This window comes from Pseudophryne corroboree, chromosome 7 (assembly GCF_028390025.1).
Source record: "Pseudophryne corroboree isolate aPseCor3 chromosome 7, aPseCor3.hap2, whole genome shotgun sequence".
NCBI lineage: Eukaryota > Metazoa > Chordata > Amphibia > Anura > Myobatrachidae > Pseudophryne > Pseudophryne corroboree.
In genome coordinates, this window is record NC_086450.1 from 144,725,597 (window position 1) to 144,797,685 (window position 72,089).

Sequence of the window (72,089 nt, forward strand, 5' to 3'; positions counted from 1 at the left end):
TTTTTGAATAGTGCCATCTTGTCTGCAACTTCAGTGCCACTCCTAGATGGGCCAGGTGTTTGTGCCGGACACTTGTGTCGCTTAGCTTAGTCAAACAGCCACCTCAGTGCAACTTTTAGGCCTAAAAACAATATTGTGAGGTAGAGAAAAAGAATGTAACTCGGCGCTCAGTCCTGTTCCAACAAATGTCCAAAGTGAGGAAATATCTTCTACTTGTGACAAGACCACTGATGGATGGTGTGTCAATGTTCAGTCATCAGTCCGTATTATTCTCCGTGATGATAAACCTCAGGAAAAACCAAATTGAAACAACAATGTGTAGTATGTCCACATAAGTTGGATAACACCCGTGTGGAAGTGTGAATGAGATAGGAGGGTTTGCGTACCAAAACTTACACTCGCTAAAAGTGAATGACTCCCATAAAGGTATCTTTAACCACCAGTGATGAGGGCGTGAAAGTAAGACGTACCACACTCACATGACACACAGATGATGTACTCTCATAAAGGTATCTTTTATCCACCAATACTCAAAACGTGTAGAAGAAGCCAACCGAACCACACCTTTAGATGTTGTTCCCTACAAGCGGGACGTACCGTACTCACATAGCACAGAATAATAGTCCTCATATAACTGTTTCTTTATCCGTGTCCTCCAAATTTCTAATAGGGACAGTGTTGGATAAACTGAATCCCTCAATAGGCATATGGTGACCCTTGCTCGGCGCTATCCATGGTCTCTGCTAATGTCATGGGCAGCGGCGCACACTGCACTCAGCCCTGTGAGGTGTTCAGAATAAAATTACCCCCAAATTCTGTGATTTTAGCTGTTTTTATGTTTTTTACAAAAATTATCCAGATCCAAAACCAAAACCAAAACACGAAAGGGTGGTTTTGGCAAAACCAAGCCAAAACCAAAACACGAAAGTGAAATTAGAACCAAAACCAAAACACAAAACACGAAAAAGTGCCCGCTGCACATCTCTAGTGAGGATGGCATATACCTAATATCATTGGGTGTCACAGATTGTAACGCTGTAGTAAGTTTACTAGATAGTTTATCTAGGAAATCATTGGTCACATGATGGTGATATTATTTTTGTACAATTATTTTCTTGTTTAGATTTGGATTTGTTTCAATTTTTCTTTGCATAAGATGTACATTTCCATTTTGTATACAATCTGAAATTGTGTATGTACATGTTGTGTGTACATTTTTGCATATAGCTGAATTGCTTTTGCTTACACGTGTAGAGGCAGAATGGGTTAGATAAGCGCAAGCCAAGTATACAGTGAGGGCCTGCTCATCACTGCCACACAATCAGACGTGGACGCTTCCACATATCTGTTGTGGGGGTACTGGACTGTTGGGGCAACGATTTTCAATTGCAAAAATATGAAATGCCAGTTTAAGCCTTCCCCTTGTGCACTACCATGTGACGAACTGGGCAAACCCTGCAAAGCAGATGCCTACTTTCCATATCTGAGCACTGCTCAATTGTGATAGTGGATCTGATCATTCCACCAACCAGAGTCGGACTGGCCCACAGGGGTACAGGGGACCCCCCCCCCCCTCGCTGTGCCCCACTGTTGATGGTCCACCCCCTCTTCTAAGAATCCGGCTCCAGGCTCTGTATTTGAATTATAGACTCATACATATGTTACCTTATACTGCACAGGACTATGGTGTATTTTCTACAGTGCATTGCAGTTATTAATCTGGTACATTATCATACATGCACTAGCAGTATTTACTATATACAGGGCCGCATTAAAGGAGGGGCAACAGGGGCGGTCATCCCAGGCCCCCCACAAATTAGGGACCCCCACACACAGGTGTTCATACTTTACCACAGTGGCCTGCACGGAGGAGAACTTTCTTCGGCGTTGGGCACAAGAGGCGGCAGGCATTACTGTTGCAGCAGCTACCCTCCAGCCGTCCACGTATCCAGTGAGCCACATCCTTGCACTGCGGCGCTGCTCCATCTCTCCTCTTTCATCATCTCCCCTTCGGCCCGACCCCCTCCCGGGTGGTAGTCATGTGACCGCCGGTCGGCTGACCGACAGTCACATGACCTCCTCCGTGAGCCCGACGGCTCACTATCCTGATGGTCGGCATGCCGACCAACAGGGACTATTTCCACTCGTGGGTGTCCACGACACCCATAGAGTGGGAATAGAACCCGTGGTGACCGCAGGTCGCCACCGAGCCCGCAGCGTGGCGAGCGCAGCGAGCCCGCAAGGGGCTTGCTGCACTCGCCCTTCCCCGTCGGTAAGGTGACCCGTACTACACCCCCCCCTCCCGGCTCTCACTGTAATTGCTGGGATAGACGTGAGGTGAGACAGCTCAGCCTCACCTCTCTAGTTAGACACTGCCTGAGTGTAGACCAGGGCGGTGCTACACAGTGGGCAATAATACAGTACGAAAGGGAGGCATGCCTCAAAGTGGGGGGCGTGCCTTAAGGTATGATTCCCAATCCTGGAATTCCAAGAAGAGGCCGGATTCTGGAGCTCATCAGCGCTGCGGGCATTGGCAGGGGAGTGCAGAGTTGGGGACCCAAAGTATAGGAAGAGGAACAAGTTTCACAGACAGAGGAGAGTGAGAGTATTGATAATGTGAGTAGCTGTCTCCGGCTGGGTTCCCAGTGATAGTGTCAACAGCACCCCACCTCTAGTAGCAGCAGCAGCCGCCTAGGGGGCTCAAACTGTCTGACTCTGCACCCACTGCAAGGGTCTGCCTACTGGGACTGGCACAGGGAGAGTGGGGAGGAGGGTGCGTACTCTGTCTATAACCATTTATCTGCTCATGAAGCAGTTCCTGGACAGCCTACTGGTATACTGGGTGAGTGTCCTGCATGTATCAGGGAGTGTTTGGGGTAATGTATCTGTGGGGTTCTCTAAGCATTTTTCTATTGTGGCTAATCATCTGTGTCTGCATGGGTGTAGTGCAGGGATGTACGGGTTGAGACAGGCTCCCAGCGCTCAAACTCACCCCCCAGGTGTGCCTCCCCAGCCACTAACCTCACCGCACTTCACTACTCTAATCCTCTTCCCCTTCTGCCACTGCCTGCCCCACTGCTATTGCAGCTCCGGTCTCTGTCCCTCCTAACAGCTGCTCCCTCTCTCTCCCTGCATTCTTCCCATACTCTCTCCATGCCAGGCATCCCACTTTCCTGTCCTTAATGCTACACCTACTTCCACCACTGCCCCTGTAGTGCCACCTTTCCTCAACTATCTTTTTCCTTTCTGTCTGCAGGTCTATCCCTTCTTTCTCATTCCCTTATCTACCTAATCTAGAAACCTCCTTCTTTCTCTCCAAGCAATTTTAACTACTGATCTCATCTTTATCCGTGCATTTTTTGGGGTGATGATGTGCGGCATACTGAATATAAGGCACTACTAATGTGTAGCATAATGTGTAAGGGCAATCACTGTAGCATAATTTGTATAAGGGCAATAATAATGTGTGGCATATTGTGTAAAAGGCATTACTGTGTGCGCTATATATATATATATATATATATATATATAAAGGACACTACTGCTGTGTGGCATTATGTGTATAAGGAGCACTACTATGTGACATAACGTGTATAAGGGGAACTACTGTGTGACGTAACATGTATAATGGGTACTACTATGCAGTGTACTACGGTCACTACTGTGTGGCATAATTTGAATTGGGGATGCTATTGTGTGTCTACACCTCTTCCCCACAACACTCCCTTTTTCCAGCGCACGGCCTCCCTACTTAAAATGGGGTGTACCAATGCTCTATCTGGCACAGGGCACCAAAATCCCTAGTTACAGCACTGTGTGTGTGTTACGAGGGGAGGTGGGTTATGAGCAATGCTACTACTGGGGGCCCCCACAAATTTGTTGCCCCTGGGCCACCACCAGCCTTAATCGGGCCCTGACTATATATATTTATCAAGGGGCCCAGACCATGCACTCTCTCATTGTCAGCCAAGTTGGCCACATCCCTAAGGCCACACCCCTAAGCATGGACCCCTACCACTGTGTTCCCCCGGTGGACCCTTCACGCCCCAGTTCGACACTGGCATCATCAACATACCATCAGTCACAACATGAATTCCTTCAACAGCTCGGCTGGCCTATACTCTCAACTGTAAAGGGGCCTACACATGGTGCGATGTTAACTACTGATATGGACTATGCTGATATGGACCACGGGATCGGCATTGCAAGGAAAAAATAGGATTTTGATACCTACCGGTAAATCCTTTTCTCTTAGTCCGTAGAGGATGCTGGGGACGCTTCAAGAACCATGGGTACAGACGGGATCTGCAGGAGACATGGGCACTTTAAGACTTTGAAAGTGGTGTGAACTGGCTCCTCCCTCTATGCCCCTCCTCCAGACTCCAGTTATAGGAACTGTGCCCAGGGAGATGGACATTTCGACGAAAGGATTTATTGTTAACTAAGGTGGGACATATACCAGCTCACACCTCAAACATGCCGTACAACATGGCATTTAACAGAAAACCAGTTAACGGCATGAACAACGTCAGCAACAGGCTGACCAATAACGTAACACCACCCGTGTATAAACATAACCAATAACTAATAACTGCAGATAGAGTCCGCACTGGGACGGGCGCCCAGCAACCTCTACGGACTAAGAGAAAAGGATTTACCGGTAGGTATCAAAATCCTATTTTCTCATACGTCCTAGAGGATGCTGGGGATGCTTCAAGAACCATGGGGTTTATACCAAAGCTCTACAACGGGCGGGAGAGTGCGGATGACTCTGCAGCACCGATTGACCATACATGATGTCCTCATCAGCCAAGGTATCAAACTTGTAAAATTTCGCAAAAGTGTTTGAACCAGACCAAGTAGCTGCTCGGCAGAGTTGTAATGCCGAGACCCCGCGGACTGCCGCCCAGGATGAGCCCACTTTCCTGGTAGAGTGGGCCTTCACTGATTTCGGTAACGGCAATCCAGCCGTAGAATGAGCATGCTGAATCGTATTGCAGATCCAGCACGCAATAGTCTGCTTTGCAGCAGGAGTTCCAATCTTGTTGGCAGCATACGGGATAAACAGAGCTTCCGTTTTCCTAAGTGGAGCCGTTCTGGCGACATAAATCTTCAAGGCCCTGACAACATTGAGAGATTTTGACTCCTTGAAGGCGTCAGTAGCCACTGGTACCACAATAGGCTGGTTCATGTGGAACGATGAAACCACCCTCGGCAGAAATTGTTGACGAGTCCTCAACTCCGCTCTATCCTCATGGAAGATTAAATAAGGACTCTTGTGAGACAAAGCCGCTAACTCACTTTCCAAGTGAGAAATTTCAACTCAACCTTCTGTAAAGGTTCAAACCAATATGATTGAAGAAAATGCAACACCACGTTAAGATCCCATGGTGCCACTAGGGGCACAAATGGAGGTTGGATGTGCAAAACTCCTTTCACGAAAGTCTAAACTTCTGGAAAGGAGGCCAATTGTTTCTGAAAGAAAACCGATAAGGCCGAAATTTGTACTTTAATCGAGCCTAACTTTAGACCCGCATCCACACCTGCTTGCAGGAAATGGAGAAAACGCCCTAGCTGAAATTCTTCCGTAGGAGCCTTCTTGGATTCACACCAAGACACATATTTTCTCCAAATATGATGATAATGTTTAGACGTTACTCCTTTTCTAGCCTGAAGAAGTGTGGGAATAACTTCACTGGGAATACCCTTTCGGGCTAGGATCCAGCGTTCAACCGCCAAGCCGTCAAACGTAGCCGCGGTAAGTCGTGGTACACGCACGGCCCCTGCTGTAACAGATCCTCTTTTAGAGGAAGAGGCCAGGGATCTCTTATGAGTAATTCCTGAAGATCTGGATACCAAGCCCTCCTTGGCCAGTCCGGAGCAATGAGGATCACCTGAACCTTTGTTCTTATGATCTTTAGCACCTTTGGATAGCGCTTGTATGTCTTTCCGCCCAGCGGAGAACTTTTGTGGCCTCTGCCATTGCCGCCCTGCTCTTTGTTCCGCCCTGGCGGTTTATGTGCACTACTGCTGTTATATATATTGTCCGATTGTATTAGGACGGGCCGGTTGCGAAGAAGATGTTCCGCTTGAAGAAGGCCGTTGTAAATGGCCCTTAACTCCAGAACGTTTATGTGTAGACAAACTTCCTGGCTTGACCATTTTCCCTGGAAGGTTTCTCCCTGTGTGACTGCTCCCCAGCCACGGAGACTCGCATCTGTGGTTACTAGGATCCAGTCCTGGATCGCGAACCTGCGTCTCTCTAGAAGGTGAGAGCTGTGCAGCCACCACAGGAGTGAGATTCTGGTCTTGGAGGATAGGATTATTTTCCGATGTATGTGTAGATGGGATCCGGACCACTTGTCCAACAGGTCCCACTGAAACACCCTGGCATGGAATCTGCCAAACTGAATGGCCTCGTAGGCCGCCACCATCTTCCCCAGCAGCCGAGTGCATTGATGAATTGATACTCTCGCTGGTTTCAGAATTTGACCAAACTCTAAATTTCCAGAGCCTTCTCTTCTGGAAGAAAAACTCTCTGTAATTCCGTGTCTAGAATCATTCCCAAAAACAACAGCCGCTTCGTCGGATTCAACTGTGACTTCGGCAGGTTTAGGAGCCAACCATGTTGTTGCAGAACTGTCAGGGAGAGCGCAATGTCCTGCTCCAGCTTGTCTGGATCTCGCCTTTATCAGGAGATCGTCCAGGTAAGGGATAATTGTGACTCCTTGCCTGCGAAGGAGAACCATCATTTCTGCCATTACCTTGGTGAAAATCCTCGGAGCCGTGGATAGACCAAACGGCAGCATCTCAAATTGGTAATGACAATCCTGAGTAGCAAACCGCAGGTAAGCCTGATGCAGAGGATATATGGGGATGTGTAAGTAGGCATCCTTTATGTCGACCGACACCATGAAATCCCCTTCCTCGAGACTGGAGATCACTGCTCGGAGAGATTCCATCTTGAATTTGAATTTTCTTAAGTAAAGATTGAGGGATTTTAGGTTCAGAATTGGTCTGTCCGAGCCGTCCGGCTTCGGGACCACAAACAGGCTTGAATAAAAGCCTTCTCCCTGTTGTGCCGGGGGAACCCTGACAATGACTTGATTCCGACACAACTTTTGTATTGCATCGCATACTACCTCCCTGCTCGGCAGAGAAGCTGGTAAGGCTGATTTGAAAAAACGTCGAGGGGGTACGTCTTGAAACTCCAGTTTGTACCCCTGAGACACTATTTTTAGAATCCACGGGTCTAGGGCCGAACAAGCCCAGAAATTACTGAAAAGCTTGAGACGTGCCCCCACAGAGGAGCCCCAGTGTCATGCGGTGGACTTGGCAGAAGCCGGGGAGTACTTCTGCTCCTGAGAACCTGCCACGCCCGGAGATCTTTTACCTTTTCCTCTTCCTCTATTAGCAAGGAAGGAATAACCTCTTTTTTGTATTTATTTGGCCGAAAGGACTGCATCTGCAAGTGGTGAGCTTTCTTTTGTTGTGGAGGAACATAAGGCAAAAATGACGACTTACCCGCGGTAGACTGATTAACTTCCTTGATATAACAGTTTACATAGATGATGGAAGGATCAATACCAAGACGTACTCGAAACCCACAGATTCGGGCAGCTATATTCCAACTGATAGCTGTCACCATCAGAGTTGGCTCAAATCTATACCTGTGGGCCAACTAAAAAGGCTAAAGAGGAATTGCAGCGATAATGCCACCTTTAAAGAACAAGCCAGTGTCTTATCCCAAAAATTTGAAATCTGTGGTTATAAAAGTGCAAAATTAGCTAAGGTCATGGAAGATATTAGCTTAGTGGAATGTCAGGATCTCCTAAAGGTTAATAATATGGAAAGGGAGAAGGAAAAGAAATATGAATGGGCGTTCATAACAGAGCACACCACACAACATAAATCTATAGAAAAAATCCTTAACAGACATTGGAACCTTGTGAGAAATGACCCTGTCATTGGTCCACTTGTTCCCACTAAACCTGTGCACATATATCGCAAGGCTCCAAATTTGAGATCCAAGTTAGTTTCAAGTGCCCATCACACTAAAGCCTCTGCGCCTGGAATAGTCTCAAAAGGTTTCTTCAGGTGTGGGAGTTGCATGGGCTGCAGAAATATAAAAAACGGGGGCAGTAGTAAAATTTAAAAAATCCTCATCAATGGGAAAACTGTAGAAATAAAGGATTTTATTACCTGCGAGATGAAAAACATAGGCCCTCATTCCGAGTTGTTCGCTCGGTATTTTTCATCGCATCGCAGTGAAAATCCGCTTAGTACGCATGCGCAATGTTCGCACTGCGACTGCGCCAAGTAACTTTACTATGAAGAAAGTATTTTTACTCACGGCTTTTTCTTCGCTCCGGCGATCGTAATGTGATTGACAGGAAATGGGTGTTACTGGGCGGATACACGGCGTTTCAGGGGCGTGTGGCTGAAAACGCTACCGTTTCCGGAAAAAACGCAGGAGTGGCCGGGGAAACGGTGGGAGTGCCTGGGCGAACGCTGGGTGTGTTTGTGACGACAACCAGGAACGACAAGCACTGAAATGATCGCACAGGCAGAGTAAGTCTGGAGCTACTCTGAAACTGCTAACTCGTTTGTAATCGCAATATTGCGCGTACGTCGGTCGCAATTTTAAGAAGCTAAGATTCACTCCCAGTAGGCGGCGGCTTAGCGTGTGTAACTCTGCTACATTCGCCTTGCGAGCGAACAACTCGGAATGAGGGCCATAGTGTATGCCATTACGTGTAAATGTAATTTAACATATATCGGACGCACATCAAGACCTTTTAAAACGCGGCTAGGTGAGCATATTAGAAATATCAAAAATGGGTTGGAGACCCACTCCCTTTCTGCTCGTTTCAAATCAGAACATGGGTGCCGTACTTCAGATATCAGTAGTTTCTGTGGACTGAGACACATCAGAGGTACGCAGCGTAATAACAATACGGCTGTCTGTCTGGCAAAAACGGAGATGAGCTGTATTTTTAACTATAATACTCTGCATCCTGCAGGCTTGAATAATGATTTCGAGCTAAAATGGTTTATGTAAATGTACAATGATGTGTGCGATGGATATTAATACATCATTGTGAATTTGGATTATGAATTTGAGATGTTTTTAAGCTCTAGTTTTTGATGATTTTAGGGCATGTCAAGTAATATGATTTCTATATTATATGCCATCCTTTCCCCGCTGGGGAGTCTACTAGTGCACTTTATATTCATCTTTGAGCCTTGTTTATGTTTATTTTTAGTGCATGCGAATCAATATGGTTTTTAAGTCATATGTAATCTCTATTCATTTGGGAGCTCACTAGTGCACTTTATATTTATTTTGTAGGCACACTATGTATCTTTATTTATTAATTCCGGGACTCTTTACATCATAGTATGCTGCCTCTATTGGAAAACTACACATCCCATGGATCCTTTCACCAGGATTACATCACTTCCGGGTTTGACACTTTCCTGCCTGAATAAAGGCAATCGGACTCCAGTGGACTACATTTCCCACATGCCCCGGGACAGGGTGTTGCATCGAGGATGTCTGTCCATTTTATAGTACACAGAAACTCCAATTCCCAGAATGCCCGGGACCCATAATTTCTGTCCGACGTGAATGTTTTTATTATAGTTTTGCCTATTCAGTGTCTCCACAGGATTGTAATAGATGTTTATAAGAATGTGTGAATGAGTAACACTGTGATCTATTTGCTGTGAAAATGGCAAAGAGGATAAATACCACATAATAATAACCAATTCTAACTAACTAAATTATGACGTCACTTCCTGTTGAATTTCTATTGGGCACATGCCCTTTAAATATCAAGCAACTGCCACACTCCATTATGTTTTGATAAAGGCCCAGGCCAGGGCTGAAACATGTTGACAACAGGAGTGTGAGTAGTTATTTACCTATTGGATATTTCAAACAAAAACTTTTCTGCTGCTTTGGAACTTTTAACCCCTTTGCCGATTTTTGCTGATATTTTTCTATTTGTTTATTTTATGGATGGACTCCATTTTAAGTGTTCATGTTTGTGATTTTTATTAAATTTGTGTACCCTCCTGCTTCCACTTGAGGAGAGTGAGTTTCTTTGGGGAGCCAACATTACCACTTTATGAACACAGTCCGGGAAACAGAACTGAAAGATACCTTTATGGGAGTATCATCACACCGAGCACTGTGAGTTGGGGTACGCTTGAGTGGACCCATATTTCACTCCTTTGCATACTAAAGATACCTTGATGTGTTTAACACCCACCTTGCGAGTGTGAGTTCTTGGGTACGCTTCATTTATATATATTTCCATCCTAAAACATCACGCCGGGCGTAGTTCAAGTGGGCGAGGCCACGGCATTGGGCAAAGAAACCTTGATGGGCTTATAGCTTCTTAATCAAAGTGTGAGTGGGGTACGCTCCTAAGCCACCTCTTTATCATATAAAAAATACACCAAGAACTGTGGATACATAAAAGGAATCTACTACACATTGGTCTTTATTTTTATTCCCTTACATGTTACTATACTCTGGAGAAATTCCATCAGAACATTCGCTTTGAGGACTCCATCACAGGAACCTTCATTAAGGGACGTTATGGTGATTTTTATTTGTCTATAATTTTATGTTAAAGCGCTGTGGTTATAAACACAGATCTCTGATTTTGTGGTAGTTTTTGTAGGTTTGGAGATGTGGTGACATCTCATGAGGTCTGCTATACCATAGCTGCTGAGCGCCTGTTCTGGAACACACCCTAACCGTACCGTTTTGATATATATATATATATATATATATATATATATATATATATATATATATATATATATAGTTACCTAACAGATTATAATAACAGGAATATGTATGTGTATGTGTGTGTATGTATATGTATATATATATATATATATATATATATATATATATATATATTAGTATTATTACATTTTATTTATAAGGCGCCACATGTGTTTCGCAGCGCCGTACAAAGGACAGTACAGGGAGACAAGACATAGCATTACAGTAAATAAATAACAGAAATAGAGTACAGGTAACAGAGCACCACACGTTCTCAAGACATAATACAGCTAAGATGTAAGTATTGATGGAGTGATCATAGTACTACTAGAGGCTGGTGGCCATAGATGGAGATGAGCCTTTACTAGCAGAATAAAGATGGTCGTTGAGTAGGGGAGAGCTGTGAGTGAAATGTGTCGAGACGAGGGCTTAGATAACAAGAGGAAAGAGGGCCCTGCTCTGAAGAGCTAACAATCTAGTGGGGAGGGGAGACAGACAGATGACAAGAGGTGCAGGCAAGTGGGAGGTAGCCTGATGGCAGTATGCAAGCAAAGCTGAGATGTTCACGGCATGGGGGTGGAGGCGCGGCTTCAGCATTGGGTTATGCATCGGGAGGGTATGCTTTGATGAATAGGTGGGTTTTTAGTGCCCGTTTGAAGCTTTGCAAGGTCGGGGAGAGTCTAATGGAGCGGGGGAGTGTGTTCCACTGAAGGGGTGCAGCACGGGCAAAATCCTGAACTCGTGCATGGGAAGCAGTGACCAGGGCGGTGGAGAGGCGACGGTCATTAGTCGACCGTAGGAGGCGGGAGGGAGTATGAAGGGAAAGGAGGTTGGAGATGTAGGGAGCAGTGGAATTAGAGATGGCCTTGTATGTGAGGGTGAGGAGTTTGAAGAGGATTCTGTAGGGGAATGGGAGCCAGTGTAGATTTTGTCAAAGGGGAGTGGCAGATGTGGTGCGGCGGGAGAGGAAGATAAGCCTAGCTGCGGAGTTCAGGACAAATTGGAGGGGAGCAAGATGGGAGCAAGCGAGGCCAGTGAGGAGGACATTGCAGTAGTCAAGTCGTGAGATGACCAGTGAGTGGATGATGAGTTTAGTTGCACTCTGGGAGAGATATGGCCTGATACGAGCACTGTTGCGTAGCTGGAAACGACAGGATTGTGCCAGAGCTTGGATGTGGGGTGCAAAGGAGAGGGAGGAGTCAAGAGTGACGCCCAAGCAGCGGAGTTGGGGAATGGGGGAGATGGTGGTGTTGTCAACAATGATGGAGATATTGGTCGGGGTGTTGCTCTGGATGGGGGGAAGATGATGAGTTCAGTTTTGTCCATGTTGAGCTTTAGAGAGTTCAGACATCCAGGAGGAGATTGCGGAGAGGCAGCTGGAAACCTGAGAGAGGACATAGGGGGACAGATCAGGAGATGAGAGGTAGAGTTGTGTGTCATCAGCATAGAGGTGATATTGAAGGCCAAATGAGTTAATGAGCGCACCCAGGGAAGAGGTATACAGGGAGAACAGAAAGGGTCCAAGGACAGAACCCTGAGGGACACCAACAAGAAGGATAGAAGGGTGTGAGGTGGTGCTGGAGGCAGACACAGAGAAGGAGCGGTTAGTGAGGTTAGAAGAAAACCAGTCAAGGACAGTGCTAGAGAGGCCAGCGTTTTGGAGTGTGCGGAGGATGATCTACGGTGTCAAAGGCAGCAGAGAGGTCCAGAAGGATGAGCAGAGAGAAGTGGCCCTTGGATTTGGCCGAAAGCAGGTCATTGGTGACTTTCACCAGGGCAGTCTCAGTTGAGTGGAGTGGGCGAAAGCCAGATTGTAGTGGATCGAGGATGGAGTTGTCAGAGAGGTAACTTGTGAGACGGCTGTAGACTAGTCGTTCAAGTAATTTGGAGGCGAAAGGGAGAAGAGAGATGGGGCGGTAGTTAGTGGGTGATGAGGGGTCGAGGTTGGGTTTTTTGAGAATAGGAGAGACCAGAGCATGTTTGAATGGTGAGGGGAAGATGCCGGTGGAGAGGGACAGGTTAAAGAGGTGAGCAAAGTGGGAGCAGGCAGTGGGGGAGAGGGAGCGGAGAAGACAGGAGGGAAGGGGGTCCAGGGGGCAGGTGGAGGGGGGGGGGAGTATAAGATGAGGGAGTGGACTTCCTTTTCTGAAGTGGGACAGAAGGAGGACAGGGTGGGATAGATGGAGGGGAGGGATAAAGGGGGCAGGGGGGTAGCGGAGGGGTGACGGCAGGAGATGTCATGTTGGATGTCCTCAATTTTGGAGATGAAGAAGGAGGCAAAGTCAGTGGCAGTGAGGGAGGATGGGAGGGGAGGAGGAGGAGGGGGGCGAAGGAGAGTGTTGAACGTTTCAATGAGATGGCGTGGACAGGAGGACTGAGAAGAGATGAGTGCTTGGAAAAAGGATTGCTTGGCGAGGGAAAGAGCAGAGCTGTAGGAGGAGAGAATAAACTTGAAATGGAGGAAGTCCGGCAGAGAGTGTGATTTCCTCCAGGAGCGTTCAGCGGAGCGTTCAGCGGAGCGTGAGCATTTTTGTAAGAAACGTGTTAGTTTGGTGTGCCAGGGTTGGGGTTGGAGCGGCGGAGGGGGACAGAGGAGAGGGGGGCCACAGAGTCGAGAGCAGCGGTTAGGGAAGAGTTATAGAAGGAGGCTGCCTGGTTGGGACAAGTTATAGTGGAAAGAGGAGATAGGAAAGTTTCGAGGGAGGACATGAAAGTGGGGTTGAGAGACCCGAGATTGCGTCTGGTGGTGGTGGGTCTGGGCGTGGAGAGGAGGAAGGAGGATGAGAGGGTGAAAGAAAGCAGATGGTGGTCAGAGAGAGGGAAGGAAGAGTTTGAAAAATCCGAGAGATCACATCGGTGGGTGAAGACAAGGTCGAGGGAGTGGCCGAGATTGTGAGTAGGGGTGGAGGTCCATTGAGAAAGTCCAAAGGAGGTGGAAAGGACGAGAAGATTAGTGGAAGCGGCATTAGTGATGTCAATAGGGATGTTAAAGTCACCGAGGATGACAGAGGGGAGGTCGGAGGAGAGAAAGTGGGGAAGCCAGGCAGCAAAGTTGTCAAGGAAAGGTGAACAGTGGCCAGGGGGGCAGTAGATCACTGCCACAAGGAGGTGAATGGGGTAGAAGAGGCGGATAGTGTGGGCCTCGAAGGTGGAGAAGGTGAGGGAGGGCTCAGGTGGGATGACACGAAAGGTGCAGTTAGGGGAGAGAAGGATGCCCACACCTCCACCCTGGCGACCATCAGGTCTGACCGTGTGGGTGAAGGAGAGGCCTCCGTAGGAGAGGGCAGCAGGGGAGGTGGTGTCAGAGGAGGAGAGCCAGGTTTCAGTGATGGCGAGAAGGTGAAAAGAGTGGGAGATGAAGAGGTCGTGGATAGTTGGCAGCTTGTTGCAGATTGATCTAGCATTCCAGAGTGCACAGGAGAAAGGAAGGGAGGGGACAGGGGAGATAGGGATAAGGTTGGCTGGGTTCTGAGTGTTTGTGGGTGGTTTTGAATTCGGGGGGTGAGACCTGGCAGTGTGGATTGGTATGTGGCATGATCGAGGAGCCATAATTTGGTACAGTAGTGTTCAGAGGAATAGAATGGTGTGGGTGTAATATAGAATGAACAAGGAGAATGTGGGGTGTAATGTAAGCAAAAGACAGTGCAAACAGAATTTTAAGAAATAATGTTAGGAGCGGAAAGGCTGAGATGGATACACAGTGGTTGTAGATTGTGTAAATGAGAGTGTGAGCAATGAGTGAAAGAAGTAGGGCTGCTACTTAATCAGACAGGTAGTTCATGTCCATGCTGTGCAGGCTGCAGTCGTTGCTGGTAGTGGTATAGGTAACTCACTGTAGTCTGTTGTTTGTAGTTCTTTTGTGGAGGTGGGGGAGATAGTCTGCTGTCCTTCTGTTTCTCTCCTGTTTATCTCCGTATATCTCCAAAGATTATATCATACTTTGACTAACATACTTCGCAACTAAGATGCTTGCAGCCTTGATCTATACTAGTTAAATAACCATGCAGACATGGATATAGGGTTAATTGATAGCAACACCCACCCTCTGAAAACTCCACCCACAACAAAAGGTGGCCTCAAGGTGTGAACAAACCACTATACCCCCACTAATACACAGTGAGAACAGACTATAGTCTGGCCTAGAAATCACTAATTAAAGATACAATTGTCAATACCTAGCATGGGCCCTCATTCCGAGTTGTTCGCTCGTTCTTTTTCATCGCATCGCAGTGAAAATCCGCTTAGTACGCATGCGCAAAGTTCGCACTGCGACTGCGCCAAGTAACTTTACTATGAAGAAAGTATTTTTACTCACGGCTTTTTCTTCGCTCCGGCGATCGTAATGTGATTGACAGGAAATGGGTGTTACTGGGCGGAAACACGGCGTTTCAGGGGCGTGTGGCTGAAAACGCTACCGTTTCCGGAAAAAACGCAGGAGTGGCCGGGGAAACGGTGGGAGTGCCTGGGCGAACGCTGGGTGTGTTTGTGACGTCAACCAGGAACGACAAGCACTGAAATGATCGCACAGGCAGAGTAAGTCTGGAGCTACTCAGAAACTGCTAAGTAGTTAGTAATCGCAATATTGCGAATACATCGGTCGCAATTTTAAGAAGCTAAGATTCACTCCCAGTAGGCGGCGGCTTAGCGTGTGTAACTCTGCTAAATTCGCCTTGCGACCGATCAACTCGGAATGAGGGCCATAGTTCAAAAAGCATGTAATGGATGGATGTAAAAGTTGCAGCAGTGAGAGATTGTCAATACCTAGCATAGTTCAAAAAGCATGTAATGGATGGATGTAAAAGTTGCAGCAGTGAGAGATTGTCAATACCTATATATATATATATATATATATATATATATATAATATTGTCACATATTGCAACAATAAGTTAATAATACCAGATTTATGTATGATTAATGTGAGGGGTTTAACTGGTCATGGGGCGGGAACTCAGATGCAAACAACAGAAATCACATCTCAAGTCTTAGCCATCGCCCACCGCTTGAGCTGACCAATGATCCCTGGTGCACAGGATATGTCCCACCCCCGAACCAATGGAAGAAGAGCATACAGTGTCTATTGTATTGTGTTTTGACCAAATGTATAAAAAGCCAGTTGCAGGCCCGGTCACACACAATCTCTGAAGATCATCTACCTTGATGATTGAGGACCGGACCGGGAAGCACAGGTGAACAAACGTATGTACCATTGACTGTAGACTTTATCTTTTATTCTATTGTGTTATTATTGTAACCCCCTGCTAAGTAAAATAACCGTTGGTGGGATGGACCCCAACATAGTTTTCAAATACAATTGGTGTCGTGTCTCTTTCCCTGCTAGATTTGTAAGTGTATTTCAGACACACGTGAAGCTGCATAGTGCTCCCGGCGTGTCTTTGTTAGTGTATGCACTGCATGTACTTTGTTCGTCCGTCGCGGCATTTGTACACAAAGGGGGTAATTCTGAGTTGATCGCAGCAGCAAGTTTATTAGCAGTTGGGCAAAACCATGTGCACTGCAGGGGGGACAGATATAAAATTTGCAGAGAGAGTTAGATTTGGGTGGGGTGTGTTCAAACTGAAATCTAAATTGCAGTGTAAAAATAAAGCAGCCAGTATTTACCCTGCACAGAAAAAAATTACCCACCCAAATCTAACTCTCTCTGCACATGTTATATCTGCCCCTCCCTGCAGTGCACATGGGCCCTCATTCCGAGTTGATCGGTCGCAAGGCGAATTTAGCAGAGTTACACACGCTAAGCCGCCGCCTACTGGGAGTGAATCTTAGCTTCTTAAAATTGCGACCGATGTATTCGCAATATTGCGATTACTAACTACTTAGCAGTTTCAGAGTAGCTCCAGACTTACTCTGCCTGTGCGATCATTTCAGTGCTTGTCGTTCCTGGTTGACGTCACAAACACACCCAGCGTTCGCCCAGGCACTCCCACCGTTTCTCCGGCCACTCCTGCGTTTTTTCCGGAAACGGTAGCGTTTTCAGCCACACGCCCCTGAAACGCCGTGTTTCCGCCCAGTAACACCCATTTCCTGTCAATCACATTACGATCGCCGGAGCGAAGAAAAAGCCGTGAGTAAAAATACTTTCTTCATAGTAAAGTTACTTGGCGCAGTCGCAGTGCGAACTTTGCGCATGCGTACTAAGCGGATTTTCACTGCGATGCGATGAAAAAGAACGAGCGAACAACTCGGAATGAGGGCCATGGTTTTGCCCAATTGCTAACAAACTTGCTGCTGCGATCAACTCTGAATTACCCCCAAAGTGTGTACACAGTACGGGACTTTGTACGCTAACTGAGTAATAAGTACGTAGGTTAAGGATTGCATACAGCGGCAGCAGTGGCTTGAATTTAAGTGTATTGAATGTATTTAAAGTATTGCTTTTAGTCCTGCAAGTAAATCAGCATTTACATAACACACCCATGACACTCCCATAACACACCCATGACACACCTATAACACACCCATTACACTACCATCAGAAATGATGGGGCCCGGGACTGACAAATTTGGCAGCTCCTCCCCCCCCTCCCCATCCTATAGCCCCCCAAAATCTTACCAATTTGAGGGGTTTCTGTTGGCAGCAGTGATGATCGCTGGGACAGGTCAGCTGCCTGCGCACCGGCAGGGCAGGCAGCCACGGAGGCACAGCGCCCACAGAGCTGCAGTTGTAATGATTGGCTGCCGGTCCGTGAGCTCTGATTGGCTCACGGCCGGCTTAATAGAAAGAATACAGCTGAAAGAATACCTCTTCGTCAAGGCCCAGGACTGGAGTCTCCACCGTCCCCCCTTTATGGCGGGCCTGCCTAGAGTTTTTGCGCAAACTGTACAAACATCAGCACTACATCCACCTCTGCATCAGGCCTGTTGACTGCCATCTAATTTACATTACTATGGGTCTAATTCATGTTTGTACACAAATGCAATTGCAATGTTCTAGACAGATACATGCCTGAAAACAGTCATGACACACCTGTTTTTCCACTAACCCCCCCCCCCCCCCCCTTTCTTCACAGGTAATTTCAGTCCTCCCTGAGCTTACCTTTGGACGCCTGTGTTACTGTCTGACAGGGGTACCGCCCCAGTCAAACTCCACACCTGCCACTTCTTGTCAATCACTTTCCCATTAAATGCTCATTGTGAGCAGGATCTCAACAGCACATTGACGCATCTACATTGTGATCGCAACACATGCGCTGTCTGACTATTATCGCTCACTGGGGCTAATTCAGACCTGATCGCTGCTGTGTGTTTTTGCACAGCAGCAATCAGGTCTGAACTGCGCATGCGCCGGCGCCGCAGACAGCTGTCTTAGCCCTGCAATCGCCTATGCCTTATTGACAGGCAGAGGCATTCGCTGGGCGGGAGGGAGTGGGCTGGTGGTGTTTGGCCGCCGTTTAGGGGGCGCAGTCGGGGCAACACAGGCGTGCCCGGACCATTGAGGGGCGGGCCGCGGCTGCTGCAACCTGGGCAGCGACGAGTAGCTCCCTACTCTTTAAGTACAAAAGCATTGCCGCTGTGCGATGCTTTTGTACTTGTGTGGGGGAGGGTCGGGCCTGACATGTGAGACGGACTAGACCTGTGCATGTCTGAAGACTGATCGTAGATATGCTAAATTTAGCACATCTACGATCAGGTCTGAATTAGGTCCACTGTGCACAAGCATGAATTAAGCCCAATATCCTTTTGTTTTCAGCCTATTTGTAAGAAGAGACAAGCCATTAGGGCTAAGGGAGGAGATCTACAATGATAGTAGATACAAACATAGTATACAACATTTTATATACACAGAAACTGCATAAAGTCACTAACATATACGAAATCCTTATGCACAACCTACACAGTTTAGATCAAAGGAAGACAGCATGTAGGTTTTGAGCTGTGGTAGGACAACAAGTTGCAGCATGCACAGCTGCCATGAACTGGAGAGGCTACTGAGAGTGTCCGCTCTGGGAAGCCTGTGTGTGATTTCTCTGCTGGGGTGTGGGAGCTTTGTATACAAGCAGCTAAATATAGAAACATTGTCAGTGACTATTGCTGCCAACATACGTGACATTAATCTCCAGAGACCCTTCATCTGCTGTTTTCAGGATATACAGTGACGTAGCAAGATGTGCCAAGCCATCAGCTAACTCATGGGTTTATTATTAGTATGGGACAGAGATAAGATGTATGGTTCTTGCTTTACACAATGTATTCATCTATGAAAATCCACAAATACATTTACATTGTAAGGTCTGTGTAAATGAGTTTAAGCATTTATTATTCATTATTTATATAACTTACAACATATTACTCAATGCAAACGCATAGCTCCCAACGTTGGGAGATGGTAAGTGTGAAGAGGATGTCATGTTATTGCTTTAGAATGCTTAATGTTTGTAGACACTTACTTACACTACACATGTAAGTCTGACTCTTCAGTGACGGTCCCTAGGACCATGGAGAATGCTGGGAAGTGTGTGTAGTCCAGTGTTCAGTGTGTCTAGAGTTTGCAAATTGAATAAAAGAGCACAGCAGTGAACTCGCATGCCTTTGTGTCCTAATGATTGGAATTACAGTACAAGCATATGAACAAAACAGTAATGAAGGACTCCCTGGCACCCGGCTGAAAGGGGTGTGGCCTATATAAAGGGGTTTTGTCTTTGAGAGTGCCTTGATAGTGGGCCACGCCCCCATTTTCTGTCACTGTGGGGGCATGGCTAGCGCTCTGTGAGTTGCTGGCATGCCCCCAGTCCCTCTGTCTCACGTGAAAAGATGCTGTGCGTCACCGCTGTGGCTGAGAGGAGCCTCCCAACTCCCCCCCCACACCTCAGGACACTGCGGCCCGCGGATGGGACAGTGGGATAGTCCCCAAAAAAAAGTGACTGTCCGAGAAAATCGGGACAGTTGGGAGGTATGCATACGGTATGCAGCCCATAGGAACCAATTCGTATTTGTACGAAACCTGATGGTTTACATACAAGTCCAATGGTGTGGGGTCTGCACGTGCGCAGAAAAGGTCTTGTGAAGTCGCTCGCAGCCTCCAGTCAGTTGGAGCATGCAGGAGGCATCTATCTCCCACAGATGCCCCCTGCTGCATTTGCATTTTACACGCAATTGCACATTCCCCTCCTTGAGGCTGTGCAATTCCTTCCAAACATGGATTAGGCTCATAGGGGTACATAGTCTTTGAGCCTGTTGAGCTAATCTAGGGGTCAGATTTAGAGATGGCTGCAAATTGCAATTCACATCGGGCAGCAGCAATGGGAAATTATGCTAATGCAGAAGGAGGCATCTGAGGGAAAGAGACGCCTCCTGTCGGCATTGCAGGTCCAAGTGCTGCATCCTAAGACGCAGCCCAGGATCATCTTCGAGACCATTGGCCATCTATCTCTTAAATTACTCAGATTGGCCCTTGCAGCTCAGTAGCCAAGGCTAGAACGTCTGCATCAAGAGATCAGAATCAGAATCCGCTTTATTGGCCAGGTGTACTCACGTACACTAGGAATTCTTTGTGGTACAATGCATCGCCAAGCAGCAACATGAAGGGGGAATACATAGCATACGAAGGGGGAAGAACATAGCATACATTACACACATTACACGTATGAGTTGATACTGCACATTGCAACTGTACAATAGACTCAACATATTAGACATATTATACACGTAGGACTAAACACAAAGGCTGCTTGGCAGAGCAGCACCGAGGCAGCCATCCGCGGCGCCAACTAGAACTCAAACAATGCACATAATACAGAAGATTTAAGTATTACATCAAAAGATAAACCACACAGACAATAAAGACAGAAAGCATAATGCAGGGTTGGTGTAAGCATTTTGGGTAATAACCTCCAGGGGTTGTGTATTCCACCCTCACAAGGTACCAGGTGCGGCAGCCATCTTAGGCGCTCTGCGTAGGATTACCCAGGGTGGAATAGTCCACCCCTAGAAGAGAACACAAAACAGGGAGATTGCAGAGTCCTTAGGTTCAGAGTAGGGTTCCAATAAAACCATCAGGTCCATGTATTTTTCATCCCATCCACAAGTTTACCAGATAAGGCAGCCATGTTGGGCGCACTACGAAGGTTACACAGTGGGAGATGAGCCATACAAGGGCCAAATGCATTCACGGGAAAACTGACACGAGTGTAGGAGATGCAGACCTTGGCATTGGCATTCCCAGAAAATAGTGGTGACATGCCCCCCGTTTTGGGGAACTCTGCCCATCACCGCCGCCCACGTGGCAGGCTGCAGCTCAAGCAGGCACTCTACCACTGGAGATGTATTCAAAGCCATCGGGCTTGCGTTCATCTACAAATCAGGTCCAATACTTCATATCACAACTGCACACTAGAGGGAAGATTATCAACCCTTTTAAAGAGGACAAGTTTAGTTATTACCCACATTAGCTATCATGTATCTAGTAAATTCTGTGAAATGATACATAGAATATGATTGGTTTGCTATGGGCAATACCTCCACGTGGCCTCATTAGAAGTTTTTATAGGGATAATATTTAATAATATTTATCAGAAGTCCATTAATCTACCGGTATGTTTTTTGGAAAAGGGGGGGAAACTGGAGCACAAGAATAAAACCTCAAACACTTACGGAAAAAAAAAAAAAAAAGGATGTAGAGAACATGCAAACTCTACACTACAGTCTGGAAAATAATTAATGACCTCAGTACTGTGAGGCAGTAATACTAACCACTAATGCCACCATGTGCCCAGTTATTTAATAAATCCTTATTTACAAGTTGTTACTACATAAAGTAAAAGCTTTTACTGTATAGAAAATACAGTAATATCTGAAATGTGCAAACATAAGTAACTGTGCAATTACTGGAGCTGGGACCCCTGTGATGCTGGTGTTCTGAGATAAATGGCAACTGTGGCTGATCCTGATCCCATCGCTGAGTCTGTACATACTGTATACTATATAATGTGTGCATGCTACTTAATGGGGTATAAGGGTGTTAATATTACTTAGGAAATATAATTAAGAATGTCATGATTTTATAACAGTAGCAAATGACTGCACATTTATCACAATTACACAATTGTATTAATATTTTGTATAACTTGAGCGACCATTTGAATAAAATTGTGTTTTTGAAGAATAGAGAGAAAGTATTGTAACTGCAATTGTACACTATAAACTACTCTTATTTTGTTCCCCGCCCTACAAAAAATAAAGGCAGAAACTGCGACTTTGCGCATAAGCTTAGCAGATAATTGCACAAATGTCAGTATCTTTATAAATCATATCATGATGCATTTCTGCATGCATGCATCATTCTCTCTTTGGCATTGGTCACTTCTTACAAAGCTCTCCCACCCTAGTAACCAAAATCTACAGTTGTGTCTTTCAATCTGTGACAGCTGCAGGAGCAATTCCTCTTTCCAAATTGGCCAACCTGAATTCCATATTGTAAGAGCCTGTGCCTATATTTAGCTGGGGAGCTTAAATTGCACAGAGTTTAAGCTAGACAGAATTCACAGATCAGCCCTTTTGCTGCTCGACTTGGTAGCTAACAACAGCTACGGCCTTTCTCCTTTCTCCCTCATCTCTGCTCTTCTAGGGGAAAAAATGGATCCCACACGGGAATTAAAAGAAGAACTCCAACTATACCAGTCTACCCTTCTTCAGGATGGTCTGAAAGAACTTCTCGATGAAAATAAGTTTGTTGATTGCTTCCTGAAAGCTGGAGAGAAAAGTCTACCTTGTCACAGGCTCATTCTTGCTGCTTGTAGTCCTTACTTCAGGGAGTTCTTCTTATCTGATGAAAGTGAGGAGAAGAAAAAAAATATGGAGTTAGACAATGTAGAGCCAGGTGTAATGGAATCCATTCTTAAATACCTATATTCTGCCGACATTGATCTTGATGATGGGAATGTCCAGGATATTTTTGCATTGGCCAGTCGTTTCCAGATCCCATCTGTATTCACTGTTTGTGTCACTTATCTTCAGAGACGACTCTCAACTGCGAATTGCCTGGCTATCTTCAGGTTGGGTCTTCTCCTGGACTGTCCACGGCTTGCTGTCACCGCACGTGATTACGTATGTGATCGATTTAGCCAAATATGTAATGAAGATGATTTTCAGCAGCTAGCCCCTCATGAGCTGATTGCTGTCATTTCCAGTGATAGCTTAAATGTAGAAAATGAAGAAATTGTGTTTGAGGCTGTGATGAAGTGGGTTAGGACAGACAAGGAGAACAAAGTCAAAAATCTGGTGGAGGTCTTTGACTGCATTCGTTTTCGCTTAATGACTGAAAAATATTTCAAGGATCATGTAGAAAAAGATGATCTGATTAAAGGTAATCCTGAAATACAGAAAAAGATTAAGGTGATTAAAGATGCCTTTGCAGGCAAACTGCCTGAGCCAGCCACGGATAAGGCAGTAGATGGCGATGTTGGAGATGAAGACTTACTTCCTGGATATCTGAATGACATTCCTAGGCATGGCATGTTTGTCAAAGACCTGGTCCTCCTGGTCAGTGACACTGCTACCGTAGCTTATGATCCTTTAGAAAATGAATGCTTTTTGGTCGCACTGTCTGAGCAGATTCCAAGAAATCATTCCAGCATAGTCACTATATCAAAACAAGTCTATGTCATTGGAGGTTTGTATGTGGATGAGGAAAATAAGGATCAGCCATTACAGTCCTACTTCTTCCAGGTATGTTGTGATCAGTTCTTTTTTACTCAATAGTCTCTTGGTTTTATTGTTGGACTGTCCAGGGGAATGGCATAGACATGTACCTGCTTAGTACATAAGATAAAGATTTATATCAGTTATATAGAAAAATGATTTGAGATTTATTGAGGTCTAATAGCAAATGCAAATTTTGGAAACAAATGAAATGGTTCTAAACCTGGGTTTAAGTTTGTGACATGTATGCCTGGTATAAACTTGTTGCATATTGTACAGATGTTGACATCCGCATATCTTACAATATATGCAGCTTTATATTACTATTGCATTTTTTTTGTATATTGGGCCTGTGTTTTGTGGTGCAATTTTGGCCAAATATGCATCAGCCCAAATGTCTGCCATGTGTGCCCATACACACCCTAATACCAATTGTAAAAGTTTGAAACCAATTGTAAAAGTTTGAATTGAAATGGTTTGAATCCTTTGGCGCAATAACCTTTCCAAAAAGAATGGGATAGTGAGGATAGAGTGGATCTGATAGATTACTAATCAGTGGCAGTTGCAGAGGTGGGGCTGCAGTGCCATCCAAAAATCAAATAGTGGAGCCACATCAACGGCAGTGAGTCCCAGCTGGCGATATTTGGCAGCGTTTGGAGTGGCATTTGGTGTGGCTCCCATATTTGAAATTTGGACTGGCTGCAGCCTCATCCCTGGAGCCGCCACTGTTACCAAATGACACAATATCAGACTTCACATCTTTCTTAACTTTTTTTTTATAAACTCAGCTCTGAATGCTGTCATTGGCATCTGATTGATGCTCCAGAATGCTGTGTACGCTGTCCGGCCTTCTGGTGCGGTAACATTTAAAACCTGCTTAAAGCAAAATGATTTGTTCCTCTTGGAACACTCAGAAGCAGGTACAGTCTTAACACAGAAATACTCAGAGTGGAACTGATGCATGACCAGTTTCCCTCTGGAGCAGTATGACGGCCCAGGTGAAGGAGGGGAACATTCAGGTGGATAATATTCTTAGCAGTATGGGTGGATTAATGGAGTATGATGATGCAAGGGGTTAATGGCAAATAATGATGTGAGAGTTTAATGGTGAATATTAATGATAGTGGAAGGAGGTTAAGACACATTTTGACGAAGGAAGAGAGGTTGCTTATTGGTGGAGGACATTATTTTAGAGATGGATGTTTTATTATGGAGATTAGTGGTTAATGATTGATTGATTGATTGATTGATTGATGAATGGATGAATGTTAGCCTTGAAAAAGAAAACCTTGGGTGCACTCCCTAATGAAATGTGTTATGTCCACCTACGGTGACTATGAGGTAATGGTGCTTGTTTCTGTATATATATTTCCTGTATTGTATATGATACTTTATACATAATTTCCATTTTCCACCCAGCTTTGCAGTGAATACACTTTTTATTATAAAATCTGCATGCCTCTATATTGTGCCACATTACTGCTTAGCCATGTAGCTACTGTCCATCTATGCTGATGGTAATGACAGAACAGGCTGCTTGACCCAAGAGCTGATCTTTCTTTTTAAACCACACAGTGTCTTTGTACCACCTTGGACACCAAAGGTTTAAAGAGATCCTGCCACTTACAGGCTGAGTGACCGCATTAGCACACAACCACACAGTTAGTCTTCCTTCACAATACATGAAGGTGGAAATTATTTCCAAAGACTCAAATTGGCCACACATACTGTATGTAGATGAAAGCAGCCCTTCCCCCTGAAACCCAATCTCTCAGGAAGGTGAATCCCGCTAGCAGAAGACTGAATCCCGCTAGCAGAAGACTCCTATTGATAAATGTATGACGTGACTATAAAAGTTGGCTAAGCTGATAAAACAAATATATTAATAATAATAAACAGTACTTAATAAGATTAAATATATGCTTATTGGCAAGACTGTTATCTTCTGCATTTCAGCTGGACAGCATTGGTGGGGAATGGATTGGGCTGCCACCTCTACCATCGGCCAGGTGTCTTTTTGGCCTGGGTGAGGCAGATAATTGTATCTATGCCATCGCTGGCAAAGACCTGCAGTCTGAAGAGTCACTGGATACCGTGTTCTGTTATGATGTTAAGTACGTTGCATATAGTTACTAAGCCCGCTGACTAATTACATATCTTCCCGAAGTGTTAACTGTCTTTATCCTTTTTCAGAGCAATGACTTGGAAAGAGGCAAAGAAACTCCCACTCAAGGTTTACGGACATTCTGTAGTGTCACATAATGGACTGGTCTATTGTATTGGAGGCAAAACAGATGACAAGTAAGTGTTATGAATGTATAGTGTTAATATGTATATTGGCAAGTGCATTTCTGCCTTTATTATCACCTCCTAAACGGTGCAGGAATGACAATTCTCACTGTCTATACAGATATGGGCCTACAGAGCCGGCCCTAACCAATATGATGCCCTAGGCAAGATTTTGGCTGGTGCCCCCTAGCACCACCGCTGGTTCCGCCTCTGACCTTGTACCCCCTATATTTTAAAAAGGAAAAGTTCGCACATTTGGCGCACAGCCCAAAAAGGGGTGTGTTTTGCTGGCAAGAGGCATGGCCACACAATAACTCCAATTCCAATTATGCCACACAGTACTGCAACTTTATTCACATATGATCATGCGATAGTGTCCATAATTCATATTACATCCCACAGTAGTATCACTTTACCTTATAAACGTTACTCCTCACAGTAGAGCCCCTTATTCACATTACATCACACTGAATTGCTCCTTATTTACATTACACCACACCATATTGCTTTTTATTCACATTAGACGACACAGTAGTGCCCTTTCTATACGCAACGTCACATAGTAGAGCACCTTATACACATAATGTCACACATTAGTAATGCATTTACACACATTCCACACAGTAATGCCCCTTACACATATGACATACATTATTAATGTCCTTATAAACGTAATGCGCCTTACACATTATGCCAACCTTTATTAATGCCCTTTTACACATAAAGAGGCAGATGTATTAACCTGGAGAAGGCATAAGGAAGTCATAAACCAGTGATAAATGCATGGTGATAAACACACCAGCCAATCAGCTCCCATATGTAAATTAACAGTTAGGAGCTGATTGGCTGGTGCATTATCACCTTGCACTTAACACTGCTTTATCACTGGTTTATCACTTCCTTATGCCTTCTCCAGGTTAATACATCTGCCCCAATGTCCCTTACACATATGCCGCACATTATTATTGCCCTTATACACATAATGACACACATAGTGCCCCCTACACATTTGCTGCACATTATTAGTGCCCCTATACACATAATGACACACATACAGTAGTACCCTGTTACACATATGCCGCACATTATTAATGCCCTTATACACATAATGACACACATAGTGCCCCTTACACACATGTTGCACATTATTAATGCATTTTTACATGACACACACAATGCTCCTTACACATATTCCGAACACTACTGCCCAACCAACCAACTCACATGCACACAGCACTCACACTGCCTTTGCTTGGATACAGATGTGTCCTCATAAATATTGCCTCAATGCTAACATAGGACACCTTTTTTTTATGAAAATGCATCTTATTTGCATTGCTATATGGCTAGGATACACAAGCAGCTTCTGCTGATTAAAATGATATGCAGCATGCCTATATTCTGTGTGAGACTGTGGCTGTATCTGCATATGAAATGATACACAGAATATAGGCATGCCGCATATCATTTTAATCAGCAGAAGCTGCTGATGCCCCTAGACATATCAAATGCCCTAGGCAATTGCCTAGTTTGCCTATGGCTATGGCCGGCTCTGTGGGCCTAATTCAGCATGGATCGCTATTCAGAGAAATCGCGATTGTCGAATGACTGCACATGCGTAGCATTCTTATTGCGCACTCACAAGGGATAATAGCGACAGAAGTTGCATACAGATCATAATCACAATGTAGCTGCTGTTTGACTGATAGGAAGCCGGCGTTTCTGGGTGTGTCAGAAAAAACGCAGGTGTGCCCAGGTGTTTTTGGGGAGGGTGTCTGACATCAGCACAAACCACTTCCAGGCCGTCTTAGTCGCAGATTACTGGTAGCCTCAGACCTACTCACATTTGCTCAGACGCCAAAGTTTCTTCGATGTTCCTGGAGTTGAGTATGCATCTGCGAATGAATAGCGATCTGCAGCGCATTCACAATTTTGCATGGGGCGTTTTTTCTTTTTGTCGGGGCGGCGCCTTTCTACTCGCAGACAACAGCAATTTACCTGAATAGCGATCCATGCTGAATTAGGCCCTAAGTCAGGCAGTCAAAACAATGGAATATCAACTTTCAGACTATTTTGTGTTCAGGCAGACGTCTTTGTATTACTTTCCTGTACATAGGACAGTGATGGCTAATCTTGACACTCCAGCTGTTGTTGAACTACACATCCCAGCATGCCTTCCTACAGTTTTGCTATTTGGCCATGCTAAAACTGATGCAGGGCATGCTGGGATGTATAGTTCGACAACAGCTGGAGTGTCAAGGTTAGCCATCACTGACAACAGATCATTTTATTTCTGAGCATTATACTCTCAGTTGATCTGTGTCCTATTGACAGACAATAAGGATAACAAATATACCTGGTCAAGCAGAAGTGGGCTTGATATAGAATTTCTGAAGGTAATGTTCCCTTTATATTATAATAAATGTTTCTTTAACAAGTGGTATAAACTATGAGACTAATGAGAAGTTGTAGTGGACTAATGAGAGGCTGTACTGGAAGCAACAGTTTATGTCCCAGATTTATCAAACATTGGAGAGTGATAAATAGCACGGTGATAAAGTACCAGCCAATCAGCTCATAACTGCCATGTTACAGGCTGTGTTTCAAAAATGACAGCTAGGAGCTGATTGGTTGGTATTTTATCACTGTGCAATTTATCACTCTCCAAGGCTTGATAAACCTGGGCCTCGGTTATGTAACTAGTGTCGTATACAAAAAATAAGAATTTACTCACCGGTAATTCTATTTCTCGTAGTCCGTAGTGGATGCTGGGACTCCGTAAGGACCATGGGGAATAGCGGCTCCGCAGGAGACTGGGCACAACTAAAAGAAAGCTTTTGGTCTAACTGGTGTGCACTGGCTCCTCCCTCTATGACCCTCCTCCAGACTTCAGTTAGGATACTGTGCCCGGAAGAGCTGACACAATAAGGAAGGATTTTGAATCCCGGGTAAGACTCATACCAGCCACACCAATCACACCGTATAACTCGTGATACAATACCCAGTTAACAGTATGACAACAACTGAGCCTCTCAACAGATGGCTCAACCATAACCCTTTAGTTAAACAATAACTATATACAAGTATTGCAGACAATCCGCACTTGGGATGGGCGCCCAGCATCCACTACGGACTACGAGAAATAGAATTACCTGTGAGTAAATTCTTATTTTCTCTGACGTCCTAAGTGGATGCTGGGACTCCGTAAGGACCATGGGGATTATACCAAAGCTCCCAAACGGGCGGGAGAGTGCGGATGACTCTGCAGCACCGAATGGGCAAACTCTAGGTCCTCCTCAGCCAGGGTGTCAAACTTGTAGAATTTAGCAAATGTGTTTGACCCCGACCAAGTAGCTGCTCGGCAAAGTTGTAGAGCCGAGACCCCTCGGGCAGCCGCCCAAGAAGAGCCCACCTTCCTCGTGGAATGGGCTTTCACTGATTTAGGATGCGGCAGTCCAGCCGCAGAATGTGCAAGCTGAATCGTACTACAGATCCAGCGAGCAATAGTCTGCTTTGAAGCAGGTGCACCCAACTTGTTGGGCGCATACAGGATAAATAGCGAGTCAGTCTTTCTGACTCCAGCTGTCCTGGAAACATAAATTTTCAAGGCCCTGACTACGTCCAACAACTTGGAAGCCTCCAAGTCTTTAGTAGCCGCAGGCACCACGATAGGTTGGTTCAGATGAAAGGCTGATACCACCTTAGGGAGAAATTGGGGACGAGTCCTCAATTCTGCCCTATCCATATGGAAAATCAGATAAGGGCTTTTACATGACAAAGCCGCCAATTCTGACACACGCCTGGCCGAAGCCAAGGCAAACAACATGACCACTTTCCACGTGAGATATTTCAATTCCACGGTTTTAAGTGGCTCAAACCAATGTGACTTTAGGAAATCCAACACCACGTTGAGATCCCAAGGTGCCACTGGAGGCACAAAAGGGGGCTGAATATGCAGCACTCCCTTAACAAAAGTCTGAACTTCAGGTAGTGAAGCCAGTTCTCTCTGGAAGAAAATCGATAGAGCCGAAATCTGGACCTTAATGGAACCCAATTTGAGGCCCATAGTCACCCCTGACTGTAGGAAGTGCAGAAAACGGCCCAGCTGAAATTCCTCCGTTGGGGCCTTCCTGGCCTCACACCAAGCAACATATTTTCGCCAAATGCGGTGATAATGGTTTGCGGTCACTTCTTTCCTAGCTTTAATCAGCGTAGGAATGACTTCCTCCGGAATGCCCTTTTCCTTCAGGATCCGGTGTTAAACCGCCATGCCGTCAAACGCAGCCGCGGTAAGTCTTGGAACAGACAGGGCCCCTGCTGCAGCAGGTCCTGTCTGAGCGGCAGAGGCCATGGGTCCTCTGAGATCATTACTTGAAGTTCCGGGTACCAAGCTCTTCTTGGCCAATCCGGAACAATGAGTATAGTTCTTACTCCTCTTCTCCTTATTATCCTCAGTACCTTTGGTATGAGAGGAAGAGGAGGGAACACATAAACCGACCGGTACACCCACGCTGTCACTAGAGCGTCCACAGCTATCGCCTGAGGGTCTCTTGACCTGGCGCAATATCTTTCTAGCTTTTTGTTTAGGCGGGACGCCATCATGTCCACCTGTGGCCTTTCCCAACGGTTTACAATCAGTTGGAAGACTTCTGGATGAAGTCCCCACTCTCCCGGGTGGAGGTCGTGCCTGCTGAGGAAGTCTGCTTCCCAGTTGTCCACTCCCGGAATAAACACTGCTGACAGTGCTAACATGTGATTTTCCGCCCATTGGAGAATCCTTGTGGCTTCTGCCATCGCCGTCCTGCTTCTCGTGCCGCCCTGTCGGTTTACATGGGCGACTGCCGTGATGTCTGACTGGATCAGTACCGGCTGGTTTTGAAGCAGGGGTTTTGCCTGACTTAGGGCATTGAAAATGGCCCTCAGTTCCAGAATATTTATGTGTAGGGAAGTCTCCTGACTTGACCATAGTCCTTGGAAGTTTCTTCCCTGTGTGACTGCCCCCCAGCTTCGAAGGCTGGCATCCGTGGTCACCAGGACCCAGTCCTGTATGCCGAATCTGTGGCCCTCTTGAAGATGAGCGCTTTGCAGCCACCACAGCAGAGACACCCTGGTCCTTGGAGACAGGGTTATCAGCTGATGCATCTGAAGATGCGATCCGGACCACTTGTCCAACAGGTCCCACTGAAAGGTTCTTGCATGGAACCTGCCGAATGGAATTGCTTCGTAGGAAGCTACCATCTTTCCCAGGATCCGCGTGCAGTGATGCACCGAAACCTGTTTTGGTTTTAGGAGGCCTCTGACTAGAGATGACAGCTCCTTGGCCTTCTCCTCCGGGAGAAACACTTTTTTCTGTTCTGTGTCCAGAACCATCCCCAGGAACAGTAGACGTGTCGTAGGGACCAGCTGTGACTTTGGAATATTTAGAATCCAGCCGTGCTGTTGTAGCACCTCCCGAGATAGTGCTTCCCCGACCAACAACTGCTCCCTGGACCTCGCCTTTATCAGGAGATCGTCCAAGTACGGGATAATTAAAACTCCCTTCTTTCGAAGGAGTATCATCATTTCGGCCATTACCTTGGTAAAGACCCTCGGAGCCGTGGATAGACCAAACGGCAACGTCTGGAATTGGTAATGACAATCCTGTACCACAAATCTGAGGTACTCCTGGTGAGGATGGTAAATGGGGACATACAGGTAAGCATCCTTGATGTCCAGTGATACCATGTAATCCCCCTCGTCCAGGCTTGCAATAACCGCCCTGAGCGATTCAATCTTGAACTTGAATTTTTTTATATATGTGTTCAAGGATTTCAAATTTAAAATGGGTCTCACCGAACCGTCCGGTTTCGGTACCACAAACATTGTGGAATAGTAACCCCGTCCTTGTTGAAGTAGGGGCACCTTGACTATCACCTGCTGGGAATACAGCTTGTGAATTGCCTCTAGCACTGCCTCCCTGCCTGAGGGAGTTGTTGGCAAGGCAGATTTGAGGAAACGGCGGGGGGGAGACGTCTCGAATTCCAGCTTGTACCCCTGAGATACTACTTGAAGGATCCAGGGATCCACCCGTGAGCGAGCCCACTGATTGCTGAAATTTGAGACGGGCCCCCACCGTACCTGGCTCCGCCTGTGGAGCCCCAGCGTCATGCGGTGGACTTGGAGGAAGCGGGGGAGGACTTTTGCTCCTGGGAACTGGCTGTATGCTGCAGCTTTTTCCCTCTACCTCTGTCTCTGGGCAGAAAGGACGCGCCTTTAACCCGCTTGCCCTTATGGGGCCGAAAGGACTGTACCTGATAATACGGTGCTTTCTTTGGCTGTGAGGGAACATGGGGTAAAAATGCAGACTTCCCAGCTGTTGCTGTGGAAACGAGGTCCGAGAGACCATCCCCGAACAACTCCTCACCTTTATAAGGCAAAACTTCCATGTGCCTTTTAAAATCTGCATCACCTGTCCACTGCCGAGTCCATAACCCTCTCCTGGCAGAAATGGACATTGCACTTATTTTAGATGCCAGCCGGCAAATATCCCTCTGTGCATCTCTCATGTATAAGACTGCGTCTTTAATATGCTCTACGGTTAGCAATATAGTGTCCCTGTCTAGGGTATCAATATTTTCCGACAGGGAATCTGACCACGCAGCTGCAGCACTGCACATCCATGCTGAAGCAATAGCTGGTCTCAGTATAATACCTGTGTGTGTATATACAGACTTCAGGATAGCCTCCTGCTTTCTATCAGCAGGCTCCTTTAGGGCGGCCGTATCCGGAGACGGTAGTGCCACCTTCTTTGACAAGCGTGTGAGCGCTTTATCCACCCTAGGGGAAGTTTCCCAACGTGACCTATCCTCTGGCGGGAAAGGGTACGTCATTAGTAACCTTTTAGAAATTACCAGTTTCTTATCGGGGGAAGCCCACGCTTCTTCACACACTTCATTTAACTCCTCAGATGGAGGAAAAACTACTGGTAGTTTTTTCTCTCCAAACATAATACCCTTTTTTGTGGTACCTGGGGTAACATCAGAAATGTGCAACACATTTTTCATAGCCTCAATCATGTAACGTGTGGCCCTATTGGAAGTTACATTAGTCTCATCGTCGTCGACACTGGAGTCAGTATCCGTGTCGACATCTGTGTCTGCCATCTGAGGTAGCGGGCGTTTTAGAGCCCCTGATGGCTTTTGAGACGCCTGGGCAGGCACAGGCTGAGAAGCCGGCTGTCCCATATTTGGTATGTCGTCAAACCTTTTATGTAAGGAGTCGACACTGTCACGTAATTCCTTCCACATAACCATCCACTCAGGTGTCGGCCCCGCAGGGGGTGACATCATATTTATAGGCATCTGCTCCGCCTCCACATAAGCCTCCTCATCAAACATGTTGACACAGCCGTACCGACACACCGCACACACACCGGGAATGCTCTGACAGAGGACAGGACCCCACAAAGCCCTTTGGGGAGACAGAGAGAGAGTATGCCAGCACACACCAGAGCGCTATATACACAGGGATTAACACTATAACTGAGTGTTTTCACTTATAGCTGCATATATATATATATATATATATATATATATAATTTTGCTGCGCCTAAATTTAGTGCCCCCCCCCTCTCTTTTTTTTTAACCCTTTTGTAGCTTGAAACTGCAGGGGAGAGCCAGGGAGCGATCCTTCCAGCGGAGCTGTGAGGGAAAATTGGCGCCAGTGTGCTGAGGGAGATAGCCCCGCCCCTTTTTTGGCGGACTTTTCTCCCGCTTTTTTATGGATTCTGGCAGGGGTATTTATCACCCCCAGCGCCCTGCACCCATCAGTGACCGGAGTGTGAGGTGTGCATGAGGAGCAATGGCGTACAGCTGCAGTGCTGTGCACTACCTTGTTGAAGACCGAAGTCTTCTGCCGCCGATTTTCCGGACCATCTTCATGCTTCTGGCTCTGTAAGGGGGACGGCGGCGCGGCTCCGGGACCGGACGATCGAGGTCGGGTCCTGTGTTCGATCCCTCTGGAGCTAATGGTGTCCAGTAGCGTAAGAAGCCCAAGCTAGCTGCAAGCAGGTAGGTTCGCTTCTTCTCCCCTTAGTCCCTCGTAGCAGTGAGTCTGTTGCCAGCAGATCTCACTCAAAATAAAAAACCTAAAATATACTTTCTTTTCTAGGAGCTCAGGAGAGCCCCTAGTGTGCATCCAGCTCAGCCGGGCACAAGATTCTGAGGTCTGGAGGAGGGTCATAGAGGGAGGAGCCAGTGCACACCAGTTAGACCAAAAGCTTTCTTTTTAGTTGTGCCCAGTCTCCTGCGGAGCCGCTATTTCCCATGGTCCTTACGGAGTCCCAGCATCCACTTAGGACGTCAGAGAAATGACTTTTCTGCAAGCAATTTATGTGCCATTATTTTTTCTTTCGTTTTCTGTTCTAGTGCTGAATGCAGTTTGCATTTCGCACTAACATTAACAAAACTCATTTGTACAATCACAAGGGGATGCAGTTAATATCCTGGCTGTCTGGATCCCGGCGTTCAGGAGACCAATGCCGGAATCCCGACAGCCGGTGATATGGCGCCGGTTGGAATCCTAACAAACGCGGGTTATTCCTAGTCGGTTGGTGGATCCACGCCACCAACCGAGTGGGAATATAACCTGTGGCGAGTGAAGTGAGCCACCGGGCCCAATGCTTGGCGGGCAAAGCGAGCCAACGAGAGGACTCGCTGCCGGGATTCCGACAGACGGGATGCCGCTGTCGGTATAGTGACAGCCGACGTACCGTCTGCCGGGATATCGTATGTATACCAGTACAAGCGCTCTTTTGTGATATCACCCACTTTTCACCAATGCATCCGGTTTTATGGGAAAGCATGTGGATGTCCAGTCAGGGCCGAAACTAGGATTTTCGGCACCCGGGGCAAGGCAGTAATTTAGCGACCCCGACCCAAAAAATAAATAAAAAATAAATAAATAATAAAATAAAATACATAAGAAATAACAATAAATAAAAAAAATTAAAACTACGCCACACAGTGGTGCAAGTTTATTCTCAATACACTGCACAGTAGTAACCCCCCACAGGAAAGAGAGGGGGAGAGGGGGGAGAGAGGCAAGAAATGGAAGAGGGGAGAGAGAGACAAAATATTACAGACATCCTTTAGACCGCCAGTAATATACACACAGTATATGCTTCATAAAAAAAAATAGATAGAGATAGATAGATATATAACACATATACTGTACTCCTGCCCGGCCTCCCCCCTCACATTGCCCACTTGCCTCAGCTGCCTGGGAGATGAGAGATGAGATGATTTTGTTGCTGGCTGTCTTCTCCCTCTTCTCTACAGATGCTGCATGCCACTGGCTGTCTGCTGTACAGGAAGGCGCTGGAAAGGCAGCCAGGCAGGTGGATTGGCAGTAAAGGTTGCCAGACTGTTAGGCAGAGGGAGGCTTTGCCGGGTGGACAGGGAGAAGGAGGCTCTGGCGGGTTGTCAACGAGAGGGAGGCTCTGGCGGGCGGTCAGGGAGAGAGAAGCTTTGCCGCGCAGACAGTGAGAGGGAGGCTCTGGCGGGAGGCGCGCTGATGGATATGCGGGAGGTGACAGGTGCTGATGTGCAGCGGCACGAGACTGTGACTGCGCTGTTAACATGACAGCGCAATGCGTGGCTCCATAACTATTTAATGACTACGGGAGATCGCGGCGGGCGGGAGTAGTAGAGTAGCAGCTGGTCGAGGGAGCTGGACATGGTTCTTGGCGCCCCCTCAAACCCAGCACCCGGGGCACGTGACCCCTTAGCCCCCCCTAGTTACAGCCATGGTCCAGTGCATTAGAAGCATCCAGAAAAATAAAGTGGAGAGAAATTAAGCAATAACCAATCCGTTCCTACATATCATTTTTCAAACACATCCTGTAAAATGAAGGTTAGAAGCTGACTGGATAGTGCTTTTATATCTCTCCACTGTATCTCTCTCCATGCTTTGATAAATACCCCCTAAGAGTTTGAGGGAGCTGAAAAGGAACTTGTTACAAGAATAAGCCTTTTGTATAAATAGGATTTTAATACCTACCGGTAAATCCTTTTCTCGTAGTCCATAAGTGATATTGGGAGAAAATAGTACGATGGGGTATAGACAGGGTCCAAAGGAGCCAGTGCACTTTAAATTTCTTCACTGGGTGTGCTGGCTCCTCCCCTATATGCCCCCTCCCACAGGCAGTTATAGGTAAAAACATGCCCGAAGGTGAAAGGACATATATGAGAGAAGGAACATGATAACAAAGGGTGGTGAGATTTACACACCAGCACACCACAAACATATAACAACCAGCAATGGCTGGTAGCAACAACAGCAACAGCTGAACAGGTAACTATAGAACAACAACCTGCAGAAAAGTCAACGCACTGAGGCGGGCGCCCAAAATACCTTATGGACTACGAGAAAAGGATTTACCAGTAGGTATTAAAATTCTATTTTCTCTAGCATCCATAAGGGATATTGGGGGAAACTAGTACGATGGGTACGTCCCAAAGCTTACAGATCGGGCGGGAACGTGCAGAGACTACTGCAGCACCGCCTGCCCAAACTGGGTATCCTCTTTGGCCAGGGTATCAAACTTTTTAGAATTTCACAATGTGTTCTTACCCGACCAGGTAGCAACTTGGCATAGTTGCAAGGCCGAGATTCCACGGGCAGCCGTCCAGGAAGAGCCTACTGATCTAGTACAGTGGGCCTTTAGAGACTTAGGAACAGGTAAGGCTGACGACACATAGGCCTGTTGGATCGTAAGCCTAATCCAACGAGCAATGGAGTACTTTGAAGCAGGGCAACCCTTTTTCTGCGCATCATAGAGCACAAACAAGGAATCCGTCTTTCTGACCCGAGCTGTACGCTTCACATATATCTTCAAGGCACTCACAGCATCCAATGCCTCCGGAGGAGCAGAAACGTCAGAACTGGATGGAACCACAATAGGTTGATTCAAATGGAACGCGGAGACAACCTTCGGCAGGAAAAGCTGTCTAGTCAAGAGCTCCGCTCTGTCCTCGTAAAAGACCACGGAGGTCATTCCGAGTTGTTCTCTCGTTATTTTTTGTCGCTACGGAGCGATAAGTCGCAAACTACGCAAGCGCAATGTTCGCAGTGCGCCTGCGCCAAGTAAATTAGCACAAAAGTTTGGTATTTTACTCACGGCCTAACAAGGATTTTTCATCGTTCTGGTGATCGGAGTGTGATTGACAGGAAGTGGGTGTTTCTGGGCGGATACTTGCCGTTTTATGGGAGTGTGCGGAAAAACGCTGGCATTTCTGGGGAAAATGCGGGAGTGTCTGAAGAAACGGGGGAGTGCCTGGGCGAACGCTGGGTGTGTTTGTGACGTCAAACCAGGAACGAAACTGACTGAACTGATCGCAGTGTAGGAGTAAGTCTGGAGCTACTCAAAATCAAAAACTGCTAAAAAATTTCTAATCGCAATTCTGGTAATCTTTCGTTCGCAATTCTGCTAAGCTAAGATACACTCCCAGAGGGCGGTGGCTTAGCGTGTGCAATGCTGCTAAAAGCAGCTAGCGAGCGACCAACTCGGAATGAGGGCCCAAGTACGGACTTTTACACAATAAAGCCCCCAATTCTGAAAAACGTCGAGCAGAAACCAGGGCCAGTAACATCACCGTCTTTCATGTGAGGTACTTGTCTTCTACCGTCATCTGAGGTTCAAACCAGGAGGACTGTAGAAATTTCAGCACTACATCCAGATCCCAGGGTGCCGTAGGCAGCAGAAAGGGAGGTTGTATGTGGTGTACTCCTTGCAAGAAGGTCTGAACTTCTGACAACACTGCCAATTTCTTCTGAAAAAAAATGGAGAGAGCTGAAATCTGGACCTTAATGGAACCCAAACATAAGCCCTTATCCACACCAGCCTGCAGGAAATGTTGGAAACGTCCCAAGTGAAACACTGCAGGCGGATACGTGCATTCCTCGCACCAAAAGACATATCTCCTCCAGATATGATGATAGTGTTTTGACATCACAGGTTTCCTGGCCTGAACCATGGTTGCAAGAACCTTCTTGGAAAGGCCCCTGTGATCTAGAATGTTCTGCTCAACCTCCATGCTGTCAAACGAAGACGCCGTAAGTCTGGGTAGATGAACGGTCCTTGTTGAAGTAGATCTCTTCTGAGTGGTAGAGGCCAAGGGTCTTCAATGGACATGTCCAGAAGATCCGCGCACCACGCCCTCCGAGTACTGTCGAACTCCAGCCTGTAGCCTTGAGAAACGAGCTCCCAGACCCAGGTATCCTGGCAGGAGGTCTCGCAGATACAGCTGAAGTGACGCAGTCGAGCTCCCACCTCGAGATCCCCTTGGAGTGGGTGGGCACCTTCATGCTGAGGCTTTTGTGGAAGCAGAACTGGACTTACCTCTGGTGCCTCTAGCCGCATTGGAGGCACCTCTGGACTTTGATCGAAATGTGCAAGACCGAAAGGACTGGACAGACGGGCCCGGAGAGGAACGTCTCGCCGGCGGCGCCCCAGAGGGAAGGAATGTGGATTTCCCGGCAGTAACCCTGGAAATCAAGGCATCCAACTCAACCGCAAAAAGCCATTCCCCTGAAAAGGGGAGGGACTCCACATTACGTTTGGATTCTGAGTCCGCAATCCACTGACGCAACCACAAGGCCCTGCGTGCCAACACCGCCATGGCTGACGTCCGAGCATTTATGTTCCTCATTTCCTTGAGAGAATCATAGAGGACACGGGCAGTGTCCTGAATGTGTTTCAGGAGAGTAACCATGGTAACTAATGGCAAATATCCCAAGAGGCCCCCCTGAATTTGCGTGGCCCAAGAAAGAATGGCATGGGTCATCCAGCAACCCGCAATGACCGGTCTTTGTGAAAGGCCGGCTGCAGTGTATATAAATTTTAGGCCGGGTAGTCTCTATCTTTCTATCCCCAGGGTCCTTCATAGTAAAGGAGCCCAGGGCAGGCAGCACCACCTTATTAGACAGGTGAGAGACTGAGACATCCACCCCAGGGGGTTCCTCCTACAATTTTCTACCTTGAGGTGCAAATGGGAAAGTGCGCAAAAACGTTTTGGACACTTGGAATTTTTTGTCTGGATTTTTCCAGGCCTGTTTGAATAAGTCATCTAACTCTGGAGATTCAGGGAAAGTGACTTGTTTTGTAGAAAGACAAACGACTGTTGTGAAGCAGCATCCTCTAGAGGGAGCTATAACAGGTCCCTTATATCCAAAATGAGGGGTTCAATACCCTGAGTAGAATCGGGATCCCCACTAATGGGATCCAGGTCATCTCCATCATCCTGGATATCATCATCTGTATCAGAGAGCAGAGCAGGTAAACCACGCTTCTGGGGACCTGCATGAGAGAGGGGGGCTGTGCATCAGCCCTAGCAGCTAAATCTGCAACAGCTTGTTGCAGTAGCTGAGTTTTTTTGCACATTAGCATTAAAATGGGATGACATAGCTGACATCATAGTCTTAAGAGACCCTAACCAGTGGGGCTGTGTACCCTCTCCCCCAACCTCTTCACTGATCTGTGAAGATTGACTACATTGCTCACAGGAAACAGAGCCACTAGATAATGGAGAGAATCTAGTGTGGCAGATACTGCATAGCTTGTGCTTACCCATATTTCACAGTAAGTACAAAAACATAAACACACAGACAGTTATAATGCAAGCCTGCCCTACTGTATGTGAGAGGAGACACAGAGAGAGGGAGAAATACCAGCACACCCTGAGCTGCACAGCCCCAGTGAGACTGTCAGCTCTGTGTTCACAGTAACACTAATAAATGCAGTCCTAAATAGGCTCAGAATAGTGTACACAAGCGGCTCTCCCTTAGCTACACCCTGTACCAGTTTTCAGCGTGTCTGTGAGGCAGGAAGCGCTGAGTGTGTGCTCTTGATGGCTGCTGTAAGCAGAGGAAGGCGCCAAAACGCAGCTGGTCCCGCTCTGAGGAAGCTCCGCCCCCACCAATGACACCAGAGCTGTACATATTATTTATACTGGCAAAGTCTCCAAATAAGCTTAAAACCTCACACAAGTGCTTAGTTAAGCAATTTTTTGTGCCAGTGTACACACGGGGGGATCCTAGCGGGACCCCCCAGAGAGGGTCCCATACGCCGCGCTTGTGGTCAGCCGCAATTTGAACCGGGGACCCCACTAGTGGGGTCCCCGGTGTGTACTCACCACCAATGTCACCTTCAGGCAGCGTTAGGAGTGTGCGGCGTGCTGCGGCTGTGACAGCCAAGGCGCAGTGCCCCGCTGAACAAGCAGCCCTTCAAGACGGTGGTCCTGCAGTAGGGAAGCGGCTGTGCACCTCGCAAGGCCGGTGACCACTCCCCCTAACTCCCACGGCGCAGGTATGCTGTTGCCCAGACAGCATACCCGAAAAAAAATAAAAGTTTTAAATGAAATTGAAGAAAACTCTCTGGAGCTGCAGAGATGTGCATCCTCTCCTGAGGGCACTTTTTTCTAAACTGACTGTGGAAGGGGGCATAGAGGGGAGGAGCCAGCACACCCAGTTGAAGAAATTTAAAGTGCACTGGCTCCTTTGGACCTCGTCTATACCCCATCATACTAGTTTCCCCAATATCCCTTATGGATGCTAGAGAAATGTTATTTTATTTTGTAGTACAATGAGACAGTCCTATACTTCCTCCTGCGCCGAGAGAGGGTGATCCTGATAGAATTTCCCTTAAATATGTCTGGGCTGCAGGAAGGGTCTGGGATTGCAGCCGCAGGACCAGAGGCGCCTGCACAGAACTGTGAAAATCTAGCGATTTTCAATTTGATGAAAATTGCTAGATATGGCTGCATTTGAACTTGTGTACGGCACGGAATCAGGCCCAACGTATCCAGATCATGAGCTAGGGTAGCAAGTTACCTATAGCCACACCCCCTTCTCTAGCAGCATCTAGATGTGGCATATGAAATTAAGGCTGAAGCATCTCCTAGTTCTGCTCCTGCGCAGTTTACAGCTTCTGCTATTTTGAGGTGAAAGCACAGATGATCTGTCACTCTGAGGAACAACCTGGTGAGGTCTGTCAGACATTTCTTGGTTTACTGCACCTGTCCAAGGCTTGGAACTTGGAACCACAGACTCTAATGCGACTGCTACTGTCTGGAAGGCTTCTGCACTAGCACAAACCACTAGTTATTTTGTGTGCCCAAAATATTCTCTTTAAAATATATATTGAAGGATCTAGTAACAATAACCATAGACTGCAATGTAGTAAACAGTAGTAACATGATAACAGCAATAATATACAAAAACTAAGGGGTATATTTACTATAGTGCTGGTTTATAGAAGTGGAGATTTTGCCCATAGCAGCCAGACAGATTCCAGCTATTATCTTCTAGAAGGTGCTTGATAAGTGATAAGTAAAATTTGTTTGGTTGCTATAGGCAACATTTTCATTTCAATAAACCCGCACTTTATAAATATACCCAAAATATTGTTATCTACTTACTGTAGGTCACACAGTACAACATTTTTTATTTTTAAATATATGTGGTTTCCTTTTGGTGTTTTCTTGGCTTTTTTTTTTTTTTTTTAGGATACAGTACATATGTGCTATTTAATTAAATGGCTGGTTGCTATAGGTACAGTACATTTGGGTTATTGCATTATCTGACTGGTTGCTATGAATACAGTACATGTGTGTTATTTAATTACCTGACTAGCTGCTATGAATACAGTACATATGGGTTATTTCATTATGTGACTGGTTGTTATGATACTGTACATGCTATTTTATAATCTGATTAGTTGCTATGGCTAAAGTACATATAAACTATTGTACTTCTCAAATCTAGTCCTTGCAACACACTAACAGTGCATGTTTTCTATATTTCCTAGTTGGAGAACAGGTGTATTCATTATTAACTGACACATTGGAAAAGATCCATAATTATTTCACCTGTGATTCTGGGCAAGATACACTAAAAGAAAAATGCTGTAAAAACCATGTTTTCTGGGTTTTTCCCGCATTTCCATATGCCCTAAACCCCACTATATACTCTGTTGTCTGGTACACAGCTATCTATTGCAAAGTTGTGAGACTGTTATATGTGAAGAATTTTTTAGTGCAATGTAAATACAACTTGTAATAAAGAGCGTAGATCCTTTTACAGAAGGTATTTTACCCTCTATTATCTTTTTCCCTATCCTCTATGTGAGTGGATGTGGATCGAAGGAACTAGAGTGGATCTAGAAAAATGGCTCACCTCAGGGGTGGATTGATATGCATTTAACAGCTTATTTTGTGTATATACTGTACACAATATACTGTACTACAGCGGTAGCGGAGCGAGGCACCATGCCCAAAACATGGTGCGCTAACTTGATTTTTTTGTGGCAGAAAAGTGACAAAACACCATAAAAAATTGTGTCAACCTTTTTCTGTGTTGACCATTTCCATGCCGACCTTTGCAGGTCGACCTATTGACTGTAGACAATTTTAGTACAGATCTAATGATTCACACCCTTACAAATAGAGGAGGATGATGCGTTTTCATCTGAAATTTTATCTGGATTTGCTATTTCACCCTTTATATGCACCTGGGGGTGTTCTGAATACCACGCCGGTCTATGCTATTTTGTTTTTTCTTTTCTTTTTGATCTTATAGACCTAATAAGAGAAGGAATAATAATCAGAATATGGTGACTAGACCTGAGCGCAATGTGATATCATTCCTTTGTTTAAGTGCTTTGAACACATGTAACAATATTTGTGGATCTTTTGTTTCTCTCCCTTTAGGAAATGTACTGGCAGAATGTTTGTATTCAATCCCAAGAAAGGAGACTGGAAAGACCTTCCTCCGATGAGGACAGCCCGCTCCATGTTTGGTGTTGCTGTTCATAAGGAGAAGATCTTTATTGTCGGTGGTGTCACAGATGAAGGTTTAACCGCATCAGTGGAAGCTTATGATATTACCAGCAACAAGTAAGTATGGGCGAGGCCCATGTCGGCGTATGGGCGCATCTTCAGGAAGTTATGTCAGAGTTCGATAACGACCCCATAGGACCCTAAGCAGCTTTCTTCTTTGAGCTTCCATGTATTTAAAAAAAATAAATAAATCCCGAAACATAAATATGCATTAGGGTAAACCAGGCCCCTCGGTGCCCATTAAATCCTGCGCCTGGGCCTACGTTGCTTAATGCTTGATCCAGCTATGATGTCAGTACACTGGGCCCAACTGGAGACATTCATTTTAAAATAATTAAGGATTCATGTGAAGTATGGAATTAAAACTGAGCTTTGAGGGGGTGATTCAATTGTTATTGCACCTGAGTGCACCTGCCGGCAGCTATTCAATTGTTTCTGCAGACGGTCGTGTTATTATAATTTCTGTTCGCATCCTCCCGAGGTAGCAGGTCGGACTGTGCGAAGTGTCCCATTTGGAGGCCCAAACAGCACTTTTCGTATCTCGCCCAGTACTTTAGTCATGTTTAGTGGTTATCCCTGGCACTTCTTGAAGCGATCAGTGCAATAAAACAATGTGCCCCAAAAAATTGCTTACCGCCCTGTCTAAAATTATGAGAAAATGCAATTATGGGCACCCATTAAATAACTGAAATGCCCCCTGAGGGCCAATTATCAGTCACCCATGAAGATTATACCAGTCCGTGATGCCAGGAGAATCCAGGGAATAAGATAGCCACTGAAGGAAACAGGTCATACTGTAGAACAAATGTAATAGTAAAGGTAGTTAGGCTTTCATCTTTAGTTAAATAAAGCATTAATGAGATGTAAATATTCTATATCTCCTTTTCATTTATTTTCAGATGGGAAACAATCCAGGAATTCCCCCAGGAAAGAAGCTCCATCAACATGGTCAGTTTAGCAGGGTCACTGTACGCTATTGGAGGATTCGCAATGGTTCAGCTAGAATCACAGGAGTTCGCACCTTCAGAGGTCACGGATGTCTGGAAGTAAGTTCAGCTGATTTGATAATCATATACATATCTGCAAAAAAATGCGGCTTATTCAGACCTAATCAGGTCTGAAGTGCGCATGCGCCGCAGGGTGCCGACGCATGGCAGACAGCCGACGGCTGTCTTAGCCCTGTGATCGCCTCTGCCTGATTGACAGGCAGAGGCAGTCGCTGGGCGGGAGGCTACGGGCCGGTGGCGTTTGGCCGCCGTTTAGGGGGCGCGGTCCGGGCAACGCAGGTGTGCCCGGACCATTGGGGGGGCGGGCTGCGGCACGTCACACAAATCCGCTGTGACGAGTAGCTCCCTGCCAGCACACAGGAGCTGCGCTGGCTGGGAGCTACTCCTACAGTACAAAAGCAATGCTTTTGTACTTGTGCGACAGGGTAGGGCCTGACATGCGGGGCGGACTTGCCCTGTGCTGGACGTCCCCCCACATGTCAGGGAAGCTGATCGTAGATGTGCTAAATTTAGTACATCTACGATCAGGTCTGAATCACCCCCAATGTTTCCATCTATCAGTTGCCTTTTAATTAGCACAAAACAACATACAAAAGGATTTCATCTGCTTGTCCTGTGATGTTATTACCTGGTCTCTGGTTCAGGCACCTGTCTCTATAAGGAAGAGAACCTGGATCTAAAAACCTTCTTTGTGGGGGACATGGTCACTTTACCGGTGCCCGGAATCCCGGCGTTCAGCAAAGCGACGCCGGGATCCCGAAAACTCGCAATACCGCCAGCCTAAATCCCGGTTATCGGGCTATTCCCACTCGTGGGTGTCCACGACACCCATAGAGTGGGAATAGAACCTGTGGCGAGCATAGCGAGCCACTGGGCCCGCAAGGGGCTTCGTTGTGCTCGCCCCCCTGCCGGCATTCTGGCGGCTGGGATCCCGGCATCAGTATGCTGACCGCCTGGGATCCTGGCCACCGGCAAAGGATGCCCAATGCCTTTCTGGAACTATATCAATTATAAATATAATTATTGCTCCAGAGACAGTCCTAAATCTAAATATGTGATTGATTTTAAAGGGACACCATTATCCAAATTCTTTATCATTTAAATTTATTTATAAATCTGACCTTTAGAAGGTGAAATAGACATACTTTGTACGGCTAAAATGTTGCACACAAAGCCCAGTTAGTTATTTTTTGAACGTTGACTTCCCTCAGTGTTGTAGGTGGAACTTGTTATTATACTGTGTAATGGGATGCAGTCATGTGACCCGCGGTCAGGAGACCGCCGGTCACAATACTGACCCCTACATCCCGCCCCCTCTGAATCCCGACAGTTAGCATGCCATATAGCAGGGACTATTCCCACTCATGGCTGTCCACGACACCCATAGAGTGGGAATAGAACCTGTGGCAAGCGTAGTGACCCTGCAAGGGTCTTTGTTGTGCTCGCCCCCACGTCATTCTACGGCCAGCATACCGACGTCGGTAAGCCATACCCAACCCTGTGTAATTAGCATTATCACTTATTAACTGACAACTGTAGCCCGAGTCCGGCTGTGATTGAATGGAGACGCAGATGTCATAAAGCGAGACCTAGCTGCTCTGTACAGCTTGTGTGGAAAGAAAGTAGTCATGAGCAAATCAAATAAAAGAGCTTTTTGCTCCTTGATAAAACCAAGTTGCAGGGCAGATGGGGCAGATCTCAATTGTGGGATGTGTGTCTAATAACCCTTTTCCACAGCAACCCGGTAAATTGCCCGGTCTATCAACCTGACAATTTCCGGGAGTTAGTCCCGGGTAGCTTGCGTTTACACTGGCTAAAATCCTGGGTAAACCTGGGATTTAGAAGTCAGTGGAAAATGGGTATTAGCTAAATCAGTGATCTCCAACCCGTAGCTCGTGAGCTACCAGTAGCTCGCTGTAGTATTTTTTGGTAGCTCACAGAGCGCACGGGCTTGCGCAGTCACTGGCACTCCTCCTCCCTTCATTTTTAATATGGTGCCGGCCGTCAGCCAATCGGAGCTCGTGGACCGGCAGTGGAGGCACCTGATTGGCTGCCGGACCGCGAGTTTTGATTGGCTCACTTACCGGCACCATATCTTAAATGCCCACCGCCGCTGAGGACTCTGTCACCCTCCCCGCAGCCGCTCTCCGGACTTCACAGGAGAGGCGCGCGCTGCGCTCTCCTCCCCTTCCATCCCTCATACAGGAGGAGCAGCACCGGCGGCAGTAGAAGCCAGCAAGGGTTAGCACTGTGTGGGGGCACTGTATCGGTCACGGCGGGGGGGTGGGGGGGGGCATTTTATCTGGCGCTGCGGGGGGAATTGTATCTGGCACTGCTGGGGGGCATTATTTGTGTATCTGGCACTGCTGGGGGGCATTATTTGTATATCTGGCACTGCTGAGGGACATTGTTTGTGTATCTGGCACTACGCGGGGAGGGCATTACTTGTAGTTGTGAGGCCACACCCACTTTCGGAGGAACGCACGCGCATTGGGGGGAGGGGGTAGCTCCTTCAGAGGTTTTATTTTCCGAAAGTAGCTCACACCCTAATTAAGGTTGGAGACCACTGGGCTAAATTATGAATTTAAGTCTAACATAAAGCTGCCCAATATTTTCCCTGCGTGCAAAAAAATAAATGTATTTACACCCCTTGCACTGCTCCTTGTTTGTGCCTTTTTTTATTTTGCTCCTAGCTCTAAAACTAGGCACTGATTTTTTTTTTTGGTCATCCTGACAACCTAGGGAATTTTCAGCAAATCGAAGCCCCCAATATTTGAGCTACACACTAAGCGATATTTTTTTTTTTAAATAAAAAGTGACCGAATTTCTGCCAGACCACACTGAATACACATGTCCACCCACAAAGGAGGCTGTTTTAGGCACGGATAATCATGGGAATTATGGTCAGATTATAGAGAATGCGTGCACAACAGCAGGAGATTGATGCCAAAATTTTCTGTTTTGGCCGACCAATCAATAATTGCAGTAGAGTGTTTGCGGCTATGAGTTCTCTGGTTTATTGGCAAAATGATGGTTCACACACACTGCAATGAAACAGTCAGGGCACACGATTATTGGTAAATTGATCCAGTAATTGTATAGTGTGTACCTACAGTAGCTTGACTCAAGTCTACAGTGATTCTAGTCAATAATGGGAATAACATTACCTTGACATTTTATTGTTGTAACAAAATTGTGCCTTGTATTTTTACAGATTTCTACAGTATATGCAGATAAAAACATTTAACAGTAATAATCACTGTAGGTCAATGCTTTTTCACAAGACAATGGACGGTGTTCAAATCTTATCACGGGTCCCCGCTCCGCAAGTGCCCAACGGCAGCTATACAATTGTTGCTGCCGACAGACACGAAAAGTTCATTTCAGCTTGCTACCCCGGGGGTGCCGAGTTGAATGCGCGTAAAGAAACTCGTTTGAGCGCCCAAATGGAACTTTTCACACTCGCGTCCATTAGTTTAGTCGGGTTTAGGTGCTTTGCGCACCTAAACCTGACTCTAATGGGCGTGATCAGCGGGGACAATTGAATATCGCCCCCCATGTCATATTTTACTCTCCACAGACAAGAACGCCTAGCTCCACCATTGTACATAGTTAGCTGTAATAGTTTATCAGGAATAGCGCCACTGTATTGCGTTTCTCCTGATCAAAGATGTATAAACTTTAAATAGAAGAGGGTATAAATAGATTCAGTATTTGTAACTTTTCTAATAGGAGTTTCATAGGCATTGCAGTGTGACCATATTTCAGATTATTTTGTTAAATTATTGTTTTTTGTTATCAAAATAATTACATGCAACTTTACTTTTCACGTGTATCAGAATTTCCCAAACTCCACCATGACAGTCCAGGTTTTAAGGATATCCATGCTTGAGCACGTGACTTAATTAGTACCTCAGTCAATTTGATTTAACCATCTGGACTCAAGTATGGATATCCTTAAAACCTGGATTGTCATGACTGAGTTTGGGAAACTGACATACATGATAAATTTACTCTCATAAATAAATTCTATATATTGCTTTGCATATTGAATGTAATTGTGTTTTACATATTAGATGTAACTACCATTCATGCGGTGCCATTTTGTTTGCTGAATCAGTATTTGTGAGAGTGAGAATCAGTTTACTACAAAACAATGACATCACTGTGCTTCAGAGTGGGGGAGAATTATTATTCCCACATGGATCATGCAGGTATAGCGCTTCCTGCTTCGCCTCTTTACCCAGGTGAAGCAGGAAGCAGTAGCGACAAGCTGTATTAACATCTCGTCGAAGCGGGAGAGTGAAAACTCCCCCTCCAGTGATCCTTGCTAGACACCACACAGCTGGTGTCTTTCCTCCTGGCCGGCTCCAGTGGGCATGCGTGAGATCCCGCTAGCATTGCAAGATCTCCAGTGCAGCCCGAAGCTAGCAGCCAGGGCCAGAATTGCCCCTGCTGTGGTGATAGGGCAACGACCACTGCAGCTGTTGTAATCGACAACTGCAGATGATGGAACAGTCAGTGGCACTTTCGATAAAGATAGCGGCTCCCCTGTCATTACACACACCCCCACTTTTATACATGTGGGGGGAAAGAGGTATCAGCGCACGTAACATGGGCTGATACCACTCCCCCGTCACACTGTTTAATACATCTGCCCCAGTGTTCTCAGTCAGGACACTGGTTACTGCTGCTGCTGCTGATGAGCCGCATTCTAAGACACTGATTCAGCCCACAAAATGGCCGCCACCCTGTGTAATAAACACAATGCACATTTGCAGAATGTTGTCAATCCCCAAATCCATTTCTCTGTTTACTCCTTAGGTTTGAAGATGACAAGAAGGAATGGAGCGGAATGCTGAAGGAAATACGTTACGCCTCTGGAGCCACCTGCCTTGAATCACGCCTTAATCTTTTTAAGCTCACAAAGCTGTAATAATGCAACATGGTTTTTCATTTTACAACTGATTAAATAATTGTTGTTTGCTACTGCTGTTCTATTAATAAACAATAGGTTGTACAGAAATTTATAGTTAAATGAATAAAGGTTTTGAACTTTGACGTTTAATCACATCAAAACAAATGCTGTGGAAAGGAGTAGAGTATTATTTATCTAACTCAGTTTATATTTGTAGGTACAAATTGTGTATGGGAAATAAACTAATTGTGCATCACCTTCCTGTATGCAGGTATAATACAGGCCCTATACTGATAAGACGCATTAATTGAGCCTTATCTAGCATAAAAAATTGTGCAGAGCCACATGAAATGTGGATGAGACAAAAACAATATATTGGGTGGGGCCTGGAATGCACACCCTAGCTACTTATAATGGGATGTGCTACCTTGCTGGGACGTAGGGGGTGATCTACTAAGTAGTGATAAAAGTGGAGAAGTAAGCCATTGGAAAAGTTGCCCATGGCAACCAATCAGCATTGACATAACAGTTATAATTTGTATACTAGAAAAGTATACAGAGCAGCTGATTGGTTCTCCACAGGCTAACGTCTCCACTTTTATCACTGCTTAGGACATCTCCCGCTTAGTACTAGAACATAGGAACAAGAGAGAGGCTGCACCATACAACCATTAGAGTTATTATAAATGTAATTACACATCATATCTGAGGCTCTTGGCATACATTATCCAATATATGAGCCTGCCCACTAACATTATAGGCAGGGCATTCCCAAGTCACCCGAGGTGAAACCCTATAATCAGTGCCGTAACTAGGCATTTTAGCGCTGTGTGCAAGAAATGACATTGGCGCCCCCCCATATGCAAGATAGGGGCAGTGCGCGCCGTAGGCACGCAAAAAATATATAGGGGCGTAGCTTCATGGGGAAGGGGCGTGGCCACAAAATAATAGCAATTCATACTACGGTGCACAGTAGTCTCCATTATTCAAATTACGCTGCACAGTAGCGCCACTACACCAGGTAGAGCCCCTTTTATACATTACAGCAGACAGCATCCCCTTTTTACACATTACAGCAGACAGTCCACCTGTTTTACACATTGCGGCAGCCAGTCCACCTGTTTTACACATTGCGGCAGCCAGGCCCCCTTTTTACACATTGCAGCAGCCAGGACCCCTTTTTACACATCGCGGCAGCCAGGACCCCTTTTTACACATCGCGGCAGCCAGGACCCCTTTTTACACATTGCGGCAGCCAGGACCCCTTTTTACACATTGCAGCAGCCAGGACCCCTTTTTACACATTGCGGCAGCCAGGCCCCCTTTTTACACATTGCGGCAGCCAGTCCCCCTTTTTACACATTGCGGCAGCCAGTCCCCCTTTTTACACATTGCGGCAGCCAGGCCCCCTTTTTACACATTATGGCAGACGGTGTCCCCCAGAGAGAGAGAGAAAGAGAGAGAGATACATACTTACCTTCTCCCCGCTGACAGGCTCCTCGTGCTGGCATCTCCCTCGGTGCAGGCAGGTGAGAAGGAGGAGGAGGGAGGGGGACTGGAGCCGCAGCAGCGCTATGTCATTGGTAGTAAGCGCCGCTGCAGCAGCCCCCTCTCCTTCCGTATTGGCTGCCCGGCGCTGCTGTGGATGCTGGGATGGAGGAACCGCATCCCAGCATCCACAGCAGCGCCGGGCAGCCTATACGGAAGGAGAGGGGGATGCTGCAGCGGCGCTTACTACCAATGACATAGCGCTGCTGCGGCTCCCTGCTCACCCTCCCTCCTCCTCCTTCTCACCTGTCCGGCGCTAGCCTGTAGCTCTCCTCCCTGCGGCGCACGGCGCAGACTTAGAGGCGGCATGTAATGAGTCAATTTGACTCATTACATGCCGCTGGCCGTGCGCCCTCAGGGCAACTGCGCTGTGTGCCAAGCCCACTTGGCACACACGTAGTTACGGCCCTGCCTATAATGTTAGGGACAAGCCTGATGAGTTCACTGTGACGATTGGTGGGCAGGCTCATATATTGGCCAAAGTATACCAAGAACCACAGATAGGATGTGTACTTAAATGTATTATAATTCTACTGCTTGTATGGTGCACCTGTTCTCTTGTTCATATGTACTGAAACAAAAACTAGGAAAACACCAACATATAACTGCTACCTGTGAACTAATTGTCAAACTATTTATATATGGCAAGATGGTAACAGGGCCAAGGACTGGATATTAGTTCATAAAACATATTACAAAAAAATATTGGACAACAACAACCTGGACTACTCACAGATTGAAATGGATCACTGCGGAAAACTTATTGGCAGACCTTTTGAACAGGCCTTCCTGTTATTTACCTTAGAAACATAGAATTTGACGGCAGATAAGAACCACTTGGCCCATCTAGTCTGCCCCCTTTTTTTTTTTACCATATTTTTTATCTCAAACCTTATTTGATCCTCATTTCTTTGCAAGGATAGCCTTATGTCTATCCTATGCATGTTTAAATTGCTCTACTGTCTTAGCCTCTACCACCTCCGATGAGAGGCTATTCCACTTGTCCACTACCCTTTCCGTGAAGTAATTTTTCCTCAAATTTCCCCTGAACCTCCACCCTCCAATCTCCGTGCATGTCCTTGTGTCCTATTGCTTCTCTTCATTTGGAGAATGTTCCCCTCCTGGACTTTGTTAAAACCTTTGATATATTTGAAAGTTTCTAGCATGTCCCCACTTTCCCTTCTCTGCTCCAAACTATACATATTGAGATATCTTAGTCTTTCTGGGTATGTTTTGTGATGTAGGCCATGCACCATTTTAGTTGCCCTTCTTTGTACAGTCTCTAATGTATTAGTAAATTTTGAAGATATGACCTCCAGAATTTAACACAGTATTCTAGATGAGGCTGTACCAATGACCTATACAGTGGCATTATTACTTATTTCTTTCTGCTGCTGATTCCTCTACCAATGCAGCCAAGCATCTGACTAGCCTTCCTCATTGCTTTGTTACATTGCTTACCTGCCTTTAAGTCACTTGAAATAGTGACACCTAGATCCCTTTCCTCCTCAGTAGTTTTCAGTATAGTGCCATTAATACTATATTTAGCCTTTGGATTTTTGAGACCCAAGTGCATGATTTAAATTTTTTTGGCATTAAACTGTAATTGCCACAACTCTTGACTATTCCTCTAGTCTACCTAGATCAGGCATGTCCAAACTGTGGCCCTCCAGCTGTTGAGAAACTACACATCCCGGCATGCCCTGACACAGCTATTGCATTCTCTGACAGCAAAACTGTGTCAGGGCATGCTGGGATGTGTAGTTTTACAACAGCTGGAGGGCCGCAGTTTGGACATGCCTGACCTAGATCCTCAATCATTTGTTTTACCCCACCTGGTGTGTCTACCCTGTTGCATACCTTTGTGTCATCTGCAAAAAGGCACACTTTCTCTTTAATGCCTTTTGCAATGTCACCAATAAAGATATTAAAAAGCACTGGTCCAAGAACAGATCCCTGGGGTACTCCACTGGTAACATTTCCCTCCTGTGAATGCACTCCATTTACCACAACTCTGTTTTCTATCCTGCAACCAAGATCTTATCCATTCAATAATTCTAGTATCCAATCCCAAGCTTTCAAGTTTATTTAGCAGTCTGCAATATGGAATAGTGTCAAAAGCTTTACTAAAGTCTAGATAAGCTATATCCATGGCTCCACCTTTATCCATCACTTTAATCACACAGTTAAAAAAGTCAATTTGGTTGACATGATCTCCCCCCAGTGAATCCATGCTGTTTGGGATCCTGTAAATTGCTGGATTTGAGATAGTCTACAATTCTTTCTTTTAAGAGTGTTTCCATCAATTTCCCTACTACTGATGTAGGACTCACTGGTCTGTAGTTGTTTGCCTTTTCCTTGCTTCCACTTTTGTGCAGTGGGACTACGTTCGCTTTTTTCCAGTCCTCTGGAATTACTCCTGTAGCTAATGACTGGTTGAATAATTATGTCAATGGTGCTACCAGCACCTCTTTAAGTTCTTTTAGTATCTTGTGTGTATCCCATCTGGCCCCAAACAGCATGGATTCACTGGGGGGAGATCATGTCAACCAAATTGACTAAGTGTGTGACTAAAGTGATGGATAAAGGTGGAGCCGTGGATATAGCTTATCTAGACTTTAGTAAAGCTTTTGACACTATTCCACATTGCAGACTGCTAAATAAACTTGAAAGCTTGGGATTGGATACTAGAATTATTGAATGGATAAAATCTTGGTTGCAGGATAGAAAACAGAGAGTTGTGGTAAATGGAGTGCATTCACAGGAGGGAAATGTTACCAGTGGAGTACCCCAGGGATCTGTACTTGGACCAGTGCTTTTTAATATCTTTGTCCACTTTCGGCTTTGAGAGTTCTGTTAGACCTTGTTTAATTTTCCTGAATATCCCTGTAACTTAACTGTGGCCCCTTCCCCTCTCTTTCAGTAGTGAATACTGAGCAAAAATGATTATTAAGATGATCTGCTATTACACTGACTCCCTCAACAAGACTCCCAGTCTCTGTCTTTAGTTTAATTATTCCGCCTGTTGTTTTTCTCCTTTCGCTTATATACCTAAAAAAAAGTATTGCCTCCTTTACCCACTGACTGGGCCATTTTCTCCCCAGCTTGTGCCTTTGCGCATCTGATTACCTTCTTAGTCTCCTTCTGTCTAATAAGCTATATCTCTTTGTCTTCATTATTTTGTGTCTGCTTATATTTCCAAAAAGCCATCCTTTTTGCTTTCACAATATTTGCTACTTCTTTTGCAAACCACACTGGCTTCTTTTTCCTTGTGTTTTTCCTAACACTTTTGATACTCCTGCGCTGCTTCCAAGTTCCTCCACTCTGCCAAAGAATCGCTTACACATTTTCCCATCCCTACAAAATCAGCCTTCCTAAAATCCAACACCTTTGTTTTTGTATGGGGTGAGTCAGTCTCTGTCTTCATGCTGAACCATACTGCTTGATGATCACTGGATCCCAGGTTTTCACCCACTTTTACGTCCGATATGGTCTCCATTTGTAAGTATTAGGTATAATATTGCGTCTTTCCGAGTGGGCTCCCTCCCCAATTGGTGGAGGGATGCTCCCTGAAGGGAATTTAAAATGTCCCTACTTCTAGTGGAACTAGCATCAGGCACCTCCCAGTTTACATCAGGACGATTAAAGTCTCCCATGAATATTACCTCTCCTTTTAATGCCATTTTAGTTTTGTCCTGCAATAGGTTCTTGTCCAGTTCCTCTTCCTGCCCTGGTGGCCTGTATATCACGCCAATACGAATAATAGACTTCTCCCGTGTTTCTATGGTCACCCAAAGGGCCTCAGTTTTTTCTTTAATACTTTGTATTAAGGTAGTATTTATGCTTTTTTTTTTTTTTACATACATTGCTACCCCTCCTCCGATTTTTCCAATTCTGTCCTTCCTAAATAAAGTATATCCCGGTATAGTTATGTCCCAGTCATGATTTTCATTGCACCATGACTCTATAATTGCCACAATATCTAGATCATGCCTTGTCATTATTGCAATTAGTTCTGGGATTTTATTTCCCAAGCTCCTAGCATTTGCACACATAGCTTTTAGAGTTTTGTTTGTGCTTTTTCTGTTCCTAGCCATGTTCTTCTCTCTGCCTATGTTTATCTGGTTTAGATCTGAATTATCTTCTGTTGCTATGGATATGCTTCCTATTCCCTTTGCCTGCAGAAACAATACCTTGCGGGATAGGTGCCAGAGAATACTACAAATAGTGTACATTTTTTCATTAAGAGCCATATTAAACATTGTTTGGGGGAAATCTTTAGAAAACAGACATTTTCAGAAGATTCCAGCATAAAGTAAATATTTCCCAAAATGTATTAATGGATATATCACAGATAGCTGCTGCAGTGTCCGAATTTTTTTTTTTTATCACCAAAGCAGCAGACTTAGGTTTCTATTGTGACTGCTAAATTATGGAATTTGCCAAGCTTCAAAATGATACACCCTGACAACTAATGCAGTTGTAGCCTATGGGCTACATTTTCACAAATTATTTTCGGGAAAGATGGATCTGGAGGATCCTTCCCCGTTAAAGACTGCCTGAACATGTGTGTTCTGATGAATATAAGTGTTCTGATGACTGTGTATGACATACATACACAATATAGACACACAGTATATAGTTATATATGTATACATATATAAATACTTAGAAATATATTTCTCAAGAAATATTTTGAAGAAAAAATAAGATTTTACTCACCGGTAAATCTATTTCTCGTAGTCCGTAGTGGATGCTGGGGACTCCGTAAGGACCATGGGGAATAGACGGGCTCCGCAGGAGACTGGGCACTCTAAAGAAAGATTTAGTACTACCTGGTGTGCACTGGCTCCTCCCTCTATGCCCCTTGTCAAAGTCAGAAAAATATCTCTATGCACACTGCCATATTTGCACCTCACACAGGTCTGCGCTGCGCATGCGTGCGCTCTCCCGTGCGTGCGCATACTCGCTGTTGCGGGCACCCGCGGGCGCGCGGTATGTGCATTTACGGTAGAGTTCATGTGTTCGTAGCGTGCGACTCAATCGTTACATATTTCCACTATATAATGTATTTTGTAGATCATGGTCCCTTTGATAGAATCTGAAAGTTTGGTTAATGTAGAATGTTCATGAACAGAGAAATCCCCCTTTGTTTGATACGAAGGGTCAGACAGGAGTAATACAGTGGTGTTTAGTATCCATCGGAAGAGTATTTAATTAGCAATATTCCGGTGTTGGTTTGAAGCGGATTAATCGCTCGTGCGAATAGTTATGGACATAAGAAGTTTATGAACATTTACTGTATTTGCACTTACTTATCCATGCGGCGGGAAACCTAGTTGCCCACCCACCTGAGCAGTTGGAAATCGTCACAGCCCACCTGTATGAATCAACCTATGACCTTTTGTTATAATGCGAGGAGGAATTCCTGTGTCCAATGAACAATGAGATTGTAGGGACCATTGAATTGTATTGTGTGTGGGGCATAAATAGACAAGCCGATCACATCCAGCTCTCACTCTTCAACGGTTATCATTGCTGAAAATCGGGAGCTGGATGTCCAGAGGCGCATGCGATCGTTTCCTTTGTGCGTAAGTTTTCTCCGCAATCATATTGTCTTTCTTGTTGTTGTGGGCCATATCTCTCTCTCTCTCTTCTCCTTTTTCTCTCGTAGTCTCTTAAACGTAATAGTATTGTATTGTATTTCATGTGTAGTTATCTGGTTAGGTAGTCTATGTTATATTGTAGTGTATGACTTGTATTGTATTAATTCTTTTGCAAGTATAACATTCATAATATATATATTAGGCGTTGGACCCTAAGCACGGTATCTGTGTATTTCTTATAGTGTTAAGTATTCTCAGAGCGTCGGTGACGCTCAAACAGCTTTTAAGTTAATAAGGTTACACTGTGTTGCATCTACACCCTATCTCTACACTAAGGTTTCACAGCATATTACATTGTTTATGGTTTAGATATAAAGGTTTAACATTGTGAGCGTCTGCGACGCTCGTGATCTCCTCGTGGTCTCGAGCGTCCGCTACGCTGATAGCGTAGCATTACGGTAGTCGCTCACCTATAAGTGTGCCCGATACCAACAGCGTATTCTTGTGAGCGTCTGTATCGCTCGAGCAGCCCGCTCCCGATACAGCGTCCGTTACGCTATAGTGAACCATTACGTTAGTCACCAGCCAATAGCGTGCCTGCCTGCCTGTGATCTATTTGCCGTGAGCGAACGTGACGCTTGAGCGTCTCGACCACGGCTAAGCGATTGTTACGCAACGAGCGTACCCTTACGGTACTCCATACGTAAATAGCGTACAGTGTTCTTAGACCTCACAAAGGGTTTTATATAAGATACATTTTTAGCTTTATCAATTGGCGGCTCTTCCTGTCCTTCACATATCTCTGCTAGGTAATTTCAGCAGACATTATCCATCAGCAAAGGACGGGAGATCATATTCTTCGCAGTGCTGACGGGATAAGCGTCTGCTTTGCTTAGTAAAGGGTGCTGAAGAAATCCGGAACCGGAGGTAAGAACAACACACTAGTGTCTTTTAAAACTGTTTATTTCTGTCTTGCGTACACACGCACATATCTGCATTTCTTTTTCATTCGTGTATTTTCATATATCACTCTCCTGTTTGCCATTTTATAATTGATAAAACGTGCTAAGAGAGATTTGTCGCTATTTCATAGTTAAAGTGTAAAAGTAATGCGTTAAGGGATAAAGTGTAAAGCACACACAGCTCTACCTAAAGGTAAAAGGAGAGATTGGTGTGTTGCGCGGTAGACGATCGAGGATCATCTACATTGATAAAACGTGTTAGTTGTGTTACGGTGGACATTGGTTTTGTGTACACGTGTCTCTAACAAAGGACTGAGACTCGCGTACGCAAGGGCCGACGCACGCAGCGTAAATTACGCAACGGAGCGTCTGGGTACGCCCACGTAACTCAAGTCACACGATAGTGTTGATTTTTAAGTAACGCAACAGGCGATAAGTAACGCAACAAGCGATAAATAGCGCATCAGGCGATAAATAACGCAAATCTATTTTAAATCCGAAATTTAAATTAACAGATCCTTCTCCAAATTTACAACACATCTGGTCTAAAGAAAAGAAAAAATTCTGCGCAGAAATAGAAATAGAAACAAAAGTGTGTATGTGATGAGTGAGTGTTTTTAAGTTTTACAATTTTGGGGATTGAACCACAGAAATCATTGAGTTCTCGTGAAGGTACATACGTGTAAGTGACATACATGGTGGCTAGGGAGGCATCTCTGGTTAAACATATATAAAATTTGAGCATTAGAGTGTAGCAGACCAGGAGGTCATACTGTAACAGACCAGGAGGTCAGACCAGGAGGTCGCATAACAGACCAGGAGGTCCAGGTACAGCAGACAAGGAAGTCCGCTATAGAAACAAGGCACAACACCAAAGAAGGGTTGGTGCGACACCCATATAGGAAAACAAAGCTCAGGCTGAAGGAATTCGCAGCTGCTGAATGTCGATTCCACTGGTCGCTCCGTACATAAGATTAGTTGCTTATGTACTGAACGATTGTACCGCACGTAATTGTGTGCATTAGTTAGTAACCTGACCAATACCATTTGTGTACAAACCGGGTCATAAACGCTATTTGTACATTCTAACGTGATTTGTGTAATTTTTTATTTTAACCAAAAAGGGAAATTCTCTGGTCACTCAGGAATTATCCGACAACCCCACCTTTACTGGAAAGGGTTAATGCTCTTCGGATCACACCCACATGTTCCAGTAAACTCAGGTTAATAGGGGCCCTGGGTCGAGTACGCCAGCACTATATCAGTGTGTGGGCATATTGGTCGGCGTGGGCGAGTGAGTGAGGTGCTCGGTAAACTTCACCGTCAACCTATCTTTGAATATTTTGGTTTTTTTTAAGGGTTAGCAACACCTGCAAATTATGGGGGCCAGTTGTTCAAGAAGGGGGCGATCAACCTCGGTTCGGGTTGATTCTGTAAACCGACCAGTCGGGTCGGCAAGGTACGTAATGTGTGAAAAATACGGAAGGCACACAGAAATTTTATGTGATGAATGGGAGAAAATGACTGTACATGACGGGGAGAAATTCCCAAGAGTAGGTAGCTTCAGCCCAGAAGTGTTAACGAATTTAAGGAGAAGGATATGTCTCATTAAATCAGCAAAGAGACGAATCCAACATTATGATTATTTGCAGCTATGGCAACAGGAGGGTGAAATACAGAGAGGATTGGCTCAGGCGGCGGGATCTGGCCCTATCAGAAAACTGATAGCCACGGCCCCGCCGCCACCATACATACCAGGAGAGAAATTGGTTGCGGAGAATGACGCATCAGGGGGTAACAAACAGGCACTTAGCAACTGTATAAATGTTAAGGATAATGTTAATAAGTTAACCCATGCAAGTATTAACCCGTGCAAGTTGTACCCTGTTTTGAACTTTCCCCAGGAGTGTGATCAGGAAGACGAATCGGCAACAATATCGGCGCTCTCTCTAGCAGCCACCATATCAGAAACGACAGTAGGCACGGCCCAACCCATAAGATTAGTAACAAAGCCCCCTAGCGGAGGGACAGGTGAGGTCGTATCAATGGGTAAGTACGGCACCATACACTATGCTGAGACTATTTCACCACAGGCTGTAGAATCTACACAGAATGATGTTGTTAGAATTAATCCTGTTAAGGTAATAGTAGTGCCAAATGGGAAAACGGACACTTCAGGAGTCACTCCTGTTAGGAACATTGCCATGTACAGCCCGTTTTCCCGAATGGAATTAAGGACCATAGTGTCTGAATTCCCTGACCCCAGAAAAGACTTAGTTGCTAGCCAAAAATACATCAGAGACCTAGGAAACACTTTAGAGCCCAATAACAAAGATTGGCAGGTATTGCTGAGGGCATGTTTACCCTCCAATGTCGACGCAGCTCAATTTTTAGCTGACTGTGGACTGGATCAGGATGTACCTCTTACAGATGTGTACAACAAAGATAACGTAAAAAGAATAAATTTAGTTAAAGGAGTATTTCCCAGCTGTAGCCAAATGGAATAGAATTTTTTCCATTAAACAAAAAGAGTCAGAAACAGCTGCTGATTATTTTCACCGGGCATTATTAGAAATGGCAAAGTACACTGGCATAGAGGACATTAGGACCAATGCAAATCATCAAGAAGTAGCAGTATCTGTGCTAATGGATGGTTTAAAAGAGGCATTAAAGACTAGGGTACAGACCACACAACCATGTTGGCGAGGTCTGTCGGTGGCTACTTTGAGAGAGGCTGCTATTGATCACGACCGGAATATCACCAGACACAGGGAGTCGCAAGGTGATAAGTTAATGTCAGTAAGTATACAGGCCCTGACCACAAAACAGCCTGTGTTTATATCACCAAACCCTGTGGGTAAGTCAAAGGTGGTAACATGTTATTTTTGTCATAAACAGGGACACATAGCACGAGACTGTAGAGCGAAAAATTCGCAAAGATCATACCAACCCCCTAGACAACGACACGACACACGACATTGGGAGCAAGGTCCGCAGAGACGGAGTTATGAGCCACATACAGGGGAAACAAAAAGATACCCCCCGAACAGAGACTGGCAAGCCACTGGTAGTTCCCATTTCACCCCTTCACAAGTAGTTGCTGCCAGCGGGATTCAGGGAGGTCACCATACCCAATAGGGGTGTGGCCATACCTGTAATCTGCAGCCAGTAAAATTGATTGCAAGTCTTGGGAGTGAACCAGAAATTGCAATCAATGTAGCTGGTAAATCATTAAACTTTCTTGTAGACACAGGGGCGGCCAAATCAGTGATAAATTCGACAGTGGGCATGAGAACCACTGGTAAGACAATTCCAGCCATAGGAGTAACAGGAGTAGTCCAACACTACCCTGTTAGCAAACCAGCCGAGATTACAGTAGGGCCGTTACATACCAAGCATTCCTTTTTGCTGGCTGCATCGGCACCGACTAATCTCCTGGGAAGAGACTTATTGTGCAAAATGGGGTGCGTCATTTATTGTACTCCTGAAGGTGTATTCTTGGACATACCTGAGAATCACGCTCAGGAAGTGCGAGACATGTTAGACTCCCCGTCAAAATTAATGTCACATACCATTATGACAAATAGGACTCCATCCCAAGTAGAGGAAATGACATCCCAGATACCAGAGTCACTTTGGACTAAAGATGGACAGGACACTGGATTAATGGCAAACGTAGCTCCGGTAGTTGTACAAGTAAAAGATGGTAGGATAGCTCCAAAAATCCCACAGTACCCTCTGAAGCCAGAGGTGGAGTTAGGAGTGTACCCCGTAATAGAGCGCTTGCTACAACAGGGCATTCTGGTAAGAACGTCCAGCACTGCCAATAGTCCCATCTTCCCTGTGAAAAAGAGTGGGGGGAGGGGTTACCGGCTAGTGCAGGATCTAAGGGGGATTAACAAAATAGTTGAGAGTCAGTTCCCCGTAGTGCCAAATCCAGCTGTCATCCTTATGCAAATCCCTCCCACTGCGAAATTTTTCACTGTTATTGACCTCTGCTCCGCTTTCTTTTCGGTACCTCTGCACCCTGACAGCCAATATTTGTTTGCATTCACATACAGAGGAGTCCAATACACATGGACTCGATTACCACAAGGTTTCATAGACAGTCCAAGTATATTTTCCCAGGCTTTGCATGATTGTTTACAGTCTTTCCAACCAGAGAGTGGATCAGTATTAATACAGTACGTGGATGATCTACTACTGTGTTCTGATTCATTGGAAGCATCCCTGAAGGATACGAAACAGCTCCTGTTTCATCTTTCAGACACAGGACACAAGGTTTCCAAAGACAAGTTGCAATTATGCCAAACTAAGGTAAAATATTTGTGACACTGTCTAACACAAGGACTGAGACACCTGACCGCTGATAGAATTCAAGCAATTAGAGACATGACTCTGCCACAAACCCAGCAACAGATCAGAACATTTTTAGGAATGTGTGGGTATTGCCGTAACTGGATCCCAGGATTTTCCATTCTAGCGTTACCTTTGCAGGAGATGGTTTCCTCAAACAAACCTGATCGGATTTCGCATACAGACGAGTCCGAGATGGCATTTGAGAGACTTAAACAGTGCCTAACGCAGGCACCAGCATTAGGTATGCCAGACTATGGGAAACCCTTTGAGCTGTACGGAACAGAAAGTGCGGGTTGCGCGGCAGGCGTCTTAACCCAAAAGCACGGTGATGCCAGCAGGCCAGTAGCATACTACAGCGCTCAGCTAGATACGGTAGCGCGATCCCTCCCCACATGCTTGCGAAGCGTTGCTGCGATAGCATTGCTAGTAACGAAAAGCGAAGATGTAGTGCTAGGCCACAACCTCACAATTCATACACCACATGCAGTGTCAGCCTTGCTAAATTCTGCCCAAACCAGGCACGTCTCATCAGCGCGGTTTACAAGATGGGAATTGGCACTAATGGCCCCCGTAAACATCACCATACGGAGATGCAGTGCATTAAATCCTGCAACATATCTCCCAGGTGTGCCTGGACAGGCACAAAGGGTGGAGGATGAGAGTGGTGGGGAAGGAGAATTTAACACAAAGGAAGACACACATGATTGTATGGAATATTTGACCCAAAATTTTACCGCAAGGCCTGACATCAGTGACAACCCACTGGAAGATGTAGATCTAACTTTCTACACGGACGGTAGTTGTCACAGACAGTCAGACTCGGGAGACTTGTGTACTGGATACGCAGTCGTAGATGACCAAGGCACCATAGAAGCGGAACCGCTAGGCCCACCTCACTCAGCCCAGGTTGCTGAACTGGTCGCCCTAACCAGAGCATATGAATTGGCTAAGGGCAAATCAGCCAATATCTACACCGACTCTAGATACGCATTCGGGGTAGTCCATGATTTCGGAGCCCTATGGCGCCTCAGAAATTTCATGACGGCAGCTGGTACACCGATAGCACATGCAGCTCACATCAAAAGGCTTCTAACAGCGATACAGGAACCCGACAGAGTGGCTGTTATCAAGTGTAAAGCACACACATATAGCCAAGACCCAGTATCACTTGGTAACAGCCGAGCAGACGAAGCAGCTAAGTTAGCAGCTGGTACCCCCAGACAGACAGACACCACACAACTGATGGTATTTAATACCATCAACACACAGAAGTTGTGTGAGATGCAAAATTTGTGTTCCACACAGGAAAAGGCAGTTTGGAAGGCAAAGGGATATGGCCAGGAGTCCTCAGGACTCTGGACGGATGGACAAGGTAAACCGGTGGCCCCCAAAGCATATCTTCCATGTTTAGCTGAGGCAGCACACGGGCTGACTCATCTGGGCAAGGAGGGAATGTGCAAGTTGGTAAGAGCATATTGGTGCGCCCCAGGATTTTCATCTCATGCAAGTAAAAGAGCAATGTCATGCCTTACCTGTTTGAGAAAGAACATCGGAAAGGCAATACCAACAGAACCATCTCATATCCCACCTACAGGCGGTCCTTTCCAAGTAATACAGATTGACTTCATTCAATTACCCCCTTGTCGAAATTTGAAATATGTACTTGTTTGTATAGATGTTTTCTCAAATTGGGTCGAAGCATTTCCTGCGGCCACAAATACCGCTATGTTTACTGCTAAGAAAATTGTGCAGGAATTTGTATGTAGATATGGTATCCCTAGAATAATTGAAAGTGATAGGGGTACCCATTTTACAGGTGATGTCTTTCAAGGAATGTGTAAGTTGATGGGAATTGATAGCAAGCTGCACACTCCATACCGTCCACAGGCGAGTGCGAAGGTGGAAAGAGTGAACAGCACCATTAAAAATAAACTGAGCAAAGTTATGGCAGAGACAGGATTGACATGGCCAGAAGCTCTACCCATTGTACTGTACAGCATCAGAACCACTCCCAGGTCCCCTCTTAATCTGTCTCCCTTTGAAATCTTGTTTGGTCGACAACCGCATGTTATGATTAACCCTCAGGATGATTTGAAGTGTAACAATGAAGTGACTGTAAAGTACTTGATTAACATGAGTAAACAGCTAAGGAATCAAAATGATAATTTGAAGTTGGTGATTCCTGATTTACCAGATAGTAATTGTCATGACATTGAACCTGGGGATTATGTAATGATACGGAATTTTCTACGCTCAGGTTGCCTTATTGACAGATGGGAAGGACCATACCAAGTCTTATTGACTAGCACTACAGCATTGAAAGTTGCCGAGAGGGAGACTTGGGTTCATTCGTCCCATTGTAAGAAGGTTGCTGATCCAGAGAGGTCCCGTGATAAGGAACAGACGGTAGAGGAAGTTGTATCACTGGAGTGTCTGTTCCAGGAGGACTGAGGCGGCACCTGAGCATCGAGAATCACAAGATCAAAAGCAGTTGTCGATCCCCGTTTCCCTTTTATTGTTTTTCTCCACTTCCCATCCCCCCTCCCTCAAATTATTTTTCCCCCTCCTCATTCTTCTTTGTTTCCTCCTATAAGATGGACTTGCCCCAAGAGACTGTGATCCGGATTTTCCTGTTGACCATGATGTTGACCAGAGCAGTCTGTTCCGGCGAGAGTACCATGGAGGTCGAGAGAGGTTCTGGAATGGGCTCTGATGACAGAGATGGAGGCGTAGTTTTCCGAGAACAACATAATCAACAAGCAAAGGCGAGTATCAGAAAACGATCCGATAGCATTGACCATAGAAGGAATTGTGAAGGATTGTTAGCTGAAGAAAACTGTATCTGTAGGCTCTGTGACAACGTAGTTGAGGATGGGTGCATCAAGAAATGCCAATCCAGTTTTAATATCCACATGGACCGGCATCCATTGAGTGACTATCACTCCTTAGTGGGTAGTGTGTTAAATCAAACAGATTGTTGGGTATGCTCTCAAGTACCTCAAGGTCATAGCAAATCAGGACTAGTACCATTTCCTTTAACGATAGGGGAGGTACTTGAGCTAAGTGGTGGGAGGCCGGTGGACAGGAGGTTTAATATCTCCAGTCCTCCTAGTTTGAAGCTCCACCAATATCATGTGGATAGATCCCTCATATGTTTTAACATTTCCAATCCCCGAAAGCTGGGAAATTGGGAAGTGTCATGGAGTAACCAAACCATGACCTTTTCATATAGAGCAGATAGAATGCCGACAGATACAGAGCTTATACGCCACAAAGCCAGTAGAGGAAAATCTTTCCGATATAGGTATACCCTAGGAAATAGGATTACGAGAGTTGGAGAGGTATCACCAGGATACTGTGCACATATCGTACAAGCTGATACGTGTACTAGACAGATGGGAGAATTAGGGTTAGGAGATTTCACATGGAAGATGTGTAATATGGTTATGTCTTACTCTGTCCCATATGTTCTCCCCGATGATGCATATTTCATATGCGGGAGGAAGGCGTATAAGTGGCTTGCCCCAAACTCTGAAGGATTGTGTTATATTGGAAAAGTATTGCCTGAAGTAATGACTGTATCACATGCCAAAATGAAAGATATACACCGTGTTGCCCAAGCTCCTTATACTCACACCCATTACGAGCACGTAGTTAAACGGCACCTGATAGAAAGAACAGAGCATCCGGCCTCTGACATGATCCATGAATCCACCGGGATTCAGGTTCTAATCGCGTTAGATTTCACTCGCACCGCCAGAGGAGTGTTGAATTATAAATACATATCTGCGCTTGCAAATTTGTTAGATAATATCACAGAAATGTATGATGACACGTTTAGGTATACTGGAAGAGAACTTCAAGCTTATAAAACAGAACTAGTTCAGAATAGAATGATTCTCAATTATCTCACAGCAGTAACAGGTGGATATTGTGTCACACTGGCAACGCAGTACGGCGTGAAATGTTGCACATATATTACAAATAGTACCGAGGACCCGGTCGAGGTCATAGACCAAAAGATGGACGATATTCTCCAACTGAAGTGGGAATTTCGCAGGAGACACAATCTCACCCTTGCTGCTGTGAGTAATGAGCTGACTGGTTGGGTGTCATGGTTGAACCCGCGAAATTGGTTCTCCGGTTTAGGAGAATGGGCTCAAGGAGTCATAATGGATGTAGGGAAGTTTCTCCTATGTATCTTAGGTGTTATCATAACGATTGGCTTGATATTTAGATGCGGTCAGGCTTTAACGAAGTGCAAACAAAGTACCAGGGTGATGAGTTTAAGGAGTGAGGAAATTGTAATTCCAATGGATTTGATTTATGACCCAAATGTAGAAACAATGATGTGATGAAAATGCGATTTCTACGGTCCGTTTCTTTCACCTGTTTTTCCGTTTTCTCCAAGGTAAAAAGACCCACTTGGACGAGGAATTTGATGAGCCGATATACAGACAACAGATGGATTAAAGAAGAAGTTTTGACAACCTGATACACAGATTTTTGATGAACTTTGCCATAGATCCCCAGTTTCCCTAGAAATTTTAAAATTACGCTAGCCCAACACTTTTGTAAATCTATGGACATTGACAAAGCTTTTGCTCGCACCTTATGGGCAAAAGCACAAAGAAGACTGCATTCAACAGACACCGAACAAGACTTCAACCGACAAATGTTCATTTACCTGACATAGAATACCACTGCATTTACCGTAATTATGTCTTATCTTCATCTCTACAACCTTCAGGTAATTACACACATAGTATAGGGAATACAGGCACAGATATCAGCAATCACATATTCCCCCATTCATGTATCATCAACTAAAATGTGCTCCCCATTTTGTTACAACCACAGCCGAAAAGAGTTCGGTAAAGTTTGACAGCCCATCCACAGACCCGTACCGCGGGATAAGAAGGAATTCAAATGTATACTTCGCAATGCCTCGAAGCTTGATTTAAAACACGTACGGCACGATGATACATGACCCCCAAGCACGGATTCATACACACATGCTTCTGCTATCACACTAGGTCATACCCTTTTCCTACCTTCTCCTCTCCTCCCCTACCCAAACATGTAAATGTATTAACCCCTGACATATATTTTTCTCGTTTTGAAATGTTTTAGGAAGTGGCAGTTATTGTTGACTGCCAAAGGGTGGACTGTCAAAGTCAGAAAAATATCTCTATGCACACTGCCATATTTGCACCTCACACAGGTCTGCGCTGCGCATGCGTGCGCTCTCCCGTGCGTGCGCATACTCGCTGTTGCGGGCACCCGCGGGCGCGCGGTATGTGCATTTCCGGTAGAGTTCATGTGTTCGTAGCGTGCGACTCAATCGTTACATATTTCCACTATATAATGTATTTTGTAGATCATGGTCCCTTTGATAGAATCAGAAAGTTTGGTTAATGTAGAATGTTCATGAACAGAGAAATCCCCCTTTGTTTGATACGAAGGGTCAGACAGGAGTAATACAGTGGTGTTTAGTATCCATCGGAAGAGTATTTAATTAGCAATATTCCGGTGTTGGTTTGAAGCGGATTAATCGCTCGTGCGAATAGTTATGGACATAAGAAGTTTATGAACATTTACTGTATTTGCACTTACTTATCCATGCGGCGGGAAACCTAGTTGCCCACCCACCTGAGCAGTTGGAAATCGTCACAGCCCACCTGTATGAATCAACCTATGACCTTTTGTTATAATGCGAGGAGGAATTCCTGTGTCCAATGAACAATGAGATTGTAGGGACCATTGAATTGTATTGTGTGTGGGGCATAAATAGACAAGCCGATCACATCCAGCTCTCACTCTTCAACGGTTATCATTGCTGAAAATCGGGAGCTGGATGTCCAGAGGCGCATGCGATCGTTTCCTTTGTGCGTAAGTTTTCTCCGCAATCATATTGTCTTTCTTGTTGTTGTGGGCCATATCTCTCTCTCTCTCTTCTCCTTTTTCTCTCGTAGTCTCTTAAACGTAATAGTATTGTATTGTATTTCATGTGTAGTTATCTGGTTAGGTAGTCTATGTTATATTGTAGTGTATGACTTGTATTGTATTAATTCTTTTGCAAGTATAACATTCATAATATATATATATATTAGGCATTGGACCCTAAGCACGGTATCTGTGTATTTCTTATAGTGTTAAGTATTCTCAGAGCGTCGGTGACGCTCAAACAGCTTTTAAGTTAATAAGGTTACACTGTGTTGCATCTACACCCTATCTCTACACTAAGGTTTCACAGCATATTACATTGTTTATGGTTTAGATATAAAGGTTTAACATTGTGAGCGTCTGCGACGCTCGTGATCTCCTCGTGGTCTCGAGCGTCCGCTACGCTGATAGCGTAGCATTACGGTAGTCGCTCACCTATAAGTGTGCCCGATACCAACAGCGTATTCTTGTGAGCGTCTGTATCGCTCGAGCAGCCCGCTCCCGATACAGCGTCCGTTACGCTATAGTGAACCATTACGTTAGTCACCAGCCAATAGCGTGCCTGCCTGTGATCTCTTTGCCGTGAGCGAACGTGACGCTTGAGCGTCTCGACCACGGCTAAGCGATTGTTACGCAACGAGCGTACCCTTACGGTACTCCATACGTAAATAGCGTACAGTGTTCTTAGACCTCATAAAGGGTTTTATATAAGATAAATTTTTAGCTTTATCACTCTCCTCCAGACCTCAGTTACGGAAACTGTGCCCGGAAGAGCTGACATTACAAGGAAAGGATTTTGGAATCCAGGGTAAGACTCATACCAGCCACACCAATCACACCGTATAACTCGTAATAAACTTACCCAGTTAACAGTATGAACAACAAACAAGCATCACTCAACTGATGCCACATAACAATAACCCTTTAGTGAAGAAAAAACTATATACACGTATTGCAGAAAGTCCGCACTTGGGACGGGCGCCCAGCATCCACTACGGACTACGAAAAATAGATTTACCGGTGAGTAAAATCTTATTTTCTCTAACGTCCTAGTGGATGCTGGGGACTCCGTAAGGACCATGGGGATTATACCAAAGCTCCCAAACGGGCGGAAGAGTGCGGATGACTCTGCAGCACCGAATGGGCAAACTCAAGGTCCTCCTCAGCCAGGGTATCAAACTTGTAGAACTTTGCAAATGTGTTTGAACCCGACCAAGTAGCAGCTCGGCAAAGCTGTAATGCCGAGACCCCTCGGGCAGCCGCCCAAGAAGAGCCCACCTTTCTTGTGGAATGGGCTTTCACTGATTTTGGATGCGGCAATCCAGCCGCAGAATGAGCCTGCTGAATCGTGCCACAGATCCAGCGAGCAATAGTTTGCTTTGAAGCAGGAGCACCCAGCTTGTTGGATGCATACAGAACAAACAGCGAGTCAGTCTTCCTGACTCCAGCCATTCTGGTCACATAAATCTTCAAAGCCCGGACTACGTCAAGCAACTTGGAATCCTCCAAGTCACCAGTAGCCGCAGGCACCACAATAGGTTGGTTCAAATGAAAGGATGACACCACCTTTGGCAGAAATTGCGGACGAGTCCGCAATTCTGCCCTATCCATATGGAAAACCAGATAGGGGCATTTACATGACAAAGCCGCCAATTCTGACACACGCCTAGCCGAAGCTAAGGCCAACAGCATGACCACTTTCCACGCGAGATACTTTAGCTCCACTGTCTTAAGTGGCTCACACCAGTGGGATTTCAGGAAACTCAACACCACGTTAAGATCCCAAGGTGCCACTGGTGGCAAAAAAGGGGGCTGAATATGCAGCACTCCCTTAACAAACGTCTGAACCTCAGGCAGTGAAGCCAGTTCTTTTTGGAAGAAAATGGATAGGGCCATAATCTGGACCTTTATGGACCCTAATTTCAGGCCCATAGTCACTCCCGACTGTAGGAAGTGCAGGAATCGACCCAGCTGGAATTCCTCTGTAGGGGCCTTCCTGGCCTCACACCAAGCAACATATTTTCGCCATATACGGTGATAATGCTTTGCTGTCACATCCTTCCTAGCCTTTATCAGCGAAGGAATAACTTCATCCGGAATGCCTTTTTCCGCTAGGATCCGGCGTTCAACCGCCATGCCGTTAAACGCAGCAGCGGTAAGTCTTGGAACAGACAGGGCCCTTGTTGTAACAGGTCCTGTCTGAGAGGCAGAGGCCACGGGTCCTCTGTGAGCATTTCTTGCAATTCCGGGTACCAAGTCCTTTTTGGCCAATCCGGAACAATGAGTATTGTTCTCACTCCTCTTTTTCTTACAATTCTCAGCACCTTTGGTATGAGAGGAAGAGGAGGAAACACATAGACCGACTGGAACACCCACAGTGTTACTAGTGCATCCACAGCTATCGCCCGAGGGTCCCTTGACCTGGCGCAATATCTTTTTAGCTTTTTGTTGAGACGGGACGCCATCATGTCCACCTGTGGCAGTTCCCATCGATTTGCAATCTGCGTGAAGACTTCTTGATGAAGTCCCCACTCTCCCGGGTGGAGGTCGTGCCTGCTGAGGAAGTCTGCTTCCCAGTTGTCCACTCCCGGAATGAACACTGCTGACAGTGCTAGTACGTGATTCTCCGCCCAACGAAGAATCCTGGTGGCTTCTGCCATTGCCACCCTGCTTCTTGTGACGCCCTGGCGGTTCACATGGGCCACTGCCGTGATATTGTCTGACTGAATCAGCACTGGTTGGTTTCAAAGCAGAGGCTCCGCTTGACTCAGGGCGTTGTATATGGCCCTTAGTTCCAGGATATTGATGTGCAGACAAGTTCCTGACTTGATCACAGCCCCTGGAAGTTTCTTCCTTGAGTGACTGCCCCCCATCCTTGGAGGCTTGCATCCGTGGTCACCAGGACCCAGTCCTGTATGCCGAACCTGCGGCCCTCGAGGAGGTGAGCACTTTGCAGCCACCACAGAAGAGACACCCTGGCCCTGGGGGACAGGGTGATCAGCCGATGCATCTGAAGATGCGATCCGGACCACTTGTCCAACAGATCCCACTGAAAGATCCTCACATGGAACCTGCCGAAGGGAATGGCTTCGTATGACGCCACCATCTTTCCCAGGACTCGCGTGCAGTGATGCACCGATACCTGTTTTGGTTTTAGGAGGCCTCTGACCAGAGTCACGAGCTCCTGAGCCTTCTCCTCCGGGAGAAACACCTTTTTCTGGTTTGTGTCCAGAATCATGCCCAGGAAGGGCAGAAGCATCGTAGGAATCAGCTGCGACTTTGGAATATTCAGAATCCAGCCGTGCTGTTGCAACACTTCCTGAGAGAGTGCTACGCTGATCAGCAACCGCTCCCTGGACCTCGCCTTTATGAGGAGATCGTCCAAGTATGGGATAATCGTAACCCCTTGCTTCCGAAGGAGCACCATCATTTCCACCATCACCTTGGTAAATATTCTCGGTGCCGTGGACAGGCCAAATGGCAACGTCTGGAATTGGTAATGACAGTCCTGTACCACAAACCTGAGGTACTCCTGATGAGGTGGATAAATGGGGACATGCAAGTACGCATCCTTGATGTCCAGAGACACCATAAAATCCCCCTCTTCCAGGCTTGCAATGACCGCTCTGAGCGAATCTTTTCAGATAAATGTTCAGGGATTTTAAATTCAATATGGGTCTGACCGAACCGTCCGGTTTCGGTACCACAAACATTGTGGAATAGTATCCTCTTCCTTGTTGAAGGAGGGGAACCTTTACCACCACCTGCTGGAGATATAACTTGTGAATTGCCGCTAACACTATTTCCCTTTCTATGGGGGAAGCTGGCAGGGCCGATTTGAGGTAACGGTGAGGGGGCATCACTTCGAATTCCAACTTGTATCCCTGAGACACAATCTGTATAGCCCAGGGATCCACCTGTGAGCAAACCCACTGGTGGCTGAAATTTCGGAGACGCGCCCCCACCACTCCTGGCTCCTGTGGAGCCCCAGCGTCATACGGTGGATTTAGTGGAAGCCGGGGAGGACTTCTGTTCCTGGGAACTAGCTGAATGGTGCAGCTTCTTTCCTCTACCCCTGCCTCTGGCCAGAAAGGACGCACCTCTGACCTTCTTGCTTCTCTGTGATCGAAAGGACTGCATTTGGTAATACGGTGCTTTCTTAGGCTGTGAGGGAATATATGGCAAAAAGTTTGACTTCCCAGCCGTAGCTGTGGAAACTAGGTCCGAGAGACCGTCCCCAAACAATTCCTCACCCTTGTAAGGTAACACCTCCATGTGCTTTTTGGAGTCGGCATCACCTGTCCATTGCCGAGTCCACAGGACCCTTCTGGCAGAAATTGACATTGCATTTATTCTAGAGCCCAGTAGGCAAATGTCCCTCTGGGCATCCCTCATATATAGGACAGCGTCTTTTATATGCCCCAGGGTCAGTAAAATGGTATCCTTGTCTAAGGTATCCATTTCCTCAGACAGATTATCTGTCCATGCTGCTACAGCACTACACATCCAGGCCGACGCAATAGCCGGCCTCAGTATAGTACCCGAGTGTGCATAAACAGACTTCAGGATACTTTCCTGCTTCCTATCTGCAGGATCCTTTCGGGCGGCCGTATCCTGTGACGGCAGGGCCACCTTTTTAGATAAGCGTGTCAGAGCTTTATCTACCCTAGGGGAGGATTCCCAGCGCATCCTGTCCGTTGGCGGGAAAGGGTACGCCATAAGTAACCTTTTGGAAATCAGCACTTTCTTATCGGGGGAATCCCATGCTTTTTCACATAATTCATTTAACTCATGTGTAGGGGGAAAAGTCACCTCTTGCTTTTTCTCCCCATACATATACACCCTTTTGTCAGGGACAGGGTTTTCCTCTGATATGTGCAATACATCCTTCATTGCTATAATCATGTATCGGATGGCTTTAGTCATTTTAGGCTGCAACTTTGCCTCATCGTCATCGACACTGGAGTCAGAATCCGTGTCGACATCTGTGTCAACCAACTGGGATAGTGGACGCTTTTGAGACCCTGACGGCCTCTGAGCTGCAGAATCAGACACGGGTTGAGACCCTGACTGATTATCCAACCTTTTATGCAAGGAGCTTACGTTATCATTTAACACC

At 45.8% G+C, this 72,089-nt stretch overlaps 1 protein-coding gene across 1 annotated transcript; it reads left to right on the top strand.

Annotated features, from left to right (window-relative positions):
• Positions 1–22,305: 22,305 nt before the first annotated feature.
• On the top strand, positions 22,306–48,714 carry KLHL41 (kelch like family member 41). Its single transcript, XM_063933710.1, has 6 exons — positions 22,306–23,488; positions 25,418–25,575; positions 25,655–25,762; positions 42,496–42,681; positions 43,524–43,670; positions 48,456–48,714. Exons 1-6 carry the CDS (start codon positions 22,397–22,399, stop codon positions 48,565–48,567), a joined length of 1,803 nt encoding a protein of 600 aa, XP_063789780.1. The 5' UTR covers positions 22,306–22,396; the 3' UTR covers positions 48,568–48,714.
• The last annotated feature ends 23,375 nt before the right edge of the window (positions 48,715–72,089 follow it).

Coding starts and splice junctions, on each gene's coding strand:
- KLHL41 (XM_063933710.1), top strand. CDS start 22,397: ATGGATCCCACACGGGAATTAAAAGAAGAACTCCAACTATACCAGTCT. Junction 23,489..25,417: donor TACAGTCCTACTTCTTCCAG/GTATGTTGTGAT, acceptor TCTGCATTTCAG/CTGGACAGCATTGGTGGGGA. Junction 43,671..48,455: donor GAGGTCACGGATGTCTGGAA/GTAAGTTCAGCT, acceptor TTTACTCCTTAG/GTTTGAAGATGACAAGAAGG.